Raw genomic sequence first — 72,089 nt, 5'->3', positions numbered from 1 at the left:
GTTGTGGGGGGTGACTCACGAGAGGTTTATAGACTGTTTTATTCTTTGTTCATGTTTGATTTTAAATAGTTCTAATTGTTCCTTTGTTAGGTTATTGTGGTGGTCTTTTTTGGGCCATTATGGCCCAAAGCGGGGGGGATCCTGTAGACACGGGGTGAGGATCAATACAGAGGAGTATGTCTCTGTGCAGGAGTGTGTTCTTGCTGTGGGGAAGGTAGTTGGGTGTAAGCATGTGTGGCACTATGTGTGCTGAACTTAATGAAAAACATTGCACCCCCATAGTACAGGCCTTTAAATTGGGATAATACAATAGACTGCGTTGTTATAGCTTCCGACCAGCAGGTGGCGAGCGTTATGTCTTCTTTCACTGAAATGCGTCAGTAACGCAATAGTAAACAAGTCCAAAGAAGACGCAAGATAGAACTGCAGTCTGAATAAGTAAAAGAATACCCTTTTTCTGTGTTTTACAGAAACAATAAATGTGTTGCACCGGGATGGACTCCGTTCTCTTAATTCTATAAATGCAACATAATATGGAGAGCCAGCCAGGAGAAGTAAATTAGAAGAAAGACTACTTCTCACTCAGAGACGATAACACCACGAGGAAGGGGACCTGCTTCTATATAATAGATTTAAAAAAAAATCCCACTAGAAGAAACAAAAATAATAATAACAACCAAAAAAAAAAAAAAAATGGAGCATTTGCAAGATGAAGTGAGTGAAATTCTACTACAGCTGGAGAAAACTAATCTTATTGAAATTTGTCGATACCTAAAGTGCCCAGAAAAAAGTGATGCAGTTTTCTTCACTAAAACCAGACGAGCTCTTATTAGGATGGCAGAGAAAGTTTTGGAGGAGATTGAGGACAAGCAGGAGGAGGAAGAGGTCTGCCAGTTTCTGAAACACCTCCTGGCATTCATCAAGGGGAGGAAGCAGGGTGTCATGGATGTAGGACCACCACCAGAATAACTCACCCAGATGAAAGATTTACAGGACAAATACCTCCAATTACAGCAATCTTAAGAACAGGCTCACAAGACTTTAGCAGAAGAGATCAAAGCACTAGGAGATAAAATGAGAGCAAACGGCAACAGGGTGATGAAAGTGGAGGAAATATCAATGCCACTACCAGCCGCTGTGCCAGAAGTGACTCTTCGGAGGGAGTTCAGAATCTGTGGACAGATTGGAGCAGGAGGGCAGAAGGACAAGCTGTCCTATGCAAGCCTGGTCCACCAGATTGAAGCAGGACTCCGAAAGGGACATTCAGAAGTCGAGATCATTGAGGCAGTTATTCGTGCAGTCAGCCCTGGACTTCATCTCAGAGATATGTTGGAGATCAAGAGTGGACTTACTCTCTTGCACATTGAAAACCATACTCAAAGGACACTACAAGGAAGACAGCTCATCTGATTTATTCCACAAGCTGATGAATATATCCCAGGAGCCCAGAGAGTCAGCTCAGAACTTTATATTCAGAGCAATTGAGTTAAAAGAGAAGTTGCGGTGGAAGTCAACCGACAAAGAGACTGAAGATCAGTCTAACCAAACAGAGATACCTTTCATTGGCTGGATTGAGGTGAGATTTCAGTTGGACTGTGATCTAACTGTGACAGAGACACGTACAGTTCCAATTTTAGTATCAAGTGACTCAAATGTGGCTGAAGATCCAATTATTGGTTTCAATGTAATTGAAGAGATAGTAAACCGAGGGAAGGGGGCAACAAAAACAACAACTGATGTTATCCAGATGATGAGTGCAGCGTTTTCTGTACCAGTGAAGACCGCTGAATCCATGTTGAGGCTCATGCAGACCCAAGATGTAAGACATGATGCAGGCATTGCGAGAACAGGACGCAAGAGAGTAGTTCTGCCAGCAGACCAGATTACCCCTGTCCATGCCCGTGCACATGTAGGAGCGCTGTATAAAGACCAAGAGATGCTCTTTGTCCCATCTGAGCTGTGTCCACTTCCAGAAGGCCTCCTCATCAGTGAAGCATTGGTGGCTGTTCGGGAGGTGAGTCCTATCTATGTGCCTGTCCCCATTGCAAATACCACAAAGCATGACATCATACTAGACCAGCACATTATCCTGGGCCACCTACAAACAGTGAAAGCAGTGTATCCAGCAGCAGTGGTACCAGCAAATGATCAGGAACAACAGCAAGAACAAACATGCAACCACTCTGACAATTTGTTTAAGCCTGAAGAAGCAAAATTGAAGGAGCAGGCTGATGTCAGTAGCGGAAGCACTCAGAAGTGGGACCCTCCTGTGAATTTGGACCACTTAAGTGAGGCTCAACAACAAGCGGTTAGACAGATGTTGAGAGATGAGTGTAATGCTTTTGCCTTTGATGACAACAATATTGGTTGCATTCCATCCCTTAACATTCATATTACACTTAAGGACACCATACCTGTTCAGAAAACCTACATGTCAATTCCAAAGTCTCTCCACCAAGAAGTAAAAGAGTATATACAGGATCTGCTCAACCGGGGGTGATTGCCTGTTAAAGCCACCTGTCCTGGGATACCCGGACTTCACACAGCCATTTGTGTTACACTGTGATGCATCACAGGAAGGACTTGGAGCGGTGTTATAACAAAGGCAGTGAGGTAAGATGGTAGTAATTGCATGTGGCTCAAGAACACTAACACTGCCAGAGAAAAACTACCATATGCACTCAGGAAAATTATAATTTGTAGCCTTAAAATGGTCTGTTTGTGAGCGATTTAGGGATTATCTGTACCATGCACCATCATTTGTGTTATACACAGACAATAACCCTCTCACCTATGTCCTCACAACAGCCAAATTAAATGCAACAGGCCACCGGTGGGTAGCACAGCTTGCGGATTTCAACTTTACCATCAAATACCGCCCTGGCAAGTCTAATGCTGATGCAGATGGCCTGTCCCGGATGCCATTGGACATAGACAGTTACATGAACCAGTGCACTGAGGAAATACAACAGGATATAATCAGCTCTTCAATGCTTGGAGTATTGGTAGAGCTGTAAAAACCATCGCAGGGGATAGGGACAGTCTTTATGAATGTGTTGGAACTGGTACAAGACACACATTCCAGTACAATTGCTGGTCCTCTAACAACTGGACAGATCAGAAAGGCACAAGAGAGTGACCCCATCATTGGGAGAGTCTTGAAATACAAATCAAGGAGCCAGCATCCACCCATAGACAGGCAGAAAACTGAACATCCTGATGTCAATGTATTACTGAGACAGTGGACTAAGCTGTATGTGGACAAAGATGGAGTGTTATTCAGGAAAACATCTGGATGGGACCAACTAATCTTGCCCAAAGGATAGCACCCACTTGTGTTTGAGGAGTTACACCAGAAGATGGGACACCTTGGTTGCGAAAGAACACCAACTTTGATCAGGGACAGATTCTATTGGCCACGGATGCAAAATGATGTTGAACATTTTGTGACCAAAGTTTGCGAGTGCCTGAAAAAGAAAAAACCTAACAAGCCCACAAGAGCCCCATTATATACCATCACCACAACCTATCCATTTGAAATGGTGTCCATTGATTTCCTACATTTGGAGCCATGTAAACAGGGGTATGAATACATCCTGGTGGTTATGGACCATTATACGCAGTTCGCACAAGCGTATGCCACCAAAAACAAAGCTGCCAAGACTGTAGCAGAAAAGATTTTCAATGACTTTGCACTCAAATTTGGTTTTCCAAGTAAGATCCACCACGACATGTGGAAGGAATTTGAAAATCAAATGTTTGCAAGATTGCAAGAGGTCTCTGGGGTGCATAACTCTCACACAACACCATACCATCCCCAGGGAAACCCCAGGTTGAGAGATCCAACAGGACGCTATTAGCCATGTTGAGGACTAACAGAAAAGGAGAAGGCAGACTGGAAAAGTTCCTTGGGTAAGGTCATTCATGCCTACAATTGTACATGCAGTGAGGCTACCGGATACTCACCATCCCCAAGACTCCCAATTGACCTCCTTTTCAATCTCAATGCTGATGGAAAACAGAAAACCTATGAAGACTATGTTACAGACTCGCAAAAGAGAATGAAGGAAGCATACCACATTGCATCCAGAGCAGCCAACAGAGAAGCAGCCAGGGGAAAAGTATACTATGATAGAAGAGTCCATGGCAATGACTTACAGGCTGGTGGCCGAGTGCTCATCCGCAACCTGACTGAAAGAGGGAGACCGGGGAAGATCCAGTCATACTGGGAAGATAAGGTTCACATAGTGGTACAGAGGAAATGCAAGGAAAGTCCTGTCTATGAGGTAAGACCAGAGAGTGGTGAAGGTAGAAGTCGTGTGATTCACAGGAATCTGTTGCTGCCATGTGATCACTTACCACTGGAAAAACCTGAAAAGACTTCATGCCAGATTAAAACAAAGAGAAATGGTTCTTTGCAAAACAACAAGAACAAAAAGAAAGTTATGAGAGAACCAGAGCCTCAATTGGACTCCGAGAGTGACTCAGGGGAAGACTATCAACTGACATACAGGTTGAGGCTACACAGAGACAGGAACCTCAAGACTGGGAACTCAGTCCTAAACCCTCAGACTCGAGCCTTCCAACCCCAAGCCACACAGCAGTCCCGTGAACACTTGCCGTCAGCTGATGAACATGGAAGTATGCTGCTTCATGAGGATCTGCAGTTGAACAGTTACAGTGAGTGTGAGGATCAGGTTCACCATGTAAGTTCCGAAGCAGAACATTCATCTGCTGAAGAGAGCCAAAACTCAGCACAGCCACTCAGACTGTATCCACAGAGAGAGAGACGCCAACCAAGAATGTTGACTTATGGAACCTTAGGACAACCTTCTATTGTACAGAGAGACTTGACAGTGAAGGGCATGCAAACAACACATTTGTCTGGTGGTTACGGCTTTTGGAGGCCATGGAACACAATGGACATACAGCCTGTTTATTAGTGCGTTACATTGAATATTGTACATTGTTACTATGGACATTAGAATGTGTTTACCTGTAAATTATGGTAAATATGTGTTTATATTTCTTGATTAATACATGAGGACAGTATATCAATGTCTGCTGAAAGGGAAAAAGTATTATCAGACTAAGGTAAACTATGCCGTAAGATTGAGTGTGGTTACAGAAAAGAGTAATGGTAATAAGGGAAGAGAAAAAAACTGGTTAGAGTGAACAATTGTTCTAAAACCCTCAGGTGAAAAGTGACAATTACAGTAGCAAAATAAATATGGTTTAAGCTTAGAGTGCACAATGAGCTTTTCCATAGCCCTTGGTAGACCGTAAGGAGTGTCACTACCAAGCTAATGTCATAGTCCTGTGAATATATAGATTTCGTTTTTTTTAAGAAAACCTACTTCTAACTAGCCAGTTATAAAAAAAAAAAACGAGCAGACAAAATGTGTTAGCCTTCTGGAAGGGTAAATGTCAGGTGACATTAAAAAGTTTGAGGGGGAGAGTGTGGCACTATGTGTGCCTTAACTTAACTTAACGAAAAACATTGCACCCATAGTACAGGCCTTTAAATTGGGATAATACAATACACTGCGTTGTTATAGCTTCCGACCAGCAGGTGGCGAGCATTATGTCTTCTTTCACTGAAATGCGTCAATAACGCAATAGTAAACAAGTCCAAAGAAGACGCAAGATAGAACTGCAGTCTGAATAAGTAAAATAATACCCTTTTTCTGTGTTTTACAGAGACAATAAATGTGTTGCACTGGGATGGACTCCGTTCTCTTCATTCTATAAATGCAACACATGTCAAGTCCGCGTCCCGTATGAATCGGCCAGTGGTTATATTTTTAGGTAGCGAAATGCTGGTGAATAGACTGGTGGAAGAAGGCGTTATTATGTGTGACATTTTTTTTCCCCGTTTTGCCACTTGCTTCACCTGTAAGTAGGATCACCATTTCTAACGTCCCTCCTTTTATGAGGAATGTGGTTCTGGAGCAGGAGTTGCTTCGATATGGTAAATTAATGTCCCCGATCAAGCGCCAAAACTTTTCGGAGGCAAGTATCATTGATATGCATGACCCGAACATGGTGATAAACACTGTGATGAAATGTAGTGTGGATGGCAGTGTTTATAATGTGTTTGTAACCTCTGAGAAATGTTTTGTTTGTGGTAAAGTGCGGCACATGAAGAGGATGTGTCCTGACAGGAATCATGAGGGCTTGGCAAGGGAGAATGTTGCTGCCATGGACGGCGGGGTTGAGGAGACTGAGCCCCAGGAACGGCAGGAGGGGGGCGGCCGCTCAGTTGAGTTTTTGTAAACCAGCCCTGTTCTGAGGGCAGCGCTGCCCCAGGGGCAGAACAGGATGACGCGCCTGATTGGTTACTATGCCTTTAGAAGGCGGGTCGTAGATCACGCGTTTGATTGGGTTGTTTAATTGTTCTTGGATGCGGGACTTGGCTCTGAGGTGGATTTATTTTGAAGTAAAAAAACGCGAACAGATTAGTGGAATTAGCAAATGTTACCCTACCAGGCTGTAATCTTAATCATGAAATGTAAGTACAATATATACCGTTTTATATATTTACATTTTGCATAGCATTACTGAGATTAACAAGAATAATTAATATGTATATGTATTGTATATACCCACTGGCACAGGCATGGCTGGAGTCCCATATGTTGCTCAGGCAGCATAAAAAGCAATCCAAAAAAACAAACCCATACTGCAAAAGGCAATCCAAATCCACAGAAATGCAGTACAAAAGCAGTTAAAGAACCCAAACAAAACTTGGGTAAAAAAGAACCCCAATTTGGAAGTGTTTTCCACAAAGAGAGCAGTGTGCTGAAACACACTGCCTCCTCTCACAAACTCGCCAAACCGGTATGGTCACTCCCGCAATCAAGCACAAGGTGCGTTCAGGACAGTGTGGCCACAAGCCGAGAGGCCTGGCTGCATGATGTCTCTTAAAGGCAGGCGGGTATTGATGCAACTTCCAGCAAAAAAAAAATAATAAAAAAATGGAGGGAGAAATTTCAGTACAGGAAAGGGTGTTGAAAGTAGCCGGGTAGGTGTAGAACACTTCATTTATATCTCCTCCAGACAGAAAGAGTAATAAGAGCTATGATGAAGTTACCCAGGAGACATAAAAATCTTGCAGCACCTGGTATTTCAAGGAGGTCTCCCATCCAAGTACTGACCAGGTCCTGCCCTGTTGAGCTTCCGAGATCGGACGAGATCGGGCATGTTTTTTTTTTTTTTTTTTTTCTTTGTTTTTTTTTTTCTTTTTTTTTTTGATCTCAGATTGTGCTGAACAACGGATCATTTTGTCGTTCACGTGCATAAAACAGCAAATTGTCATCATCGATCACAGGTAAATGTAAATCAAAAGCAATACTTAGAAAGTATAGAACAGACAGGAGTATCAAGAAAATCATACAGAAAGAATCATATCATCACCCATCAGTTTTACGATTACATTATTATATAAAAATATCTCTTTGAAACGAGTCATGGCCCTCTCATCCCTCTTACAAAACAAATACACTGAATAGATATCCCGTTTCAGACTCAGTGTGAATAGGTGAACTACATCCAGTGTTTCACCACTAAACAGAGATCGATTTCGCCTCTTGTAAACTGCATGTCGAGCATGACTAAGAAGAAAGTTAATGAATTCCACATTGACTTTGGGGAATACCCCGTGTAACCCAAATAAGAAAAGAGAATCCCAGGACACCGAGTGAAGGTCTTGTTGAATCTCCACATCAGCAAACCCATAGAACCCCTCTAACAACTGGTGTAGATAAATCCCCAACCCCTTCAACTCTGCACACTGTACAAAAAAGTGCATAATGCCTTCCACCCGCTGCTGACACACTGAGCACAAACTAGTGTCTGCAAGATGCAACTTATGGAGAAGCCACTGTGAAAATATGCAGTTGTGCCGCAACCTAAAGTTGAGATCCTCACAGTCAGGGGAATTAAAAGCAATACGTAAGTTCCTCCATAAGTAGGAAACAGACATGGTCGGGCACCTCCTCTGCCAAAGCAATTCAGACTCTGGCCGGACAAAAACGGCACGCAAGAGGGACAGATAAAACAACTGTGTCACACAATCAAGAAAGGGGACAGGAAACTCCCTCCCCTGCAAAATAAATTGCGGGACAGACCTTGTGGGACAAAGGATAGTGTTACACCCCTCATTAATTACTCTTATCCAACTCTCAGGAAGAGCACGCTTAATGGTATCATACTCCACAGCCACGATTCTAAAAGGCACATCCTCATTCTTCTCCCAAACTGAGTCTGCAATGGCCTGAGTGGGCAAAAACCCCTCCCAAACCACATACATGATATCCTGCACCCGAAGCACCCCCGCCTCCACAAAACACTGCACATAAAGGGACTTGCCACCTGATTGAAGCAAAGGGTTAAGAAAGAGTGGCTGATTAAGAATCTGCTCCCTACTATCAGGACTAAAAGACAGAGATGGCAAGAATTCGGCCCATGATAGCAACACTTCCTGATAAAACTGGGGAATACCCCGCAGCATAGAAGGTCGAAGACACATACACAAAATACTCTCACCCATCCCCAACCCCCCCCATTTATTAAAATAGTGCAGCAGAAACCCTTTCCACACACTACAATTCCCCCGGTCTAAAAAACGCTTCAGTACTACAATGCAAAAGCTCTTCTTCTTTAATGGCAGGTCTGCAAGCATCAACCCCCCCCTACGAACTTCCCCAATCATGGTGTTATAGCCAATTTTCGCCGGCTTACCCTCCCACAAAAACCTGCCCACTAAGCTTTTCACCTGCATCTCAACCCACTGAGGAAGCTCCATCACATTCAGCAAAAACCAGAGCCGGGAGAGCAACAGGCTATTAATAACCAGAACTCGACCTTTTAAAGTTAAAACTCTGCAAGACCAGAGATTTAAAATCGCCACTAATTTCTGGATCCTGCCCCGCCAGTTCAACTCCACAACCACCTCCTCCTCCAACCCAATGTACACTCCCAAAATCTGTAGCGCATCCCCCACCACCTTAAAAGGAATAGAAAGAGTAGACATTGCAACACTCGGATGAATGGCCAAAATTTCTGATTTGCCTACATTCACCTTTGCCCCTGAAGCTGAGCAGTACATATCAAACACTGCCATCACTGTGGGAACACAAGTCAAACTAGAGAGCGTGAGAGTTGTATCGTCTGCATGTTGATAAAGAAGAGACTGAGTTACGCAATCAGGGATAGCAATACCCACAATCTCCCTATTCTGCTGTAAGGCCAAACTCAAAGGCTCCACCACCAGAGAATAAAGCAAAGCAGATAAAGGGCAACCCTGTCTTACCGACCTCTCCACTGGAAAAAAGTCTGTCAGGTACCCGTTGCATTTAACCCGGCTATAAATACCTGTGTAAAAAATCCCAACCCAAGAAATAAAATGCTTACCAAACCCGAACCGCTGAAGCACCTCAAGAAGATAATCATGCTCTACCCTATCAAAAGCCTTCTCTTGATCGATCTTCAAGATATAGCCCTCCTGCTGCTCCTCCTTCAAATAAGGGACAGGACAGGCTGCTCTCCACGAGTCTCTCAATCCCCTCATTAAAATCCACCTCTTTCAAAAGTTGATTATTAAAACACCAAAGCCCAGGCCCCTTCTGCAATTTACAAAAATTAAGCTCAAAGGAAAAGAAAGCATGGTCACTGAAAGAAGTGTACCCATAAGAGACTTTCCCTATATTGCTCAAAAAAGAGCCATGACAGAGTCCAAAATCAATACGACTCTGCTTTAAAACATTTTGAACGATCTGTCTCCGAGAGAACTCTCTCTTGAATACATTCCTGCTACGCCAGAAATCAATGAACCCACTTTCCAAAAGCAACTGGCCCAACCGATCCCTGGAACAATCCAATCTACTCATAGATACATTAAAATCCCACACCACCAGTACATTATCTCTTAACAAATGTTTCCCCAACCCCTCAAAAAAGGCAAAACGATCTCTCTGCTCATTAGGACAATAAACAGTCAACAACTCAAAACTAAATCCTTGAGTAGAAACAAGCAACTTCAAAAACCTCCCTTCTGAATCGCCTTCAACCCTTGAAACTGTCCCTGGAAAGCAAGATCTCACTAATACTGCCACCTCCCTCCTATGGTTAATGAAATTACTAAAAAATATCTGCCCATCCCACAAATGCTGAAAGCTCCGAACCAAATCATCGTCCCAAAAGGTTTCCTGCAAACAAACCATATCCGTTTTACGGACAGTAGAAAACAGCTTCTGTAACTTGCCCAAGTCACGCAACCCATTAATGTTGAGTGAAAGACAAGAAACCATAATGAAAACAAAAAAACAAAGTCCACAATTCAAACCCATCATCAAGGTTCCTCTTCTTGCAAAACCTCAAATCCACCCCTTTCAACTTTACTTGCCTGCAAAAGCTTGACCTGCTTGGTCCTGTGCTTAACCCTGGAAGTAATATTTTTCAGACAGGGCTTGACCACGACCCTCTTCCTTTTCGGCAACAATTGCAAGCATGTTCCTGACTGACCCCCTTGATGTACCACACCACTCTCAGCCGCCATCCATAGATTCACAGTGGCAGTACATGGGCTTTTTGCGACACCCCAAACATGATGGGGCAGTGCAGCGTCGAACAGAATGGCCCTGTACCCCACAGTCAAAGCAAATAAAGGAAGGGCAATTCTTCATCAAGTGGTCAGGGGACAAACAGAGGGAGCAAATTTTATGCTGGTTATTATGCAGAACCCGGAAGTGTCTAAGTCCCTCAGCAGTCATGAACTTGGCACTATAGGGAAGGGATGAAACATATAAAACAAATACAAAATAAATAAAACTACAATTTCGAAGTGTTTTCCACAAAGAGAGCAGTGTGCCGAAACACACTGCCTCCTCTCACAAACTCGCCAAACCGGTCCGGTCACTCCCACAATCAAGGCGCATTCAGGACGGTGTGGCCGCAAGCCAAGAGGCCTGGCTGCATGATGTCTCTTAAAGGCAGGCGGGTATTGACGCAACCTGCAGCAAAAAAAAAAAAAATGGACGGAACAATGTCAGTACAGGAAAGGGTGTTGAAAGTAGCCGGGTAGGTGTAGAACACTTCATTTATATCTCCTCCAGACAGAAAGAGTAATAAGAGCTATGATGAAGTTACCCAGGAGACATAAAAAGCTTGCAGCACCTGGTATTTCAAGGAGGTCTCCCATCCAAGTACCGACCAGGCGCTGCCCTGTTGAGCTTCCGAGATCGGACGAGATCGGGCGCGTTCAGGACGGTGTGGCCGTAAGCCGAGAGCCCTGGCTGCATGATGTCTCTTAAAGGCAGACTAGGTTTTGGCTTGTGCGGGGCGCGATATAAGGCCGCTATACAAGTGATAGCTCATAGAGGATCTTTCATTATGGGTCATGAAGGTGGAAGAGGGAGGATTCTATGTAACGCTGCCTAGTAACGCGTCCCTCGACATTTATCCTAACAACACCATTTCTAGTTTTACGGTCAAATTTGTAAAACCTATAGAACTACAGGGTACCTGGGAGGTGGGGTTGTCAGAATACAGTATCCCCACACTTGGGCTGTAGTACGTGATGGAGACTCTGTCTTTTCAATTTTGGACATCGGAATTAACAAATAGTGGACTTTCGTATTAAAAACGGCTATTATGAAAATATTGAAAAATTATTAGAAGAGATGAACAAACAGATCTCTGTAGGGAAACAACCTGTCAGATTACATTACAGTTCGATTAAAAATAAAGTTTACATGGAGGCCGCGCCTACGATAAGATTTAAAACCAGCGGTAACCTAGGCCGGATTTTAGGGTTTTACGCCAACAATGAGGATGAATTTAAGGATATAATAGCTCCATACCCCGCGGATATCCGCGCAGGATTTTACACCCTTTATGTCTACACGGACATCATTTCACACCATTAGGGCCTGGAGGTAATAAAACCCTTTGAAGCGGGTGAGAGCCGAAATCCCGAAATAGAGCTATGAACCCAGGCCAACCGGCGATTCCAAAAGATGGCATGGATTGACATCAGGCATAAATCGAGCCTCCTCCAATAGGAGACTGGGGGCTGAAACTGAAATCCAATCTCACAAACTCAAGAACCAATCACCTATGATCTATCAGGCATAAAAAGTAAAGCACAGCACTTCTTCTCTCTCTCTCTCTCTCTCACCTGAACCGGTAACTCGCTGCCTCAACTCAACTCTTTTGCCAGAACCGGAACCCGAAACCAACCAAGTCTTTGCTGGCAACAGAAGAGTTTAACTGGGAGAAGGAGATTGAGCTGTATGAAGAATTCTTTTAAAGGACTTTATTTAGTAAAGTACTTTAGAAACTGCGCATGCCCGCCTATACCCATCTGATCAGTGGAGTTTTACAGCTGGACAATCGACTGCAATACGAAAGTGTTCAGTCATTTAAATAGCTATTGAGTCTTAAGAAACTTGACCCTTGGAAACGAACAGGGCCCTGCTTTCCTCAAAGATTTTGTCTTCAAGTAACTACGGTGGAAAATCCTGCTTACAAAGAAGACATCCTGTGCACAAACTTGGAGCCTTCAAACCAGTGGAAAATCTGTTTGGAAAAGACTCTACTTTCGCGAAACCCCAACTTCCAGGTGGATCAACTGAGTGGAAGTTATTGGACAAAGCCGAACCAGACTGCCTTCCAGTTTTGAGTCCAGAGCCCTAACCACTACTCCATCTACATACATTACCCTGAATGCCTACAGCTTCCAATTTGAGGATCAGTCTTTGGTGTGGAACCTTATCAAAAGCTTTTTTGAAATCTAAATATATCATATCATATGCTTTCACCTGATCTACAGCTGCAACTGCATTTTCAAAAAATTCTAATAAATTAGTAAGTCATGATCTGCCTCATCTAAACCCATGTCGACTATCTCCAAGAATATGGTTTTCATTAAGATGCTCCTCTATTTTCTGTCTAATCATTTTTTCCAACATTTGCAGTGGTGCAGTGGATTGGTATGAAATTTGCTGTCTTCCAGTCAGTTGGCACATCCCCTGTTCTAAGTGTCATTTGGAATATTTGAGTTAGCGGCCTATAAATAATTTCCCTAATTTCTTTAAGTACCATTGGAAATATCCCATCTGGCCCAGGTGATTTGTTTGTTTTTAATTCTGCTAGTCCCTTTAGTACCTCCTCCTCATTTATCCTGATCTCTTGTTCAAAAGTTTCACCCACAAAGATTCTGTTCCGTTACTGGGATGTAATTTGAGTTCTTCTGCCTCAATGTCATTTTTCACGTATACAGTGAGGGAAAAAAGTATTTGATCCCCTGCTGATTTTGTACGTTTGCTCACTGTTATGACCCCAAGTGGCTGATGTAAGGGGATAAGAGGAACATAACATAAAACACACAAATGCAGTAGTGGGAGAGTGAAGGGAGTGCAAAAACCAACACAATATCAATAAGATATATATATATATATATAAGAAGGGTTTATTTACAATGGGGAGGGGAGTATGTACAAGTATGTACAGTATACAAAAACACGTGATGATAATGGTACAAATAATGAACAAATATACAGAGGAAAACACCCTGGGCGGTGTCGGCTAACACTGAAACAAAACAAAACCTATCTAAGCTAGTCTAAAAGAGTAAACCACTACCTGACTTGTAGGATGACCCTAACTAGCTACACTAACTAAACTATCTAAACCTAACAACTAGTACAGAGGGGTGATCACCGCCCCTACCTAAATACCTAATGTGCTAGACAACATACATCCCTACGTGTAACCGTGTAAACCCATGGGTATCTCACCTATCTACCCGTTCTCCCCTGAACAGAGCACAATACAGAATAAAATGTAAACGGAAACAAAACAGAGAAGAAACAGTGGATATTTACACAAGGAAAAACAATCAATCACAAAGGTATTTTAAACAAACAGACAGGGTAGCAACACGAAATGGCATTGCAATCGGTAGTCTCTCGTAATGGAGGAATGACGGGGTATTTAAGCAGTAGTTGGAGACATCTGATTGGACAGGAACAGCACGGAACAGCGGAGTTGAGTGACGGGGACGAGAGCCAATCACAGCGGGACACCTGCGTACAATAGGGATAGGAGGAGAACAGACACAGAGCACACGCACGTAACGATCAGTGTATACAACAATCGGCAGAGCACTGGAACCAATATAAACTTCAAATAACTGCAATGCTAATAATAATGCTAATTCTTCCTGCTTGATTGTGGAGTAATTGACTTTGCACTTATTGAATTTCTGTGAGAAATAACACACAGGGTGATCAACACCATCACCACCCCCCTGTAACAGGACAGCAGCCGCACCTCGAGCACTCGCATCCACCTCCAACTTGAAAGGACGTCCAAAGTCAGGGGCAGCGAGAACAGGAGTACTGCACAGGAGTGCTTTAGCCTGCTCAAAAACATCCTGGCATTCATCGGACCAAACAAATGCAGACGAGGGACTAAGGAGACTGGTGAGTGGAGCGACTACCGCAGAAAAGTTTCTACAAAAACTACGATAGTAGCCCGCCATGCCTAGAAAACGCTGCAACTCGCACCGGGTCGTGGGCATGGGGAAGGAGACAATAGCAGATACCTTGGCGTCCAGTGGACGCACCTGACCGTGGCCAACCTGTTTGCCAAGGTAGGAAACCGTAGCTTTTCCAAATTCACATTTAGCCAGGTTGAGTGTTAATGACGCCTGTGCGAAACGCTCAAATACAGCTCGTAACGTCATGATATGAGACGACCAGTCGGATGAATAAACAACTAAGTCATCCAGATATGCATCACAGTGTGGAACGTCAGACAAGATTAAATTCACCAAATGCTGAAAAGTGGCAGGAGCGTTGCGCATGCCGAAGGGCATGACAGAGTACTGCAGAAAGTTATCTGGGGTCACGAGGGGTTAATGGTACTTGCCAGTAACCTTTCAGGAGATCCAGCTTACTGACAAAGATGGCGGAGCCAACCTTATCTATGCAATCATCTAATCTTGGTAACGGGAATGAATCTGGGACAGTCACAGCATTCACCTTCCGGTAATCCGTACAAAATTGGTAGGTACCGTTGGGTTTAGGGACCAAAATACAAGGGGAACTCCAGGGACTAGAACTCGGCGTAGCAAGGCCATTTTCTAGCAGATATGCTACCTCCTGTTTCATGATGTCCCTTTTGGTAGAATTAATGTGATAGGCATGTTGTTTAATAGGAGCAGCATTTCCCACGTTTAAATTGTGTTCCAAAACTGTAGTGCGAGTGGGGACATCACCGAAAAGACAGGGGAAATCCTGGATTAATTCCATAATGTCCTCTCTTTGTTCACTAGGTAGATGGGCTAATTGGGAAGGGAAAACCAGCAACATTTCAGAATTAAGCAACCGAGCTCACTGCTGAGGAGTGTTTCGCAATACCAAGCCATCCTCATCACCAAAACTAACCTCCATAGTGTCAACCACAGAGGCTGGGACAGCAGAGCAGACATCGGGCTCTGCAATCTTCTCTGACGACTTTACTGGAGGGGTCAGTCTCGAGTGATATAACTTTAACATGTTAATGTGGCACACTCGAGACTGGCGTCTGCGGTCGGGAGTTCGAATCACATAATCAGTGTCACTTAACTTTTTATCAACCAGGTATGGACCTGAAAACCGGGCAGAGAGGGAGGACCCTGGAATATGCAACAAAACCAGAACCTGGTCACCTGGCTGTAGAGAACGTGTGACCAGGTTCTGGTTTTGTTGCCTCCGCATCCGCACCCGTATTGGCGGCCTCCGCGCTGCCCACACTCTCCTTCAGACCGGGCACGGGCCGCACTGCCGGGGCCGCCGTGCGCATCACCGGGGTGACTGGGGCAGGGGCAGGATCAGGGACACGGGCAGGATCAGGCAACACCGGAGGCACAACGAGCACTTGTCCTTCCACCAACTTATCCATGACGATCTGTCTAAGCTGAGCTTTAACAATGTTCCTCGAAACTGTGAAACAGAAGTGATCCGCTAAAGCATATAAATCAGCCTTGCGACACACATCAAGCTGATCCAGAGACGGGACACTCAGAAAAGTACTTAAATCAAAACTGGCCATAATTGTGACAAAATACACCACAAAAACCAATACCAATAATATAAACACACCACCTGCACAGCACAACACCCACACAAACACTACCACTATTTGCATGCAACTACGGGAAAGAATATAACTCCCGGACGAGCCCCCAATTATGTTACGACCCCAAGTGGCTGATGTAAGGGGATAAGAGGAACTCACCTGCACACAACAAAGAAAAAAGAAATGACAAAGAAATGATAAGTCTATAATTTTAATGGTAGGTGTATTTTAACAGTGAGAGACAGAATAACAACAAAAAAATCCAGAAAAACGCATTTCAAAAAAGTTATACATTGATTTGCATGTTAATGAGGGAAATAAGTATTTGACCCCTTCGACTTAGTACGTGGTTGCAAAACCCTTGTTGGCAATCACAGAGGTCAGACGTTTCTTGTAGTTGGCCATCAGGTTTGCACACATCTCAGGAGGGATTTTGTCCCAATCCTCTTTGCAGATCCTCTCCAAGTCATTAAGGTTTCGAGGCTGACGTTTGGCAACTCGAACCTTCAGCTCCCTCCACAGATTGTCTATGGGATTAAGGTCTGGAGACTGGCTAGGCCACGCCAGGACCTTAATGTGCTTCTTCTTGAACCACTCCTTTGTTGCCTTGGCTGTGTGTTTTGGGTCAATGTCATGCTGGAATACCCATCCATGACCCATTTCCAATGCCCTGGCTGAGGGAAGGAGGTTCTCACCCAAGATTTGACGTTACATGGCCCCGTCCATCGTCCCTTTGATGCGGTGCAGTTGTCCTGTCCCCTTATCAGAAAAACACCCCCAAAGCATAATGTTTCCACCTCCATGTTTGACGGTGGGGGATGGTTTTCTTGGGGTCATTCCTCCTCCTCCAAACACGGCGAGTTGAGTTGATGCCAAAGCGCTCGATTTTGGTCTCATCTGACCACAACACTTTCACCCAGTTCTCTTCTGAATCATTCAGATGTTCATTGGGAAACTTCAGACGGGCCTGTACATGTGCTTTCTTGAGCAGGGGGACCTTGCAGGTGCTGCAGGATTTCAGTCCTTCACGGTATAGTGTGTTACCAATTGTTTTCTAGGTGACTATGGTTATTCCTCACCGTTCTCATGATCATTGAAACTCCACGAGGTGAGATCTTGCATGGAGCCCCAGACCGAGGGACACTGACAGTTATTTTGTGTTTCTTCCATTTGCGAATAATTGCACCAACCGTTGTCACCTTCTCACCAAGCTGCTTGGCGATGGTCTTTTAGCCCATTCCAGCCTTGTGTAGGTCTACAATCTTGTCCCTGACATCCTTGGACAGCTCTTTGGTCTTGGCCATGGTGGAGAGTTTGGAATCTGATTAATTGATTGCTTGGTTTCAACCCCGTAATAACTGGGTGCTGGGTAGGGTCCTCTATAATTCTGTGTTTCGACCATGTTAAAAAAGTGGCCGCTCAATTTCATGGGTAGGAAGTTGAACGAGTCTATGTACCAAAACTTAGCAAATTGAGGACCAAAAAACATTGGTCAAAATGGTTTAATAGAGGTATGCAAAAAAATATCAAGAGAAAAACAATGTTGTATAGCACATACAAAAGGGACGGAGATTAAACAAAATACATAGAATATGTTGAGCTGCAAGGAGACCTTAAGAAAGGGGTCAGGAAAGCAAATAGGGAAATAGAAGGAAACATAGCTCTTGGAACTAAAACTAATGCAAAGAGCTTTTCAATACTGCCACAGCAAGAGGTCAATAAAGTAGGAAGTGAAACAGATAAAGGGCAAAAATTGAAGTATCTTGGAAAATGAACAAGATGTGGCAAATGTTCTAAATGAGTTTTTCACAGAGATTTTTACAAAGGAAAAAAACAGATAACATGCCACAGGTTAACAACCAGTCCAGTCAAATCCTAAGAGAGATTAGGGTAAAGGATGAGGAGGTACTAAAGGGACTAGCAGAATTAAAAACAAACAAATCACCTGGGCCAGATGGTATATTTCCAACAGTACTTAAAGAAATTAGGGAAATTATTTATAGGCCTCTAACTCAAATATTCCAAATGACACTTCAAACAGGGGATGTGCCAACTGACTGGAAGACAGCAAACGTCATACCAATCCACAAGAAAGGGGACAAAACTGAGCCAGGAAATTACAGACCAATCAGTCTCACCTGCATCACCTGTAAAATATTGGAAAAAATGATTACACAGAAAATAGAGGAGCATCTTAATGAAAACCATATTCTTGGAGATAGTCAACATGGGTTTAGACGAGGCAGATCATGTTATACTAATTTATTAGAATTTTTTGAACATGCAACTGCAGCTGTGGATCATGTGAAAGCATATGATATGATATACTTAGATTTTCAAAAAGCATTTGATAAGGTTCCATACCAAAGACTGAGCCTCAAATTGGAAGCTGTAGGCATTCAGGGTAATGTAAGTAGATGGATTATGAACTGGTTGATGTATAGGAAGCAGAGGGTGTCGATTAGAGGAGTTGCTTCTAACTGGAGTGAGGTTGTTAGTGGAGTTCCACGGTGATCAGTACTAGGGCCTGTGCTTTTTCTAATCTATATTAATGATCTGGACTCTGGGATAGTTAGCAAACTTGTCAAATTTGCAGATGATACTAAAATAGGTGGCTCAGCAGATACAATCTCGGCAGCACAGGCTATTCAAAGGGACTTAGATAATATTCAGTTGTGGGCCGACACCTGGCAAATGAAATTCAATGTGGACAAGTGCAAGGTAATACATACAGGTAACAAAAATGTCCACTATAATTACTCTATGGGAGGAATAGAAGTAATGCATGAGAAAGACCTAGGAGTCTATGTGGACTCCTCACTTTCTCCATCCAAGCAATCTGTGGAAGCAATAAAAAAGGCAAACAGAATGTTAGGGTATATTGTCAAAAGTGTAGAATTGAGAACAAGGGCAGTAATGTTGAGACTGTACAATGCACTAGTTAGAGCTCATCTGGAATACTGTGTACAGTTCTGGGCTCCACACTTCAAGAAAGATATCGCTGCTATAGAGGCAATTCAGAGGAAAGCAAGGAGGCCCCAAGGCATTCAAGACACTTCTTCACACAGAGAGGCGTCACAATCTGAACAAACTCCCCAGCAATGTGGTAGAAGATGAAAGTTTGGGAATATTCAAAAACAGACTGGATAGGATCCTTGGATCACTTAGTTATTAATGGACACCAAATGAGCATGATGGGTCGAATGGCCTCCTCTCGTTTGTAAACTTTCTTATGTTCTTATACATTGTAACGAGTTGAGGGGGCGGGTCTTCGATCACCGCTATGTGCCTGCCCTAATGCTCTCTTTTGCCATAGACAGGACCATGGACAGCAGAGCCAGACACTCCATGGATCAGGACCATGGACAGCCCAATGGAAAAACACTGGCGAGGCAGCAGAACAGCCGCACCTGCCTTTGATTACAAATCACCCAGACTGCAAGCAGGTGTGGCTGATCAGTACAGACTATTTAAACTCACACTGTGGTTTCTTCTTTGTCTTAGAAGTGGGGGGGGTGGACGGAAAGACAAGGAGGGTGAACAGAGGAGCAAAAGAAAGGACAAAGTAACTGGATTGGAAACTAGATGACAAGTTGGACTGGCTGAGGACCTTGAAAGGCGTTTGGATTGTTTTGGAAGACTACGACCCTGGTGAAGACCCCTGAAACCCTTTTTGACCACGAGACTACCTAACCCCTCAAGACTGTTTAGTTTGTCTGTCTTTGTTTTGTTAACCCTGGGAAACAGCTTAGCTTTCCAAGGCTAGTCAGGGATTTTGTTTTTGTGTAGCAGACCATTCCTGCTACAGAAAGTGCTCTGTACAAAGAGCTAGGTTTTTGTTTTCAAGTTTCAATATCCACGACAGAACTAAAATAAACCAACAGCGTGGGCTTTATTATCCTCTTCCTTGGTTTGTCTTGTGTTTTGACATTTATTCCCCGCCTAAAATCATTTGGCTGCAGTAACCCAACCCCGCACCTCGTTACAGTGGTGAAGAATGCAGACAGGTTCAGATTTCACAACATAGAACCAGAAAGGAGAACATGGACGATCTGCTGAAACAACTTGTTACTGCCAATCAGGCTCAACAGGAGACCAACCGCCTCCTGTTGGAAGAACAACAAAGATGTCAGCAGAAGATGGAGCTGGACATGCAGATGATGTCTGCTGAACTAGCTGTTGCCAAGGTCAACTTCCAAGCAGCCTCAGTCCCCATCGTTGCTACACGATCCCTCCAAAAAAATAACTCTGGCTGATGACGTGGAAGCCTTCCTGAAGACGTTCGAGCGGACGGCTGAGCGTGAAGGCTGGACGGAGGACAAGTGGGCTGGAATCCTTGCACCGTTCCTCTGTGGGGAAGCACAAAAAGCCTGCTCCGACTTGGAGGCTGCTGATGCCAATGACTATAAGAAATTAAAGAGAAATTCTTGCTCGGATAGGGGTCACCCCAGCGTTACGGGCTCAGCGGTTTCATGCTTGGACATTTCAAACTGAGCAAGCACCTCGATTGCAAATGTTTGACCACTTGGCCAAGAAATGGTTAGAACCGGCTAGCCTCAACCTGGGGGCTATGGTGGAACGAACCGTGGTGGACCGGTTCATTAGGGGACTGCCTTTTGAACTCAAAAAAATAATCCGCCAGTGCAGCCCTACCACAGCTGATACGGTTGTGGACTTGGTGGAGCGATGTCACACCTCAAACGAACTGTTGAAGCCAGAGGATTGAGAAACCTGGGGAGAAGAAGAACCCCAGCCCCCGCCCCTAAACTGGATGACCAGGAGCGATCACCAGCGCCAGGGAAGCAACACCCACCCAGAACCCCAGGGGACTAGTGGACAGAGATGGACGGGAATGTTTCATCTGTGGGGACAAAGGACATGTATCATGGAACTGCCCCAAGAGAGAGGAACCCATGCAGGTGGGCATGGCCTCCACCAAACCCGGTCATGTGAGATCCACCCATGGGAGTTCCAGTAATGAACCTCCCCGTCTCAGCCCGGTCAACATAGGGGGCCGCAGAGTTGATGCCCTGCTGGATTCAGGTAGCATGGTCACCTTGGTGATCCCTGACATCATGCCCAAAACCCAGAGGAAGCGGCTTGCTCCTATTTCAATCACCTGCATACATGGGGACATGAAAAGATACCCCTTTGCCCAAATGAGGATCTACACACCGAAAGGACTATGCGTGATTTCCACCAGATCTGACCCAGTACTGTGGGAGATTTGGGACTGCCCAGATGGAAGACCTTACCCTTCAAAACGCCCGGCGGAATGTGCAGGTAATAAATGGGACGGCTGTGGACCCCACCCGACCACTTTCATATCCTCATTTCGCCATGCGCCCTAACCTGTTGTATCAAATGACAAAGAAAAATAATGTTGTCTATGCACAGCTCCTTGTACCCACCCCTTTCAGGCACACTGTTCTGAATCTCTCCCATAGCCACCTGCTTGGGGGACACCTGGGAAGAGCGAAAACCCTGGAGAGGCTGCTGCAAAGATTCTTTTGGCCAGAGGTATATGCTGAGGTTATACGTTACTGTCAAAGCTGTCCAGAATGCCAGCGTACGGCCCCCATGCCATCGTTCCGCAACCCTCTCATACCAATTCCGGTAATAGGCATGCCTTTTGAGAGAATAGGCATGGATTTAATTGGACCTTTACCCAAGTCGGCCAAAGGTTTCCAGCACATCCTGGTGGTAGTGGACTATGCCAAAAGGTACTCTGAGGCCATGCCTTTGCGTATGCCACCACAAAAAATATAGCCCAAGAGCTAATCCAAATGGTTTCCAGAGTCGGGCTGCCCAAAGAAATTTTGGTACACCGTTCATGTCCAAGGTAATGAAAGATGTGTGCCATCTTCTCCGAATTAAGTCTTCACACTTCTGTTTACCATCAACAGACGGACGGGCTAGTGGAGCGGTTTAACAAAACGTTAAAAAGCATGCTGAGGAGGACGATGGAAAGGGATGGGCGTAACTGGGATCAACTGCTCCCTTTTCTCATATTCACCATCTGGGAAGTACCCCAATCTTCCACAGGTTTTTCACCTTTTGAGCTTTTTTTTTCCCACAGATCGCGAGGCCTCCTCAACATCACAAAAGAAAACTGGGAACAGCAACCCTGCCCAGGGAAGGTCGCTATCACAGAGGAGGTAAGGAAAATGCTTGAGCTTGGTGTCAGATGGCCTCTACCAAGCGGCTCGTGTCCGGCCACTGGGCTGGCCCGGTGTTCTCGCCCACCATGCACCTGCAACCAGGTAAGAGATCTGTGTTAGGAAGCATCCTTCACACCTCATAGTCACTACTTACAGGCACATACTCGTATTCATCTGCTTCTCAGCAGTGATTTAAAATGTGTCTTTATATCACACCTCTTCAAGCTGTCCACTCCCGGAGCGACTGAAGACCTCCTCCCAGCTTTGAAGCGCCCCTGAGTCAGCCTGTCCTTGTGACGGGACGGGTACAAGAGGCGCTGCTTGTCTCCCTCGGGGAGCTGCTGCCACAGGTGTACCAGCTCCGCCACCTGGCGATTGGTCAGGAATGCCTGGGCTCTCGGGTCCACCAGACAGCTGGCCAACTGCTGGACGTGCTGGAGCCCAGGAACGCCATCAGGGCCGCACGATTCCTGAAACAACAGGATACAGACGACAGTCAGTTACAGGACCATGTTCTGGCAATAGCTATCATTCCAGGGTTTTGTGCACTACAATGTAAGAGACGAGCTGAGCGCCATCACTGCCTCCTCACCTCGGGATTAGCAACGGGGGGGCGTCTCCTGCAGCGCAGGGGGGCTCCATCTCGGGAGACGGGGGCAGTCGGGCCATTGACCGCGCAGGAGACGGGGGCAGTCGGGCCGTTGACCGCACAGGAGACGGGGGCAGTCGGGCAGGAGACGGGGCGAAGGGGTTGGAGATGGTGGGGTCATCGTCTTCCTCAAAGCCCTCGTCGTCACTCTCCTTCCTGTCTGAGTCTTGGCCAGCTGCCTCGTCCGGGACGTTGGGGTCGCTGTGCACACGTTGGAGCTCTTTCCCTGTCTGTGAGTACAGGTACTTGATCCCAATGAGCTCCCCTTCAACACAATCATAACAGAAGCATGGGTTCACCGCTTTTATTATTTTCATAACACTGCTAAAGAGCACCTTACAAATCAACCCCCCACACTGACACGCTCACTGACGCGTGTACACGCCTGACTTCACGAACCCCTCCGACAGGTCCCTGGCCAGCACCTTCTGGCTCAGGGTGCCCAGGGCGTTCTGTACTGCACTGTAGGAGCACAGAAGCTTGCCAGCATCCTCCATGGCCGCCACTGCACGGTCCGCGTTCCACCTCACCAGGCCCTCCAGCAGAAATGCCAGGAAGTGCACATCGCTGGCACTGGTGCCTGAGCAGAGCAGGAGGAAACAGAAACACACACTTCAATACAGTTCAAAATATACTCTTCACAAAGCCATAGTATATAAATATACACGTACTGTAACAATTACAGAAAAAAAAAACTAGTCTACTGATCCACTGGGTTCAAAAAGCATAATAGAATCTGGCGTCTTTATTTGCGGTGCAGCTGGCACTAACCTGGGATGAAAAGGTCCAGGTGGAGGTGGAAAGACTCCAAGGAGATCGATCCACGGGCGCAGCGGTATACTGGCAGCAGCACACCCCCCTTCCGCAGCTGCCCTGTCTGGGTATACAGCTGCACCCCCTCGGGGTCCTGAATGCAGGCGAGGTGGGTGTCCAGCCCCCTCCTGCTGTCAAAAATGTCCAGCAGCTCCTGGATGAGCCGCTCCGTATCCTGTGCCCCCCGGCCACCTTCGACCGTCCAGCCACAGAGCAGCAGTCCCAGTCCACATACAGGATCTGAGGGGGAGCCTCTCCGGCCAAGCGGTACCACTCCACCAGCCCAGCAGCCATGGGCTGCAGCCCCTCACCCTCTCCGCATGTTAGCACCGAGTTCAGGACCTGCCCAAACTCATTGCCGACGTTGGTGGCCCACGCTGCCGTGCCAGTGGCTGCTCCTGCGAGCTTCCTGGTCAACTGAAAAATGTATGAGACACATTAAGTTATTAGGTCTTTAATTGTAATGCGTTCAGCTGAGCGGCACCACGATGCACCAAGTGGCCGCTGAGACAGCAGCACAAAAAATCTGACTGACGATACTCACCTTCTTTGTCGAGTCCAGTTTTAAAATGGACCCGAACACAGACGTGACCTGGGCCTTTACCTCGGCCAGCTGCTCCAGCACGTCGAGGTCATACACTGCCAGCAGCCACTTGGGTCCAGGCACCGGTGGCATGGGTGGCGGTGGCCGGAAGCTCGGGACTACAGGTGCAGAGGTCACAAAGGGCTCGCAGTCTGCGAGGTACCGCAGGGTTTTTACGCTGCCACGCCTCGCTGTGCTGCTCCTGCAGCTGTTTGCACAGCCGGGTGGCGCTGTTCCCCAGGGTGTGCTCCCTCATGAGACTCAGCACCGTGTAGTCGCAGGACAGCCTGCCCAAGACACAGCAGTACAGCAGTTAGAGTTCAGGAAACATTTCAGCAGAGAGGGAGGGGGGGAGGGAAAGCACAGATGCTGTGTGGTGAATTGTCTCCATACGGGTAGGTGAGGATGGCCGGGAACTGGCTCCGATGAGCCACATCCAGCTGCTGCAGCACATCTCCGGACCAGCCTGCATACTTCTTTGAGCCTGTGTCCCTCACACTGGGGCTGGATGCAGGTGAGCTTCACAGCCCAAATGCGGTAGGGCATCCACAGGAACAGCGGCCGAGCGAAGTGCAGGCTGGGAGAGGCCGGGGGCTGCCGATACACCGGGCAGGGCTAGGGAGGGAACAACCACAGACGCAGGTCCGAGGTCAGCTCCAGCTTCCCAAACCTGCTCCTAGTGAACAGGGCCTTGGAGACCCACTGCAGCTGCTCAGCGGGCAGCGTCTGCTTCCAGCCCTCAGGAAGCAGGACCTGCAGAAACACAGGGACAGACAGACAGACAGACAGACAGACAGTGACAGGAGTTGCCAGGACACTACGGATACTGCACCCAGATTTAACAAACACACAAAGACACACTCACACACACACACACACACACACACCACTCTTACCCCCACCAGGCTGCTCCGCTGAACCGAGCGGTGTCGGCTGCTGAGCTGAGCTAGCCATGGCCGCTGCCCCCGGCTCCTGCACTGAAGACACTAGAGATAAAACGGGAGATTCAAAATCTCGCAACAACAGAGATGTAACTAATGGTGAAATTATCCAAATCTATGTTAATTCCAAGGTGACTAGGTCTATGAAGCCTTATCATTCAATCAACCATGTTACTGTGCCATTACATCATATCACACCATGCCACTACATCACGCCATGCCACTACACTATATCACAGCGTGCCACTCCACATGCACAGCACACACGGTGAGGATGCAACGCATAGCAAACATGCAGCTCAGCGCATAAAGCCAGGGGTCACAGATACTTGGGGGTGTCGAGGCAGGGCAGACGAGGTGACTGTAAAGCGATATGTAGCCAAAGCACCGTGTGGACCCCGGGTCCATCTCACTTACCTTACACTGGGAGATCCATCCATCTTAAGCTAACAAAATACAACAATACAAGTTAGTTTGTGCCAAATGGCAAGAACTCCATCTTGAACCTGAAATGAATGACATTTAGACATGTATTGAAATAGGCTGATATTTGTAACAGCTGCGTGAAGACTTACGCGGGGGGGCCATGTCCTCCACAGCTGCCAGCAGCTCAGCGTCAGTGAGTGCATCGTTGCTGAAGGCCAGTGACGGGCGCTCCTTCCTGGACACCGTTGGAAGGAGGAGTAAACGTGCGCTGTAACGGTGGGCATTTGGTACAGGGGTCATGGTAACTGGTGTATTTTGTTTTTGAAATCACAAAATGTGTGCGATTATCGTGTGTTTGCCGTCGGTCTGTTTTAAGTGTGAACTTTAAATTGTGTGATAGCCCTGGTATAACTGTTTACCTAATTGCTGCCTTAATAAACTACATTTAATTCTAATTGCTCAAATCACACACTTCCACAAAATGAACCTTTTGCCACTGGAGCTCTGGACTTGGTGGCAGACGAGGAGAAGGTGGGAGTCGACTGCGAGGCACTCGTCCTGGGAGGCTGGCAGGGTGCAGGCACCGAGGGTGTGGGTTGGGAGGAGGCAGGCTGTGCTGCTGGCTTCTGGGCCTGTGACTCCCTGTCCCGCCGCAGGATGTATGCCAGGAATTTGGCCATCTGCGTTCCGGGCTGGGGAGTCTGCCTCCTTATCCATCTCACATACCTGTAATAAACCCAGGTTCTCTGTCTAACTACAACTACACTGACTATACAACTGCAGGCCAGGGTGCTCTTAATTCCCTGAAACATACATAAACTAGAGTAGGCAATAGTTATTAGAATAGATTAATACACACCCTCTCCTCTCCTTGTCTGTGGCCTCGTAGAGCTCCTGCCAGGTCTGGCCCTTGTGGGCCCCGAAGCCCACCACCTGCTGGTCCTCCCGGCCACTCTGGGACGCCATGGCGCGGGTGGCATTCCTGGCCCTCCGGTCACCCACAGCGATGGTGACTTTTGGGAAGCCACAGGCGTAGCTGGCCAGCGCGTCCTTGTTGGCCATGTACACCGTGTCAGACATGTCCATCTCCCGCTCCTTCTGATGAGCGGCCACGAGAGACACGGCGTACCCACCGTCGTTCTCCAGGATCCACTTGAATGTCTGACCCCGGTACCTGCCAAACTGCAGGGTACTCTGGCTGAGTACCAGTTTGGCATTCCCGGGGTCACCCCCCTGAGACAGGATGCGGGCCACAGCATCCTTCCGGACCTCACGAGGTGTGAGGGGGACAAATGGATCGCTGGAGGACTTGGTGGCAGACGCGACGCTTTTAGCTTCAGTTGTGGCTTGCAGGACCAGCAGGGAGCTGAACTGTGGGGTGGCCTTCATGTTCCTGTACAGCAGGTACAAATAGTCAGGAAGTCACTGACAAACAATATTGAATAAGGAGATCATTACAATTAGTATGTTTTATTATTATTATGAATAGTAATAATAATAGTAATAATAATAATAATAATAATAATAATAATAATAATATTAAAAAATAACAATACTTTCAATTAAATGACAACAAATAATACAAGATATGTTATAATTCATCATATACCTTGTATCACTGCTACAATTATTCGTATTATGATTCGTACTAGTACTATTATCATCATCCTCATTATTATTTCTATTATTATGATGATGATGATGTGACGCAGTGAAACGCTACACGATTTTTTCTGTTTTATGTTTCAATGCAGCACATACTACTACTACTACTACTACTACTAAATAGTATTTTAATACCATTATTAATACTATTATGATGATGATGTGACACAATGACTAATAATAATAATAATAATAATAATATCGTCTCCGGCTTCCCCACGACCCTCACCAGGATAAGCAGTTTCGAAAATGAATGGATGGATGGATGGATGGATGGATGGAATAATAATAATAATAATAATAATAATAATAATAATAATAATAATAATAATAATCATCATTATTATTAATACTATTCTTATTCTTATCATTATGTGACGCAGTGAAACACTATACGTTTCTTTGACTTTTTTACGGTTCAAAACACTTCTCTCTCAACAGTATAGAAGACACATACCTTACACAAAACACCAGGGTTATTATCAAATGTATAAAAAGCATGAAATAACACCGCAAACACAGCAGGTCATATAAACAGATCGTATTAACACATTAATCGACAGACCAATTGATCAATTAAGAAAATGCTTACTTACGTGGATCGATAGCAAAAAAAAAAAATAATAGGAAGGAAGGAAGGAAGGAAGGAAAGAAGGAGGGAGGGAGGGAGGGATGGAGGGAGGCATAGATAGAGTCCACCCGCAAAGCCCGCCTCTCCGGGTCATGTAGCCAACCAGCTGAAAGAAAACACATTGAGTGGCGTGGGAAATCGGGGGTTGTTCCAGCGGCAATTGTAAGCAATCCATGCAGGCTGAGGCTGCCAATTCAGTGGAATTTTAGAAAAAGCAGTCGTTCCCATTGGTTACATTTTAGTATGTCGATACAGAGCACATTCAGCCTATCTGGGCGCAAGGATGACACGCAAATTCTTGAAGCGTTCCATATTTTGGTCAGGTTCTCCGCAGCGCGCCGGTTCCCCTTGGCATCGCGGACATCTGGTGCTTGCGTCGCGGGCGGTTTGTCGCACTGCGGCAGCTCTCCCTCTCGCGCCCGTGCTCGGTGGCGTTGAGTCCTCTCGCACTCCTGCGTCGCAGCGGATCTATCGACCCCTTTCGATGCGGGCGAATTTTCCCGCCGTTTTTTCCTTTTTTTTTTTTTTTTGGGGGGGGAGGCGTGCAGACGACCGATTGTCATTTCTCACTACTTCTTTCTTAGCAGACACCCTGGGCTCAGGGTGAAAAGGGTCACATGCATATGAGATGTTTGGGCAATGCGAGTTCTCGACTACAAATCCGAATTTTCGGGGTTTTCTCCTTGTCCTCATGCAATTCCAACGGCTTGACATTTGGGAGCTCGTCCAAAACCGACGTCAAACCATAAGCACGGCTTCCTTCGAGCCGGAATTGAACCAGCGACCTAAGGATGCCCGCTGCCTGAAACCTACAGTCCTCCGCTCTACCAACTGAGCTATCGAAGGAAAGCCTCTCACCACCTTCCCCTGGCAGTCTCAGTGGCCGTGCAAAGCCAAGAAGCACCGTGGCTTGGCTCAGTGGTTTTCAACCCGTGTGCCTTGAGGACTACCCAATTGTGTCTTGAGATTTTTATCCCCTCAAAAATATTATGTCATTTCGTTAGGTCAACTTCATGAATCTTGTATCAAATCAAACTTATTCAAATTTGTGAAAATGTTACATTTATACATCACCTGTAGAAAGCGTTTCATAACTGAAATGTTGTGTTTGCCGGACTGAACGCACACCTACACTGAGTTGCAGTGCTATCAGTGGTACTGAAAGGCAATTGATGAAAGGGACAGATGGTGAATTCCTTTATATCTTGCACTCTGCTTGTCCTTTTTCTAAGTTGGACTGGTGAACGAAATCTATTTTATCAATATTATTCAATGTGTTTGTTCTTGCCCTTTTGGTAGGCTTATTTTTTTGATACTGTAACGGAGATGGAGAAGCAGCACCGCCCCTCTCGATTAATATGCGGCCATCTCCGTAGGGGCTGCTGGGAGATAAGAGAAAGGACTGTAAAGAGTGAATTAAGGGCCTGTTCATTGTTATGTATTGATTGTGTACTGTACCGTTGTGTACTGTTGTTGGATGTCTCCTGTTCCTCTAAGTCTCATTTGGCTTTGGTTTCCCCCCTCTTTGATGAATAATCGGGCTCTAAATAGCCCCGGCATTTCTCCTGCAGTTCTTCGTTCTTTCCACTGCTAGCGCTGCCATTGTGAAGGCGGATGGTGCTTGTGAGAAGTCAACAGCGTGTCCACCGAAAAGGGTGTCTGACTCCTGGTTTTGGATCCGGAAGGGTTGATAACAAACCGAAACGATTACAATATGATACCGCCTAGATTAACTGTGGATATGTATTGTGATCGAGCTCGGCTCAGGTGTGCGTTCAGTCCGAACACAAAACATTTCGGTCGCGAAACGTCTAATCAAATCGAATAAAACGGCGGGAATAGCATGTTTGATCCGTGTGCTATTGTTTTTCAACAATTGTAATGCCCTTTGTAACGTTTAACCACTTTGTTGAATAGAGCTTGTTATAGGATATTGTGAACTCATGTTTGATCCGTGTGCTATTTTTTTTCAACATTTGTAATGCCCTTTGTAACGTTTAACCACTTTGTTGAATAGAGCTTGTTATAGGATATTGTGAACTGAACCTATTTCGCTGTGAATTTATATTTACTGCGAATAGTTTATTGTGTCTGGTCTTGGTCTGTCTGCACTAAATAAATGATTTGTATCAAGTAATTATTTAGTTTGTCTGTCTACTTTTTTACCTAACCACTAAAGGTCACTCCTTGCACTTTACACATTTGCCCTTTTAATTACTCCCTTACTGACATACTTTAACATGCAATGTGCAATGTGCGATAATAGTTTTAGCACCCTGTTGCCATTCAGGTGAGACAATACCTAGTAAATCCTTATTTTTTTTCATGTTGGTGCGCCATGAAGGTTTTTGGTCTCAGCAAAGTGTGCGGTGGCATTACAACGCTTGGGAACCACTGGCTTGGCTTGTTGGGCATCCAGGTATGCAATGAGATTACGATCGGCACGATGACTGTCGTTCTCAGGAGAATTGTGTTTCTTTGCTGATCACGTTCTCTGTCGCTTTTTACACAGTTCTTACAAGTGGCACATTGGGGATGAGGAGCAGGGCATGCTGACACGCATAGCTGTGGACTTCTGCATGGCATGGGGCCACAGGTCATTAGGGTTAGGGTTAGGGTTAGGGTTAGGTTTAAAAAAATAGGTTATTGAGGTTGTCAGGTGAATCAAACCTTTGGTTCCTCTGACATCCTCAAGTGCACTGGCACTGACAGGTGTTGAGGCTATTGTTGTGTCCTTAAAAGATGCATCCGAAAGTATTCGTTCTATAGTCTGTTTTGTTAAGGTAATTCAGTGGGATGAGATGTGGTGTAATTGAATGATGTGAAGTTTGTATGTACAAGAATACGTCTTAAAAGTAAGGGGAATGTATGGAATTGGGATTAAAATTTAATTATAGAGTCTGGAAGTCTATTACCTAGGTTTTTAAGGGAGTCTGGGTTTTGTTTTGGGGGGGAAATAAGTTATGGGGAATAAATTTAAGGATAAGTTGTGAAATTGATTATTGGGGATAGGATTGAGGGATACATTTGAATAATGGTTAGGTTTAGGGATTGGGTTTAGAGGTTGGTTTGAGTGCCTAGTTAAATTATGGGCTAATTATATTTTAGGGTTAGGGTTAGGGGTTAGGGGTTAGGGTTAGGGTTAGGATCACGGACCACTGTCAATCAGGTGCTTGCCTTGCCGTCCATCCATCCATCCATCTATCTATCTATCTATCTATGACTCTCGATATCTAACTCTCTTGCTTGCTATCGCTCCCCCAATGGTCAGTAGCATAGTAGCATAACAGCAGATCACGGACCACTGTCAATCAGATGCTTGCCTTGCCGTCCATCCATCTATCTATCTATCTATCTATGACTCTCGATATCTAACTCTCTTGCTTGCTATCGCTCCCCCAATGGTCAGTAGCATAGTAGCATAACAGCAGATCACGGACCACTGTCAATCAGATGCTTGCCTTGCCATCCATCCATCCATCCATCTATCTATGACTCTCGATATCTAACTCTCTTGCTTGCTATCGCTCCCCCAATGGTCAGTAGCATTGTAGCATAACAGCTGATCACGGACCACTGTCAATCAGATGCTTGCCTTGCCGTCCATCCATCCATCCATCTATCTATGACTCTCGATATCTAACTCTCTTGCTTGCTATCGCTCCCCCAATGGTCAGTAGCATAGTAGCATAACAAAAGATCACGGACCACTGTCAATCAGATGCTTGCCTTGCCGTCCATCCATCCATCTATCTATCTATCTATCTATGACTCTTGATATCTAACTCTCTTGCTTGCTATCGCTCCCCCAATGGTCAGTAGCATTGTAGCATAACAGCAGATCACGGACCACTGTCAATCAGATGCTTGCCTTGCCGTCCATCCATCCATCCATCCATCTATCTATCTATGACTCTTGATATCTAACTCTCTTGCTTGCTATCGCTCCCCCAATGGTCAGTAGCATAGTATCATAACAGCAGATCACGGACCACTGTCAATCAGATGCTTGCCTTGCCGTCCATCCATCCATCTATCTATCTATCTATCTATGACTCTTGATATCTAACTCTCTTGCTTGCTATCGCTCCCCCAATGGTCAGTAGCATTGTAGCATAACAGCAGATCACGGACCACTGTCAATCAGATGCTTGCCTTGCCGTCCATCCATCCATCTATCTATCTATCTATCTATGACTCTTGATATCTAACTCTCTTGCTTGCTATCGCTCCCCCAATGGTCAGTAGCATTGTAGCATAACAGCAGATCACGGACCACTGTCAATCAGATGCTTGCCTTGCCGTCCAACCATCCATCTATCTATCTATCTATCAATGACTCTCGATATCTAACTCTCTTACTTGCTATCGCTCCCCCAATGGTCAGTAGCATAGTAGCATAACAGCAGATCACGGACCACTGTCAATCAGATGCTTGCCTTGCCGTCCATCCATCCATCCATCTATCTATCTATGACTCTTGACATCTAACTCTCTTGCTTGCTATCGCTCCCCCAATGGTCAGAAGCAAAGTAGCATAACAGCAGATCACGGACCACTGTCAATCAGATGCTTGCCTTGCCGTCCATCCATCCATCCATCCATCTATCTATCTATGACTCTTGATATCTAACTCTCTTGCTTGCTATCGCTCCCCCAATGGTCAGTAGCATAGTATCATAACAGCAGATCACGGACCACTGTCAATCAGATGCTTGCCTTGCCGTCCATCCATCCATCTATCTATCTATCTATCTATGACTCTTGATATCTAACTCTCTTGCTTGCTATCGCTCCCCCAATGGTCAGTAGCATTGTAGCATAACAGCAGATCACGGACCACTGTCAATCAGATGCTTGCCTTGCCGTCCATCCATCCATCTATCTATCTATCTATCTATCAATGACTCTCGATATCTAACTCTCTTACTTGCTATCGCTCCCCCAATGGTCAGTAGCATAGTAGCATAACAGCAGATCACGGACCACTGTCAATCAGATGCTTGCCTTGCCGTCCATCCATCCATCTATCTATCTATCTATCAATGACTCTCGATATCTAACTCTCTTACTTGCTATCGCTCCCCCAATGGTCAGTAGCATAGTAGCATAACAGCAGATCACGGACCACTGTCAATCAGATGCTTGCCTTGCCGTCCATCCATCCATCCATCTATCTATCTATGACTCTTGTTATCTAACTCTCTTGCTTGCTATCGCTCCCCCAATGGTCAGTAGCATAGTAGCATAACAGCAGATCACGGAACACTGTCAATCAGATGCTTGCCTTGCCGTCCATCCATCCATCCATCCATCCATCTATCTATCTATCTATCTATCTATCTATCTATCTATGACTCTCGATATCTAACTCTCTTGCTTGCTATCGCTCCCCCAATGGTCACGTATGTTGAATTCAACGACAAAGAAAATCGTGTGCTGGAAATGATTTTTGGCAACTGTCAAGGAACTGCACGACTGCAGCAACCACAACACCTCTGTCTGTCTCTGTGGCGCAATCGGTCAGCGCGTTTGGCTGTTAACCAAAAGGATGGTGGTTCGAATCCACCCAGGGACGGCCCACTTTTCCCCCCGCCCCTTGTTATTGTTTCTACTTCTGGCGGACAGCTTGCCAGACTGTGGCTACAGTAACCTTAAGCTGCTTGCTGTGGACGGCCATCTTGCAAAAATGTATTGAGCGTTTAGAAACTTCCTTTCCATTGCCTAGGCCAACATAAACCAAGGCACTGCTGGGAGTCGAACCCAGGGTTTCCTGTTTACAAGACAGGCGCTTTGACCAACTAAGCCACGGTGCCAGGACTCTCCCATTCCCCAGTGCCTACACTCAGGCGTAAGGCAAAAAACAAAACAAAACAAAACAAAACAAAACAAAACAAAACAAAACAAAACAAAACAAAACAAAACAAAACAAAACAAAACAAAACAAAACAAAACAAAACAAAACAAAACAAAACAAAACAAAACAAAACAAAACAAAACAAAACAAAATCTGGATGCAGGCTGCAACAAAGGAAGCACACAGAGGTGAAAACGTAAGGTTGACGGGAGCAACAAGCTCCCTGTTGCGACTGTCCAGGGGCGGCAATGGGAATTGGACGTTGGCCGTAGCGCTTGTCCTTTGGGTTCTGGTTCTTCTTTACAAACCGGCGTCTGTCCAGTTGGCTTTCCGGTTCATTACGTCCTCTGATGGCTTTACGATAAGCCTATCTAGCAAAAACTGATGGTCGACAAAGCGGAAGCACAAGCTTCGCAAGGAGCACAGTAAGCCCGCCTAAGGCACCGCTGGGATTTGAACCCAGGACCTCCTGTTTACTAGACAGGTGCTTTAACCAACTAAGCCACGGCGCCAAATCTGCCGCTGCTGCTGCTGATAGTAGAATAACAGCAGATCACGGACCGCTGTCAATCAGGTTCTTGCCTTGCCGTCCATCCATCCATCCATCTATCTATGACTCTCAATATCTAATTCTCTTGCTTGCTATCGCTCCCCCAATGGTCAGAAGCAAAGTAGCATAACAGCAGATCACGGACCACTGTCAATCAGATGCTTGCCTTGCCGTCCATCCATCCATCCATCCATCCATCTATCTATCTATGACTCTTGATATCTAACTCTCTTGCTTGCTATCGCTCCCCCAATGGTCAGTAGCATAGTATCATAACAGCAGATCACGGACCACTGTCAATCAGATGCTTGCCTTGCCGTCCATCCATCCATCTATCTATCTATCTATCTATGACTCTTGATATCTAACTCTCTTGCTTGCTATCGCTCCCCCAATGGTCAGTAGCATTGTAGCATAACAGCAGATCACGGACCACTGTCAATCAGATGCTTGCCTTGCCGTCCATCCATCCATCTATCTATCTATCTATCAATGACTCTCGATATCTAACTCTCTTACTTGCTATCGCTCCCCCAATGGTCAGTAGCATAGTAGCATAACAGCAGATCACGGACCACTGTCAATCAGATGCTTGCCTTGCCGTCCATCCATCCATCCATCTATCTATGACTCTCAATATCTAACTCTCTTGCTTGCTATCGCTCCCCCAATGGTCAGAAGCAAAGTAGCATAACAGCAGATCACGGACCACTGTCAATCAGATGCTTGCCTTGCCGTCCATCCATCCATCCATCCATCCATCTATCTATCTATGACTCTTGATATCTAACTCTCTTGCTTGCTATCGCTCCCCCAATGGTCAGTAGCATAGTATCATAACAGCAGATCACGGACCACTGTCAATCAGATGCTTGCCTTGCCGTCCATCCATCCATCTATCTATCTATCTATCTATGACTCTTGATATCTAACTCTCTTGCTTGCTATCGCTCCCCCAATGGTCAGTAGCATTGTAGCATAACAGCAGATCACGGACCACTGTCAATCAGATGCTTGCCTTGCCGTCCATCCATCCATCTATCTATCTATCTATCAATGACTCTCGATATCTAACTCTCTTACTTGCTATCGCTCCCCCAATGGTCAGTAGCATAGTAGCATAACAGCAGATCACGGACCACTGTCAATCAGATGCTTGCCTTGCCGTCCATCCATCCATCCATCTATCTATCTATGACTCTTGACATCTAACTCTCTTGCTTGCTATCGCTCCCCCAATGGTCAGAAGCAAAGTAGCATAACAGGAGATCACGGACCACTGTCAATCAGATGCTTGCCTTGCCGTCCATCCATCCATCCATCCATCTATCTATCTATGACTCTTGACATCTAACTCTCTTGCTTGCTATCGCTCCCCCAATGGTCAGAAGCAAAGTAGCATAACAGCAGATCACGGACCACTGTCAATCAGATGCTTGCCTTGCCGTCCATCCATCCATCCATCCATCTATCTATCTATGACTCTTGATATCTAACTCTCTTGCTTGCTATCGCTCCCCCAATGGTCAGTAGCATTGTAGCATAACAGCAGATCACGGACCACTGTCAATCAGATGCTTGCCTTGCCGTCCATCCATCCATCTATCTATCTATCTATCAATGACTCTCGATATCTAACTCTCTTACTTGCTATCGCTCCCCCAATGGTCAGTAGCATAGTAGCATAACAGCAGATCACGGACCACTGTCAATCAGATGCTTGCCTTGCCGTCCATCCATCTATCTATCTATCTATCTATCTATCTATCTATCTATCTATGACTCTCGATATCTAACTCTCTTGCTTGCTATCGCTCCCCCAATGGTCACGTATGTTGCATTCAACAACAAAGAAAATCGTGTGCTGGAAATGATTTTTGGCAACTGTCAAGGAACTGCACGACTGCAGCAACCTCAACACCTCTGTCTCTGTGGTGCAATCGGTCAGCGTGTTTGGCTGTTAACCAAAAGGATGGTGGTTCGGATCCACCCAGGGATGGCCCACTTTTCCCCCCGCCCCTTGTTATTGTTTCTACTTCTGGCGGACAGCTTGCCAGACTGTGGCTACAGTAACCTTAAGCTGCTTGCTGTGGACGGCCATCTTGCAAAAATGTATTGAGCGTTTAGAAACTTCCTTTCCATTGCCTAGGCCAACATAAACCAAGGCACTGCTGGGAGTCGAACCCAGGGTTTCCTGTTTACAAGACAGGCGCTTTGACCAACTAAGCCACGGTGCCAGGACTCTCCCATTCCCCAGTGCCTACACTCAGGTGTAAGGCAAAAAACAAAACAAAACAAAACAAAACAAAACAAAACAAAACAAAACAAAACAAAACAAAACAAAACAAAACAAAACAAAACAAAACAAAACAAAACAAAACAAAACAAAACAAAACAAAATCTGGATGCAGGCTGCAACAAAGGAAGCACACAGAGGTGAAAACGTAAGGTTGACGGGAGCAACAAGCTCCCTGTTGCGACTGTCCAGGGGCGGCAATGGGAATTGGACGTTGGCCGTAGCGCTTGTCCTTTGGGTTCTGGTTCTTCTTTACAAACCGGCGTCTGTCCAGTTGGCTTTCCGGTTCATTACGTCCTCTGATGGCTTTACGATAAGCCTATCTTGCTAAAACTGATGGTCGACAAAGCGGAAGCACAAGCTTCGCAAGGAGCACAGTAAGCCCGCCTAAGGCACCGCTGGGATTTGAACCCAGGACCTCCTGTTTACTAGACAGGTGCTTTAACCAACTAAGCCACGGCGCCAAATCTGCCGCTGCTGCTGCTGATAGTAGAATAACAGCAGATCACGGACCGCTGTCAATCAGATGCTTGCCTTGCCGTCCATCCATCCATCTATCTATCTATCTATCTATGACTCTTGATATCTAACTCTCTTGCTTGCTATCGCTCCCCCAATGGTCAGTAGCATAGTAGCATAACAGCAGATCACGGACCACTGTCAATCAGATGCTTGCCTTGCCGTCCATCCATCCATCCATCTATCTATCTATGACTCTTGACATCTAACTCTCTTGCTTGCTATCGCTCCCCCAATGGTCAGAAGCAAAGTAGCATAACAGCAGATCACGGACCACTGTCAATCAGATGCTTGCCTTGCCGTACATCCATCCATCCATCCATCTATCTATCTATGACTCTTGATATCTAACTCTCTTGCTTGCTATCGCTCCCCCAATGGTCAGTAGCATAGTATCATAACAGCAGATCACGGACCACTGTCAATCAGATGCTTGCCTTGCCGTCCATCCATCCATCTATCTATCTATCTATCTATGACTCTTGATATCTAACTCTCTTGCTTGCTATCGCTCCCCCAATGGTCAGTAGCATTGTAGCATAACAGCAGATCACGGACCACTGTCAATCAGATGCTTGCCTTGCCGTCCATCCATCTATCTATCTATCTATCTATGACTCTTGATATCTAACTCTCTTGCTTGCTATCGCTCCCCCAATGGTCAGAAGCAAAGTAGCATAACAGCAGATCACGGACCACTGCCAATCAGATGCTTGCCTTGCCGTACATCCATCCATCCATCCATCTATCTATCTATGACTCTTGATATCTAACTCTCTTGCTTGCTATCGCTCCCCCAATGGTCAGTAGCATAGTATCATAACAGCAGATCACGGACCACTGTCAATCAGATGCTTGCCTTGCCGTCCATCCATCCATCTATCTATCTATCTATCTATGACTCTTGATATCTAACTCTCTTGCTTGCTATCGCTCCCCCAATGGTCAGTAGCATTGTAGCATAACAGCAGATCACGGACCACTGTCAATCAGATGCTTGCCTTGCCGTCCATCCATCTATCTATCTATCTATCTATGACTCTTGATATCTAACTCTCTTGCTTGCTATCGCTCCCCCAATGGTCAGTAGCATTGTAGCATAACAGCAGATCACGGACCACTGTCAATCAGATGCTTGCCTTGCCGTCCATCCATCCATCTATCTATCTATCTATCTATGACTCTTGATATCTAACTCTCTTGCTTGCTATCGCTCCCCCAATGGTCAGTAGCATTGTAGCATAACAGCAGATCACGGACCACTGTCAATCAGATGCTTGCCTTGCCGTCCATCCATCCATCTATCTATCTATCTATCAATGACTCTCGATATCTAACTCTCTTACTTGCTATCGCTCCCCCAATGGTCAGTAGCATAGTAGCATAACAGCAGATCACGGACCACTGTCAATCAGATGCTTGCCTTTCCGTCCATCCATCCATCCATCTATCTATCTATGACTCTTGTTATCTAACTCTCTTGCTTGCTATCGCTCCCCCAATGGTCAGTAGCATAGTAGCATAACAGCAGATCACGGACCACTGTCAATCAGATGCTTGCCTTGCCGTCCATCCATCTATCTATCTATCTATCTATCTATCTATCTATCTATCTATCTATCTATCTATGACTCTCGATATCTAACTCTCTTGCTTGCTATCGCTCCCCCAATGGTCACGTATGTTGCATTCAACGACAAAGAAAATCGTGTGCTGGAAATGATTTTTGGCAACTGTCAAGGAACTGCACGACTGCAGCAACCACAACACCTCTGTCTGTCTCTGTGGCGCAATCGGTCAGCGCGTTTGGCTGTTAACCAAAAGGATGGTGGTTCGAATCCACCCAGGGACGGCCCACTTTTCCCCCCGCCCCTTGTTATTGTTTCTACTTCTGGCGGACAGCTTGCCAGACTGTGGCTACAGTAACCTTAAGCTGCTTGCTGTGGACGGCCATCTTGCAAAAATGTATTGAGCGTTTAGAAACTTCCTTTCCATTGCCTAGGCCAACATAAACCAAGGCACTGCTGGGAGTCGAACCCAGGGTTTCCTGTTTACAAGACAGGCGCTTTGACCAACTAAGCCACGGTGCCAGGACTCTCCCATTCCCCAGTGCCTACACTCAGGCGTAAGGCAAAAAACAAAACAAAACAAAACAAAACAAAACAAAACAAAACAAAACAAAACAAAACAAAACAAAACAAAACAAAACAAAACAAAACAAAACAAAACAAAACAAAACAAAACAAAATCTGGATGCAGGCTGCAACAAAGGAAGCACACAGAGGTGAAAACGTAAGGTTGACGGGAGCAACAAGCTCCCTGTTGCGACTGTCCAGGGGCGGCAATGGGAATTGGACGTTGGCCGTAGCGCTTGTCCTTTGGGTTCTGGTTCTTCTTTACAAACCGGCGTCTGTCCAGTTGGCTTTCCGGTTCATTACGTCCTCTGATGGCTTTACGATAAGCCTATCTTGCTAAAACTGATGGTCGACAAAGCGGAAGCACAAGCTTCGCAAGGAGCACAGTAAGCCCGCCTAAGGCACCGCTGGGATTTGAACCCAGGACCTCCTGTTTACTAGACAGGTGCTTTAACCAACTAAGCCACGGCGCCAAATCTGCCGCTGCTGCTGCTGATAGTAGAATAACAGCAGATCACGGACCGCTGTCAATCAGGTTCTTGCCTTGCCGTCCATCCATCCATCCATCTATCTATGACTCTCAATATCTAACTCTCTTGCTTGCTATCGCTCCCCCAATGGTCAGAAGCAAAGTAGCATAACAGCAGATCACGGACCACTGTCAATCAGATGCTTGCCTTGCCGTCCATCCATCCATCCATCCATCTATCTATCTATGACTCTTGATATCTAACTCTCTTGCTTGCTATCGCTCCCCCAATGGTCAGTAGCATAGTATCATAACAGCAGATCACGGACCACTGTCAATCAGATGCTTGCCTTGCCGTCCATCCATCCATCTATCTATCTATCTATCTATGACTCTTGATATCTAACTCTCTTGCTTGCTATCGCTCCCCCAATGGTCAGTAGCATTGTAGCATAACAGCAGATCACGGACCACTGTCAATCAGATGCTTGCCTTGCCGTCCATCCATCCATCTATCTATCTATCTATCTATGACTCTTGATATCTAACTCTCTTGCTTGCTATCGCTCCCCCAATGGTCAGTAGCATTGTAGCATAACAGCAGATCACGGACCACTGTCAATCAGATGCTTGCCTTGCCGTCCATCCATCCATCTATCTATCTATCTATCTATGACTCTTGATATCTAACTCTCTTGCTTGCTATCGCTCCCCCAATGGTCAGTAGCATTGTAGCATAACAGCAGATCACGGACCACTGTCAATCAGATGCTTGCCTTGCCGTCCATCCATCCATCTATCTATCTATCTATCTATGACTCTTGATATCTAACTCTCTTGCTTGCTATCGCTCCCCCAATGGTCAGTAGCATTGTAGCATAACAGCAGATCACGGACCACTGTCAATCAGATGCTTGCCTTGCCGTCCATCCATCCATCCATCCATCTATCTATCTATGACTCTTGATATCTAACTCTCTTGCTTGCTATCGCTCCCCCAATGGTCAGTAGCATAGTATCATAACAGCAGATCACGGACCACTGTCAATCAGATGCTTGCCTTGCCGTCCATCCATCCATCTATCTATCTATCTATCTATGACTCTTGATATCTAACTCTCTTGCTTGCTATCGCTCCCCCAATGGTCAGTAGCATTGTAGCATAACAGCAGATCACGGACCACTGTCAATCAGATGCTTGCCTTGCCGTCCATCCATCCATCTATCTATCTATCTATCTATGACTCTTGATATCTAACTCTCTTGCTTGCTATCGCTCCCCCAATGGTCAGTAGCATTGTAGCATAACAGCAGATCACGGACCACTGTCAATCAGATGCTTGCCTTGCCGTCCATCCATCCATCTATCTATCTATCTATCTATGACTCTTGATATCTAACTCTCTTGCTTGCTATCGCTCCCCCAATGGTCAGTAGCATTGTAGCATAACAGCAGATCACGGACCACTGTCAATCAGATGCTTGCCTTGCCGTCCATCCATCCATCTATCTATCTATCTATCTATGACTCTTGATATCTAACTCTCTTGCTTGATATCGCTCCCCCAATGGTCAGTAGCATTGTAGCATAACAGCAGATCACGGACCACTGTCAATCAGATGCTTGCCTTGCCGTCCATCCATCCATCTATCTATCTATCTATCAATGACTCTCGATATCTAACTCTCTTACTTGCTATCGCTCCCCCAATGGTCAGTAGCATAGTAGCATAACAGCAGATCACGGACCACTGTCAATCAGATGCTTGCCTTGCCGTCCATCCATCCATCCATCTATCTATCTATGACTCTTGTTATCTAACTCTCTTGCTTGCTATCGCTCCCCCAATGGTCAGTAGCATAGTAGCATAACAGCAGATCACGGACCACTGTCAATCAGATGCTTGCCTTGCCGTCCATCCATCCATCCATCTATCTATCTATGACTCTTGACATCTAACTCTCTTGCTTGCTATCGCTCCCCCAATGGTCAGAAGCAAAGTAGCATAACAGCAGATCACGGACCACTGTCAATCAGATGCTTGCCTTGCCGTACATCCATCCATCCATCCATCTATCTATCTATGACTCTTGATATCTAACTCTCTTGCTTGCTATCGCTCCCCCAATGGTCAGTAGCATAGTATCATAACAGCAGATCACGGACCACTGTCAATCAGATGCTTGCCTTGCCGTCCATCCATCCATCTATCTATCTATCTATCTATGACTCTTGATATCTAACTCTCTTGCTTGCTATCGCTCCCCCAATGGTCAGTAGCATTGTAGCATAACAGCAGATCACGGACCACTGTCAATCAGATGCTTGCCTTGCCGTCCATCCATCTATCTATCTATCTATCTATGACTCTTGATATCTAACTCTCTTGCTTGCTATCGCTCCCCCAATGGTCAGAAGCAAAGTAGCATAACAGCAGATCACGGACCACTGTCAATCAGATGCTTGCCTTGCCGTACATCCATCCATCCATCCATCTATCTATCTATGACTCTTGATATCTAACTCTCTTGCTTGCTATCGCTCCCCCAATGGTCAGTAGCATAGTATCATAACAGCAGATCACGGACCACTGTCAATCAGATGCTTGCCTTGCCGTCCATCCATCCATCTATCTATCTATCTATCTATGACTCTTGATATCTAACTCTCTTGCTTGCTATCGCTCCCCCAATGGTCAGTAGCATTGTAGCATAACAGCAGATCACGGACCACTGTCAATCAGATGCTTGCCTTGCCGTCCATCCATCTATCTATCTATCTATCTATGACTCTTGATATCTAACTCTCTTGCTTGCTATCGCTCCCCCAATGGTCAGTAGCATTGTAGCATAACAGCAGATCACGGACCACTGTCAATCAGATGCTTGCCTTGCCGTCCATCCATCCATCTATCTATCTATCTATCTATGACTCTTGATATCTAACTCTCTTGCTTGCTATCGCTCCCCCAATGGTCAGTAGCATTGTAGCATAACAGCAGATCACGGACCACTGTCAATCAGATGCTTGCCTTGCCGTCCATCCATCCATCTATCTATCTATCTATCAATGACTCTCGATATCTAACTCTCTTACTTGCTATCGCTCCCCCAATGGTCAGTAGCATAGTAGCATAACAGCAGATCACGGACCACTGTCAATCAGATGCTTGCCTTGCCGTCCATCCATCCATCCATCTATCTATCTATGACTCTTGTTATCTAACTCTCTTGCTTGCTATCGCTCCCCCAATGGTCAGTAGCATAGTAGCATAACAGCAGATCACGGAACACTGTCAATCAGATGCTTGCCTTGCCGTCCATCCATCTATCTATCTATCTATCTATCTATCTATCTATCTATCTATCTATGACTCTCGATATCTAACTCTCTTGCTTGCTATCGCTCCCCCAATGGTCACGTATGTTGCATTCAACGACAAAGAAAATCGTGTGCTGGAAATGATTTTTGGCAACTGTCAAGGAACTGCACGACTGCAGCAACCACAACACCTCTGTCTGTCTCTGTGGCGCAATCGGTCAGCGCGTTTGGCTGTTAACCAAAAGGATGGTGGTTCGAATCCACCCAGGGACGGCCCACTTTTCCCCCCGCCCCTTGTTATTGTTTCTACTTCTGGCGGACAGCTTGCCAGACTGTGGCTACAGTAACCTTAAGCTGCTTGCTGTGGACGGCCATCTTGCAAAAATGTATTGAGCGTTTAGAAACTTCCTTTCCATTGCCTAGGCCAACATAAACCAAGGCACTGCTGGGAGTCGAACCCAGGGTTTCCTGTTTACAAGACAGGCGCTTTGACCAACTAAGCCACGGTGCCAGGACTCTCCCATTCCCCAGTGCCTACACTCAGGCGTAAGGCAAAAAACAAAACAAAACAAAACAAAACAAAACAAAACAAAACAAAACAAAACAAAACAAAACAAAACAAAACAAAACAAAACAAAACAAAACAAAACAAAACAAAACAAAACAAAACAAAATCTGGATGCAGACTGCAACAAAGGAAGCACACAGAGGTGAAAACGTAAGGTTGACGGGAGCAACAAGCTCCCTGTTGCAACTGTCCAGGGGCGGCAATGGGAATTGGACGTTGGCCGTAGCGCGTGTCCTTTGGGTTCTGGTTCTTCTTTACAAACCGGCGTCTGTCCAGTTGGCTTTCCGGTTCATTACGTCCTCTGATGGCTTTACGATAAGCCTATCTTGCTAAAACTGATGGTCGACAAAGCGGAAGCACAAGCTTCGCAAGGAGCACAGAAAGCCCGCCTAAGGCACCGCTGGGATTTGAACCCAGGACCTCCAGTTTACTAGACAGGTGCTTTAACCAACTAAGCCACGGCGCCAAATCTGCCGCTGCTGCTGCTGATAGTAGAATAACAGCAGATCACGGACCGCTGTCAATCAGGTTCTTGCCTTGCCGTCCATCCATCCATCCATCCATCTATCTATGACTCTCAATATCTAACTCTCTTGCTTGCTATCGCTCCCCCAATGGTCAGAAGCAAAGTAGCATAACAGCAGATCACGGACCACTGTCAATCAGATGCTTGCCTTGCCGTCCATCCATCCATCCATCCATCTATCTATCTATGACTCTTGATATCTAACTCTCTTGCTTGCTATCGCTCCCCCAATGGTCAGTAGCATAACAGCAGATCACGGACCACTGTCAATCAGATGCTTGCCTTGCCGTCCATCCATCCATCTATCTATCTATCTATCTATGACTCTTGATATCTAACTCTCTTGCTTGCTATCGCTCCCCCAATGGTCAGTAGCATTGTAGCATAACAGCAGATCACGGACCACTGTCAATCAGATGCTTGCCTTGCCGTCCATCCATCCATCTATCTATCTATCTATCAATGACTCTCGATATCTAACTCTCTTACTTGCTATCGCTCCCCCAATGGTCAGTAGCATAGTAGCATAACAGCAGATCACGGACCACTGTCAATCAGATGCTTGCCTTGCCGTCCATCCATCCATCCATCTATCAATCTATGACTCTTGTTATCTAACTCTCTTGCTTGCTATCGCTCCCCCAATGGTCAGTAGCATAGTAGCATAACAGCAGATCACGGACCACTGTCAATCAGATGCTTGCCTTGCCGTCCATCCATCCATCTATCTATCTATCTATCTATGACTCTTGATATCTAACTCTCTTGCTTGCTATCGCTCCCCCAATGGTCAGTAGCATTGTAGCATAACAGCAGATCACGGACCACTGTCAATCAGATGCTTGCCTTGCCGTCCATCCAAACATCTATCTATCTATCTATCTATGACTCTTGTTATCTAACTCTCTTGCTTGCTATCGCTCCCCCAATGGTCAGTAGCATAGTAGCATAACAGCAGATCACGGACCACTGTCAATCAGATGCTTGCCTTGCCGTCCATCCATCCATCCATCTATCTATCTATCTATGACTCTTGATATCTAACTCTCTTGCTTGATATCGCTCCCCCAATGGTCAGTAGCATAGTAGCATAACAGCAGATCACGGACCACTGTCAATCAGATGCTTGCCTTGCCGTCCATCCATCCATCTATCTATCTATCTATCTATGACTCTTGATATCTAACTCTCTTGCTTGCTATCGCTCCCCCAATGGTCAGTAGCATTGTAGCATAACAGCAGATCACGGACCAATGTCAATCAGATGCTTGCCTTGCCGTCCATCCATCCATCTATCTATCTATCTATCTATGACTCTCGATATCTAACTCTCTTGCTTGCTATCGCTCCCCCAATGGTCAGTAGCATAGTAGCATAACAGCAGATCACGGACCACTGTCAATCAGATGCTTGCCTTGCCGTCCATCCATCCATCCATCTATCTATCTATCTATCAATGACTCTCGATATCTAACTCTCTTACTTGCTATCGCTCCCCCAATGGTCAGTAGCATAGTAGCATAACAGCAGATCACGGACCACTGTCAATCAGATGCTTGCCTTGCCGTCCATCCATCCATCTATCTATCTATCTATCTATCTATCTATCTATCTATGACTCTCGATATCTAACTCTCTTGCTTGCTATCGCTCCCCCAATGGTCACGTATGTTGCATTCAACGACAAAGAAAATCGTGTGCTGGAAATGATTTTTGGCAACTGTCAAGGAACTGCACGACTGCAGCAACCACAACACCTCTGTCTGTCTCTGTGGCGCAATCGGTCAGCGCGTTTGGCTGTTAACCAAAAGGATGGTGGTTCGAATCCACCCAGGGATGGCCCACTTTTCCCCCCGCCCCTTGTTATTGTTTCTACTTCTGGCGGACAGCTTGCCAGACTGTGGCTACAGTAACCTTAAGCTGCTTGCTGTGGACGGCCATCTTGCAAAAATGTATTGAGCGTTTAGAAACTTCCTTTCCATTGCCTAGGCCAACATAAACCAAGGCACTGCTGGGAGTCAAACCCAGGGTTTCCTGTTTACAAGACAGGCGCTTTGACCAACTAAGCCACGGTGCCAGGACTCTCCCATTCCCCAGTGCCTACACTCAGGCGTAAGGCAAAAAACAAAACAAAACAAAACAAAACAAAACAAAACAAAACAAAACAAAACAAAACAAAACAAAACAAAACAAAACAAAACAAAACAAAACAAAACAAAATCTGGATGCAGGCTGCAACAAAGGAAGCACACAGAGGTGAAAACGTAAGGTTGACGGGAGCAACAAGCTCCCTGTTGCGACTGTCCAGGGGCGGCAATGGGAATTGGACGTTGGCCGTAGCGCTTGTCCTTTGGGTTCTGGTTCTTCTTTACAAACCGGCGTCTGTCCAGTTGGCTTTCCGGTTCATTACGTCCTCTGATGGCTTTACGATAAGCCTATCTTGCTAAAACTGATGGTCGACAAAGCGGAAGCACAAGCTTCGCAAGGAGCACAGTAAGCCCGCCTAAGGCACCGCTGGGATTTGAACCCAGGACCTCCTGTTTACTAGACAGGTGCTTTAACCAACTAAGCCACGGCGCCAAATCTGCCGCTGCTGCTGCTGATAGTAGAATAACAGCAGATCACGGACCGCTGTCAATCAGGTTCTTGCCTTGCCGTCCATCCATCCATCCATCTATCTATGACTCTCAATATCTAACTCTCTTGCTTGCTATCGCTCCCCCAATGGTCAGAAGCAAAGTAGCATAACAGCAGATCACGGACCACTGTCAATCAGATGCTTGCCTTGCCGTCCATCCATCCATCCATCCATCTATCTATCTATGACTCTTGATATCTAACTCTCTTGCTTGCTATCGCTCCCCCAATGGTCAGTAGCATAGTATCATAACAGCAGATCACGGACCACTGTCAATCAGATGCTTGCCTTGCCGTCCATCCATCCATCTATCTATCTATCTATCTATGACTCTTGATATCTAACTCTCTTGCTTGCTATCGCTCCCCCAATGGTCAGTAGCATTTTAGCATAACAGCAGATCACGGACCACTGTCAATCAGATGCTTGCCTTGCCGTCCATCCATCCATCTATCTATCTATCTATCTATGACTCTTGATATCTAACTCTCTTGCTTGCTATCGCTCCCCCAATGGTCAGTAGCATTGTAGCATAACAGCAGATCACGGACCACTGTCAATCAGATGCTTGCCTTGCCGTCCATCCATCCATCTATCTATCTATCTATCTATGACTCTTGATATCTAACTCTCTTGCTTGCTATCGCTCCCCCAATGGTCAGTAGCATTGTAGCATAACAGCAGATCACGGACCACTGTCAATCAGATGCTTGCCTTGCCGTCCATCCATCCATCTATCTATCTATCTATCTATGACTCTTGATATCTAACTCTCTTGCTTGCTATCGCTCCCCCAATGGTCAGTAGCATTGTAGCATAACAGCAGATCACGGACCACTGTCAATCAGATGCTTGCCTTGCCGTCCATCCATCCATCCATCCATCTATCTATCTATGACTCTTGATATCTAACTCTCTTGCTTGCTATCGCTCCCCCAATGGTCAGTAGCATAGTATCATAACAGCAGATCACGGACCACTGTCAATCAGATGCTTGCCTTGCCGTCCATCCATCCATCTATCTATCTATCTATCTATGACTCTTGATATCTAACTCTCTTGCTTGCTATCGCTCCCCCAATGGTCAGTAGCATTGTAGCATAACAGCAGATCACGGACCACTGTCAATCAGATGCTTGCCTTGCCGTCCATCCATCCATCTATCTATCTATCTATCTATGACTCTTGATATCTAACTCTCTTGCTTGCTATCGCTCCCCCAATGGTCAGTAGCATAGTAGCATAACAGCAGATCACGGACCACTGTCAATCAGATGCTTGCCTTGCCGTCCATCCATCCATCTATCTATCTATCTATCTATGACTCTTGATATCTAACTCTCTTGCTTGCTATCGCTCCCCCAATGGTCAGTAGCATTGTAGCATAACAGCAGATCACGGACCACTGTCAATCAGATGCTTGCCTTGCCGTCCATCCATCCATCTATCTATCTATCTATCTATGACTCTTGATATCTAACTCTCTTGCTTGCTATCGCTCCCCCAATGGTCAGTAGCATTGTAGCATAACAGCAGATCACGGACCACTGTCAATCAGATGCTTGCCTTGCCGTCCATCCATCCATCTATCTATCTATCTATCAATGACTCTCGATATCTAACTCTCTTACTTGCTATCGCTCCCCCAATGGTCAGTAGCATAGTAGCATAACAGCAGATCACGGACCACTGTCAATCAGATGCTTGCCTTGCCGTCCATCCATCCATCTATCTATCTATCTATCTATGACTCTTGATATCTAACTCTCTTGCTTGCTATCGCTCCCCCAATGGTCAGTAGCATTGTAGCATAACAGCAGATCACGGACCAATGTCAATCAGATGCTTGCCTTGCCGTCCATCCATCCATCTATCTATCTATCTATCTATGACTCTCGATATCTAACTCTCTTGCTTGCTATCGCTCCCCCAATGGTCAGTAGCATAGTAGCATAACAGCAGATCACGGACCACTGTCAATCAGATGCTTGCCTTGCCGTCCATCCATCCATCCATCTATCTATCTATCTATCAATGACTCTCGATATCTAACTCTCTTACTTGCTATCGCTCCCCCAATGGTCAGTAGCATAGTAGCATAACAGCAGATCACGGACCACTGTCAATCAGATGCTTGCCTTGCCGTCCATCCATCCATCTATCTATCTATCTATCTATCTATCTATCTATTTATCTATCTATCTATCTATGACTCTCGATATCTAACTCTCTTGCTTGCTATCGCTCCCCCAATGGTCACGTATGTTGCATTCAACGACAAAGAAAATCGTGTGCTGGAAATGATTTTTGGCAACTGTCAAGGAACTGCACGACTGCAGCAACCACAACACCTCTGTCTGTCTCTGTGGCGCAATCGGTCAGCGCGTTTGGCTGTTAACCAAAAGGATGGTTGTTCGAATCCACCCAGGGGTGGCCCACTTTTCCCCCCGCCCCTTGTTATTGTTTCTACTTCTGGCGGACAGCTTGCCAGACTGTGGCTACAGTAACCTTAAGCTGCTTGCTGTGGACGGCCATCTTGCAAAAATGTATTGAGCGTTTAGAAACTTCCTTTCCATTGCCTAGGCCAACATAAACCAAGGCACTGCTGGGAGTCGAACCCAGGGTTTCCTGTTTACAAGACAGGCGCTTTGACCAACTAAGCCACGGTGCCAGGACTCTCCCATTCCCCAGTGCCTACACTCAGGCGTAAGGCAAAAACAAAACAAAACAAAACAAAACAAAACAAAACAAAACAAAACAAAACAAAACAAAACAAAACAAAACAAAACAAAACAAAACAAAACAAAACAAAACAAAACAAAACAAAATCTGGATGCAGGCTGCAACAAAGGAAGCACACAGAGGTGAAAACGTAAGGTTGACGGGAGCAACAAGCTCCCTGTTGCGACTGTCCAGGGGCGGCAATGGGAATTGGACGTTGGCCGTAGCGCTTGTCCTTTGGGTTCTGGTTCTTCTTTACAAACCGGCGTCTGTCCAGTTGGCTTTCCGGTTCATTACGTCCTCTGATGGCTTTACGATAAGCCTATCTTGCTAAAACTGATGGTCGACAAAGCGGAAGCACAAGCTTCGCAAGGAGCACAGAAAGCCCGCCTAAGGCACCGCTGGGATTTGAACCCAGGACCTCCTGTTTACTAGACAGGTGCTTTAACCAACTAAGCCACAGCGCCAAATCTGCCGCTGCTGCTGCTGATAGTAGAATAACAGCAGATCACGGACCGCTGTCAATCAGGTTCTTGCCTTGCCGTCCATCCATCCATCCATCTATCTATGACTCTCAATATCTAACTCTCTTGCTTGCTATCGCTCCCCCAATGGTCAGAAGCAAAGTAGCATAACAGCAGATCACGGACCACTGTCAATCAGATGCTTGCCTTGCCGTCCATCCATCCATCCATCCATCTATCTATCTATGACTCTTGATATCTAACTCTCTTGCTTGCTATCGCTCCCCCAATGGTCAGTAGCATAGTATCATAACAGCAGATCACGGACCACTGTCAATCAGATGCTTGCCTTGCCGTCCATCCATCCATCTATCTATCTATCTATCTATGACTCTTGATATCTAACTCTCTTGCTTGCTATCGCTCCCCCAATGGTCAGTAGCATTTTAGCATAACAGCAGATCACGGACCACTGTCAATCAGATGCTTGCCTTGCCGTCCATCCATCCATCTATCTATCTATCTATCTATGACTCTTGATATCTAACTCTCTTGCTTGCTATCGCTCCCCCAATGGTCAGTAGCATTGTAGCATAACAGCAGATCACGGACCACTGTCAATCAGATGCTTGCCTTGCCGTCCATCCATCCATCTATCTATCTATCTATCTATGACTCTTGATATCTAACTCTCTTGCTTGCTATCGCTCCCCCAATGGTCAGTAGCATTGTAGCATAACAGCAGATCACGGACCACTGTCAATCAGATGCTTGCCTTGCCGTCCATCCATCCATCTATCTATCTATCTATCTATGACTCTTGATATCTAACTCTCTTGCTTGCTATCGCTCCCCCAATGGTCAGTAGCATTGTAGCATAACAGCAGATCACGGACCACTGTCAATCAGATGCTTGCCTTGCCGTCCATCCATCCATCCATCCATCTATCTATCTATGACTCTTGATATCTAACTCTCTTGCTTGCTATCGCTCCCCCAATGGTCAGTAGCATAGTATCATAACAGCAGATCACGGACCACTGTCAATCAGATGCTTGCCTTGCCGTCCATCCATCCATCTATCTATCTATCTATCTATGACTCTTGATATCTAACTCTCTTGCTTGCTATCGCTCCCCCAATGGTCAGTAGCATTGTAGCATAACAGCAGATCACGGACCACTGTCAATCAGATGCTTGCCTTGCCGTCCATCCATCCATCTATCTATCTATCTATCTATGACTCTTGATATCTAACTCTCTTGCTTGCTATCGCTCCCCCAATGGTCAGTAGCATTGTAGCATAACAGCAGATCACGGACCACTGTCAATCAGATGCTTGCCTTGCCGTCCATCCATCCATCTATCTATCTATCTATCAATGACTCTCGATATCTAACTCTCTTACTTGCTATCGCTCCCCCAATGGTCAGTAGCATAGTAGCATAACAGCAGATCACGGACCACTGTCAATCAGATGCTTGCCTTGCCGTCCATCCATCCATCCATCTATCTATCTATGACTCTTGTTATCTAACTCTCTTGCTTGCTATCGCTCCCCCAATGGTCAGTAGCATAGTAGCATAACAGCAGATCACGGAACACTGTCAATCAGATGCTTGCCTTGCCGTCCATCCATCCATCTATCTATCTATCTATCTATGACTCTTGATATCTAACTCTCTTGCTTGCTATCGCTCCCCCAATGGTCAGTAGCATTGTAGCATAACAGCAGATCACGGACCACTGTCAATCAGATGCTTGCCTTGCCGTCCATCCATCCATCTATCTATCTATCTATCTATGACTCTTGATATCTAACTCTCTTGCTTGCTATCGCTCCCCCAATGGTCAGTAGCATTGTAGCATAACAGCAGATCACGGACCACTGTCAATCAGATGCTTGCCTTGCCGTCCAACCATCCATCTATCTATCTATCTATCAATGACTCTCGATATCTAACTCTCTTACTTGCTATCGCTCCCCCAATGGTCAGTAGCATAGTAGCATAACAGCAGATCACGGACCACTGTCAATCAGATGCTTGCCTTGCCGTCCATCCATCCATCCATCTATCTATCTATGACTCTTGACATCTAACTCTCTTGCTTGCTATCGCTCCCCCAATGGTCAGAAGCAAAGTAGCATAACAGCAGATCACGGACCACTGTCAATCAGATGCTTGCCTTGCCGTCCATCCATCCATCCATCCATCTATCTATCTATGACTCTTGATATCTAACTCTCTTGCTTGCTATCGCTCCCCCAATGGTCAGTAGCATAGTATCATAACAGCAGATCACGGACCACTGTCAATCAGATGCTTGCCTTGCCGTCCATCCATCCATCTATCTATCTATCTATCTATGACTCTTGATATCTAACTCTCTTGCTTGCTATCGCTCCCCCAATGGTCAGTAGCATTGTAGCATAACAGCAGATCATGGACCACTGTCAATCAGATGCTTGCCTTGCCGTCCATCCATCCATCTATCTATCTATCTATCTATGACTCTTGATATCTAACTCTCTTGCTTGCTATCGCTCCCCCAATGGTCAGTAGCATAGTATCATAACAGCAGATCACGGACCACTGTCAATCAGATGCTTGCCTTGCCGTCCATCCATCCATCTATCTATCTATCTATCTATGACTCTTGATATCTAACTCTCTTGCTTGCTATCGCTCCCCCAATGGTCAGTAGCATTGTAGCATAACAGCAGATCACGGACCACTGTCAATCAGATGCTTGCCTTGCCGTCCATCCATCCATCTATCTATCTATCTATCTATGACTCTTGATATCTAACTCTCTTGCTTGCTATCGCTCCCCCAATGGTCAGTAGCATTGTAGCATAACAGCAGATCACGGACCACTGTCAATCAGATGCTTGCCTTGCCGTCCATCCATCCATCTATCTATCTATCTATCTATGACTCTTGATATCTAACTCTCTTGCTTGCTATCGCTCCCCCAATGGTCAGTAGCATTGTAGCATAACAGCAGATCACGGACCACTGTCAATCAGATGCTTGCCTTGCCGTCCATCCATCCATCTATCTATCTATCTATCAATGACTCTCGATATCTAACTCTCTTACTTGCTATCGCTCCCCCAATGGTCAGTAGCATAGTAGCATAACAGCAGATCACGGACCACTGTCAATCAGATGCTTGCCTTGCCGTCCATCCATCCATCCATCTATCTATCTATGACTCTTGTTATCTAACTCTCTTGCTTGCTATCGCTCCCCCAATGGTCAGTAGCATAGTAGCATAACAGCAGATCACGGAACACTGTCAATCAGATGCTTGCCTTGCCGTCCATCCATCCATCCATCCATCTATCTATCTATGACTCTTGATATCTAACTCTCTTGCTTGCTATCGCTCCCCCAATGGTCAGTAGCATAGTATCATAACAGCAGATCACGGACCACTGTCAATCAGATGCTTGCCTTGCCGTCCATCCATCCATCTATCTATCTATCTATCTATGACTCTTGATATCTAACTCTCTTGCTTGCTATCGCTCCCCCAATGGTCAGTAGCATAGTAGCATAACAGCAGATCACGGACCACTGTCAATCAGATGCTTGCCTTGCCGTCCATCCATCCATCTATCTATCTATCTATCTATGACTCTTGATATCTAACTCTCTTGCTTGCTATCGCTCCCCCAATGGTCAGTAGCATTGTAGCATAACAGCAGATCACGGACCACTGTCAATCAGATGCTTGCCTTGCCGTCCATCCATCCATCTATCTATCTATCTATCAATGACTCTCGATATCTAACTCTCTTACTTGCTATCGCTCCCCCAATGGTCAGTAGCATAGTAGCATGACAGCAGATCACGGACCACTGTCAATCAGATGCTTGCCTTGCCGTCCATCCATCCATCCATCTATCTATCTATGACTCTTGACATCTAACTCTCTTGCTTGCTATCGCTCCCCCAATGGTCAGAAGCAAAGTAGCATAACAGCAGATCACGGACCACTGTCAATCAGATGCTTGCCTTGCCGTCCATCCATCCATCCATCCATCTATCTATCTATGACTCTTGATATCTAACTCTCTTGCTTGCTATCGCTCCCCCAATGGTCAGTAGCATAGTATCATAACAGCAGATCACGGACCACTGTCAATCAGATGCTTGCCTTGCCGTCCATCCATCCATCTATCTATCTATCTATCTATGACTCTTGATATCTAACTCTCTTGCTTGCTATCGCTCCCCCAATGGTCAGTAGCATTGTAGCATAACAGCAGATCACGGACCACTGTCAATCAGATGCTTGCCTTGCCGTCCATCCATCCATCTATCTATCTATCTATCTATGACTCTTGATATCTAACTCTCTTGCTTGCTATCGCTCCCCCAATGGTCAGTAGCATTGTAGCATAACAGCAGATCACGGACCACTGTCAATCAGATGCTTGCCTTGCCGTCCATCCATCCATCTATCTATCTATCTATCTATGACTCTTGATATCTAACTCTCTTGCTTGCTATCGCTCCCCCAATGGTCAGTAGCATTGTAGCATAACAGCAGATCACGGACCACTGTCAATCAGATGCTTGCCTTGCCGTCCATCCATCCATCTATCTATCTATCTATCTATCAATGACTCTCGATATCTAACTCTCTTACTTGCTATCGCTCCCCCAATGGTCAGTAGCATAGTAGCATAACAGCAGATCACGGACCACTGTCAATCAGATGCTTGCCTTGCCGTCCATCCATCCATCCATCTATCTATCTATGACTCTTGTTATCTAACTCTCTTGCTTGCTATCGCTCCCCCAATGGTCAGTAGCATAGTAGCATAACAGCAGATCACGGACCACTGTCAATCAGATGCTTGCCTTGCCGTCCATCCATCCATCTATCTATCTATCTATCTATGACTCTTGATATCTAACTCTCTTGCTTGCTATCGCTCCCCCAATGGTCAGTAGCATTGTAGCATAACAGCAGATCACGGACCACTGTCAATCAGATGCTTGCCTTGCCGTCCATCCATCCATCTATCTATCTATCTATCAATGACTCTCGATATCTAACTCTCTTACTTGCTATCGCTCCCCCAATGGTCAGTAGCATAGTAGCATAACAGCAGATCACGGACCACTGTCAATCAGATGCTTGCCTTGCCGTCCATCCATCCATCCATCTATCTATCTATGACTCTTGACATCTAACTCTCTTGCTTGCTATCGCTCCCCCAATGGTCAGAAGCAAAGTAGCATAACAGCAGATCACGGACCACTGTCAATCAGATGCTTGCCTTGCCGTCCATCCATCCATCCATCCATCTATCTATCTATGACTCTTGATATCTAACTCTCTTGCTTGCTATCGCTCCCCCAATGGTCAGTAGCATAGTATCATAACAGCAGATCACGGACCACTGTCAATCAGATGCTTGCCTTGCCGTCCATCCATCCATCTATCTATCTATCTATCTATGACTCTTGATATCTAACTCTCTTGCTTGCTATCGCTCCCCCAATGGTCAGTAGCATAGTAGCATAACAGCAGATCACGGACCACTGTCAATCAGATGCTTGCCTTGCCGTCCATCCATCCATCCATCTATCTATCTATGACTCTTGACATCTAACTCTCTTGCTTGCTATCGCTCCCCCAATGGTCAGAAGCAAAGTAGCATAACAGCAGATCACGGACCACTGTCAATCAGATGCTTGCCTTGCCGTCCATCCATCCATCCATCCATCTATCTATCTATGACTCTTGATATCTAACTCTCTTGCTTGCTATCGCTCCCCCAATGGTCAGTAGCATAGTATCATAACAGCAGATCACGGACCACTGTCAATCAGATGCTTGCCTTGCCGTCCATCCATCCATCTATCTATCTATGACTCTTGATATCTAACTCTCTTGCTTGCTATCGCTCCCCCAATGGTCAGTAGCATTGTAGCATAACAGCAGATCACGGACCACTGTCAATCAGATGCTTGCCTTGCCGTCCATCCATCCATCTATCTATCTATCTATCTATCTATGACTCTTGATATCTAACTCTCTTGCTTGCTATCGCTCCCCCAATGGTCAGTAGCATTGTAGCATAACAGCAGATCACGGACCACTGTCAATCAGATGCTTGCCTTGCCGTCCATCCATCCATCTATCTATCTATCTATCTATGACTCTAGATATCTAACTCTCTTGCTTGCTATCGCTCCCCCAATGGTCAGTAGCATTGTAGCATAACAGCAGATCACGGACCACTGTCAATCAGATGCTTGCCTTGCCGTCCATCCATCCATCTATCTATCTATCTATCAATGACTCTCGATATCTAACTCTCTTACTTGCTATCGCTCCCCCAATGGTCAGTAGCATAGTAGCATAACAGCAGATCACGGACCACTGTCAATCAGATGCTTGCCTTGCCGTCCATCCATCCATCCATCTATCTATCTATGACTCTTGTTATCTAACTCTCTTGCTTGCTATCGCTCCCCCAATGGTCAGTAGCATAGTAGCATAACAGCAGATCACGGACCACTGTCAATCAGATGCTTGCCTTGCCGTCCATCCATCCATCTATCTATCTATCTATCTATGACTCTTGATATCTAACTCTCTTGCTTGCTATCGCTCCCCCAATGGTCAGTAGCATTGTAGCATAACAGCAGATCACGGACCACTGTCAATCAGATGCTTGCCTTGCCGTCCATCCATCCATCTATCTATCTATCTATCAATGACTCTCGATATCTAACTCTCTTACTTGCTATCGCTCCCCCAATGGTCAGTAGCATAGTAGCATAACAGCAGATCACGGACCACTGTCAATCAGATGCTTGCCTTGCCGTCCATCCATCCATCCATCTATCTATCTATGACTCTTGACATCTAACTCTCTTGCTTGCTATCGCTCCCCCAATGGTCAGAAGCAAAGTAGCATAACAGCAGATCACGGACCACTGTCAATCAGATGCTTGCCTTGCCGTCCATCCATCCATCCATCCATCTATCTATCTATGACTCTTGATATCTAACTCTCTTGCTTGCTATCGCTCCCCCAATGGTCAGTAGCATAGTATCATAACAGCAGATCACGGACCACTGTCAATCAGATGCTTGCCTTGCCGTCCATCCATCCATCTATCTATCTATCTATCTATGACTCTTGATATCTAACTCTCTTGCTTGCTATCGCTCCCCCAATGGTCAGTAGCATAGTATCATAACAGCAGATCACGGACCACTGTCAATCAGATGCTTGCCTTGCCGTCCATCCATCCATCTATCTATCTATCTATCTATGACTCTTGATATCTAACTCTCTTGCTTGCTATCGCTCCCCCAATGGTCAGTAGCATTGTAGCATAACAGCAGATCACGGACCACTGTCAATCAGATGCTTGCCTTGCCGTCCATCCATCCATCCATCTATCTATCTATGACTCTTGTTATCTAACTCTCTTGCTTGCTATCGCTCCCCCAATGGTCAGTAGCATAGTAGCATAACAGCAGATCACGGACCACTGTCAATCAGATGCTTGCCTTGCCGTCCATCCATCCATCTATCTATCTATCTATCTATGACTCTCGATATCTAACTCTCTTGCTTGCTATCGCTCCCCCAATGGTCAGTAGCATTGTAGCATAACAGCAGATCACGGACCACTGTCAATCAGATGCTTGCCTTGCCGTCCATCCATCCATCTATCTATCTATCTATCAATGACTCTCGATATCTAACTCTCTTACTTGCTATCGCTCCCCCAATGGTCAGTAGCATAGTAGCATAACAGCAGATCACGGACCACTGTCAATCAGATGCTTGCCTTGCCGTCCATCCATCCATCCATCTATCTATCTATGACTCTTGACATCTAACTCTCTTGCTTGCTATCGCTCCCCCAATGGTCAGAAGCAAAGTAGCATAACAGCAGATCACGGACCACTGTCAATCAGATGCTTGCCTTGCCGTCCATCCATCCATCCATCCATCTATCTATCTATGACTCTTGATATCTAACTCTCTTGCTTGCTATCGCTCCCCCAATGGTCAGTAGCATAGTATCATAACAGCAGATCACGGACCACTGTCAATCAGATGCTTGCCTTGCCGTCCATCCATCCATCTATCTATCTATCTATCTATGACTCTTGATATCTAACTCTCTTGCTTGCTATCGCTCCCCCAATGGTCAGTAGCATTGTAGCATAACAGCAGATCACGGACCACTGTCAATCAGATGCTTGCCTTGCCGTCCATCCATCCATCTATCTATCTATCTATCAATGACTCTCGATATCTAACTCTCTTACTTGCTATCGCTCCCCCAATGGTCAGTAGCATAGTAGCATAACAGCAGATCACGGACCACTGTCAATCAGATGCTTGCCTTGCCGTCCATCCATCCATCAATCTATCTATCTATGACTCTTGTTATCTAACTCTCTTGCTTGCTATCGCTCCCCCAATGGTCAGTAGCATAGTAGCATAACAGCAGATCACGGACCACTGTCAATCAGATGCTTGCCTTGCCGTCCATCCATCCATCTATCTATCTATCTATCTATGACTCTTGATATCTAACTCTCTTGCTTGCTATCGCTCCCCCAATGGTCAGTAGCATTGTAGCATAACAGCAGATCACGGACCACTGTCAATCAGATGCTTGCCTTGCCGTCCATCCATCCATCTATCTATCTATCTATCAATGACTCTCGATATCTAACTCTCTTAGTTGCTATCGATCCCCCAATGGTCAGTAGCATAGTAGCATAACAGCAGATCACGGACCACTGTCAATCAGATGCTTGCCTTGCCGTCCATCCATCCATCCATCTATCTATCTATGACTCTTGACATCTAACTCTCTTGCTTGCTATCGCTCCCCCAATGGTCAGAAGCAAAGTAGCATAACAGCAGATCACGGACCACTGTCAATCAGATGCTTGCCTTGCCGTCCATCCATCCATCCATCCATCTATCTATCTATGACTCTTGATATCTAACTCTCTTGCTTGCTATCGCTCCCCCAATGGTCAGTAGCATAGTATCATAACAGCAGATCACGGACCACTGTCAATCAGATGCTTGCCTTGCCGTCCATCCATCCATCTATCTATCTATCTATCTATGACTCTTGATATCTAACTCTCTTGCTTGCTATCGCTCCCCCAATGGTCAGTAGCATAGTAGCATAACAGCAGATCACGGACCACTGTCAATCAGATGCTTGCCTTGCCGTCCATCCATCCATCCATCTATCTATCTATGACTCTTGACATCTAACTCTCTTGCTTGCTATCGCTCCCCCAATGGTCAGAAGCAAAGTAGCATAACAGCAGATCACGGACCACTGTCAATCAGATGCTTGCCTTGCCGTCCATCCATCCATCCATCCATCTATCTATCTATGACTCTTGATATCTAACTCTCTTGCTTGCTATCGCTCCCCCAATGGTCAGTAGCATAGTATCATAACAGCAGATCACGGACCACTGTCAATCAGATGCTTGCCTTGCCGTCCATCCATCCATCTATCTATCTATGACTCTTGATATCTAACTCTCTTGCTTGCTATCGCTCCCCCAATGGTCAGTAGCATTGTAGCATAACAGCAGATCACGGACCACAGTCAATCAGATGCTTGCCTTGCCGTCCATCCATCCATCTATCTATCTATCTATCTATGACTCTTGATATCTAACTCTCTTGCTTGCTATCGCTCCCCCAATGGTCAGTAGCATTGTAGCATAACAGCAGATCACGGACCACTGTCAATCAGATGCTTGCCTTGCCGTCCATCCATCCATCTATCTATCTATCTATCTATGACTCTTGATATCTAACTCTCTTGCTTGCTATCGCTCCCCCAATGGTCAGTAGCATTGTAGCATAACAGCAGATCACGGACCACTGTCAATCAGATGCTTGCCTTGCCGTCCATCCATCCATCTATCTATCTATCTATCAATGACTCTCGATATCTAACTCTCTTACTTGCTATCGCTCCCCCAATGGTCAGTAGCATAGTAGCATAACAGCAGATCACGGAACACTGTCAATCAGATGCTTGCCTTGCCGTCCATCCATCCATCCATCTATCTATCTATGACTCTTGTTATCTAACTCTCTTGCTTGCTATCGCTCCCCCAATGGTCAGTAGCATAGTAGCATAACAGCAGATCACGGACCACTGTCAATCAGATGCTTGCCTTGCCGTCCATCCATCCATCTATCTATCTATCTATCTATGACTCTTGATATCTAACTCTCTTGCTTGCTATCGCTCCCCCAATGGTCAGTAGCATTGTAGCATAACAGCAGATCACGGACCACTGTCAATCAGATGCTTGCCTTGCCGTCCATCCATCCATCTATCTATCTATCTATCTATGACTCTTGATATCTAACTCTCTTGCTTGCTATCGCTCCCCCAATGGTCAGTAGCATTGTAGCATAACAGCAGATCACGGACCACTGTCAATCAGATGCTTGCCTTGCCGTCCATCCATCCATCTATCTATCTATCTATCAATGACTCTCGATATCTAACTCTCTTACTTGCTATCGCTCCCCCAATGGTCAGTAGCATAGTAGCATAACAGCAGATCACGGACCACTGTCAATCAGATGCTTGCCTTGCCGTCCATCCATCCATCCATCTATCTATCTATGACTCTTGTTATCTAACTCTCTTGCTTGCTATCGCTCCCCCAATGGTCAGTAGCATAGTAGCATAACAGCAGATCACGGACCACTGTCAATCAGATGCTTGCCTTGCCGTCCAACCATCCATCTATCTATCTATCTATCAATGACTCTCGATATCTAACTCTCTTACTTGCTATCGCTCCCCCAATGGTCAGTAGCATAGTAGCATAACAGCAGATCACGGACCACTGTCAATCAGATGCTTGCCTTGCCGTCCATCCATCCATCCATCTATCTATCTATGACTCTTGACATCTAACTCTCTTGCTTGCTATCGCTCCCCCAATGGTCAGAAGCAAAGTAGCATAACAGCAGATCACGGACCACTGTCAATCAGATGCTTGCCTTGCCGTCCATCCATCCATCCATCCATCTATCTATCTATGACTCTTGATATCTAACTCTCTTGCTTGCTATCGCTCCCCCAATGGTCAGTAGCATAGTATCATAACAGCAGATCACGGACCACTGTCAATCAGATGCTTGCCTTGCCGTCCATCCATCCATCTATCTATCTATCTATCTATGACTCTTGATATCTAACTCTCTTGCTTGCTATCGCTCCCCCAATGGTCAGTAGCATTGTAGCATAACAGCAGATCACGGACCACTGTCAATCAGATGCTTGACTTGCCGTCCATCCATCCATCTATCTATCTATCTATCTATGACTCTTGATATCTAACTCTCTTGCTTGCTATCGCTCCCCCAATGGTCAGTAGCATTGTAGCATAACAGCAGATCACGGACCACTGTCAATCAGATGCTTGCCTTGCCGTCCATCCATCCATCTATCTATCTATCTATCTATGACTCTCGATATCTAACTCTCTTGCTTGCTATCGCTCCCCCAATGGTCAGTAGCATTGTAGCATAACAGCAGATCACGGACCACTGTCAATCAGATGCTTGCCTTGCCGTCCATCCATCCATCTATCTATCTATCTATCAATGACTCTCGATATCTAACTCTCTTGCTTGCTATCGCTCCCCCAATGGTCAGTATCATAGTAGCATAACAGCAGATCACGGACCACTGTCAATCAGATGCTTGCCTTGCCGTCCATCCATCCATCCATCTATCTATCTATGACTCTTGACATCTAACTCTCTTGCTTGCTATCGCTCCCCCAATGGTCAGAAGCAAAGTAGCATAACAGCAGATCACGGACCACTGTCAATCAGATGCTTGCCTTGCCGTCCATCCATCCATCCATCCATCTATCTATCTATGACTCTTGATATCTAACTCTCTTGCTTGCTATCGCTCCCCCAATGGTCAGTAGCATAGTATCATAACAGCAGATCACGGACCACTGTCAATCAGATGCTTGCCTTGCCGTCCATCCATCCATCTATCTATCTATCTATCTATGACTCTTGATATCTAACTCTCTTGCTTGCTATCGCTCCCCCAATGGTCAGTAGCATTGTAGCATAACAGCAGATCACGGACCACTGTCAATCAGATGCTTGCCTTGCCGTCCATCCATCCATCTATCTATCTATCTATCAATGACTCTCGATATCTAACTCTCTTACTTGCTATCGCTCCCCCAATGGTCAGTAGCATAGTAGCATAACAGCAGATCACGGACCACTGTCAATCAGATGCTTGCCTTGCCGTCCATCCATCCATCCATCTATCTATCTATGACTCTTGTTATCTAACTCTCTTGCTTGCTATCGCTCCCCCAATGGTCAGTAGCATAGTAGCATAACAGCAGATCACGGACCACTGTCAATCAGATGCTTGCCTTGCCGTCCATCCATCCATCTATCTATCTATCTATCTATGACTCTTGATATCTAACTCTCTTGCTTGCTATCGCTCCCCCAATGGTCAGTAGCATTGTAGCATAACAGCAGATCACGGACCACTGTCAATCAGATGCTTGCCTTGCCGTCCATCCATCCATCTATCTATCTATCTATCAATGACTCTCGATATCTAACTCTCTTACTTGCTATCGCTCCCCCAATGGTCAGTAGCATAGTAGCATAACAGCAGATCACGGACCACTGTCAATCAGATGCTTGCCTTGCCGTCCATCCATCCATCCATCTATCTATCTATGACTCTTGACATTTAACTCTCTTGCTTGCTATCGCTCCCCCAATGGTCAGAAGCAAAGTAGCATAACAGCAGATCACGGACCACTGTCAATCAGATGCTTGCCTTGCCGTCCATCCATCCATCCATCCATCTATCTATCTATGACTCTTGATATCTAACTCTCTTGCTTGCTATCGCTCCCCCAATGGTCAGTAGCATAGTATCATAACAGCAGATCACGGACCACTGTCAATCAGATGCTTGCCTTGCCGTCCATCCATCCATCTATCTATCTATCTATCTATGACTCTTGATATCTAACTCTCTTGCTTGCTATCGCTCCCCCAATGGTCAGTAGCATAGTAGCATAACAGCAGATCACGGACCACTGTCAATCAGATGCTTGCCTTGCCGTCCATCCATCCATCCATCTATCTATCTATGACTCTTGACATCTAACTCTCTTGCTTGCTATCGCTGCCCCAATGGTCAGAAGCAAAGTAGCATAACAGCAGATCACGGACCACTGTCAATCAGATGCTTGCCTTGCCGTCCATCCATCCATCCATCCATCTATCTATCTATGACTCTTGATATCTAACTCTCTTGCTTGCTATCGCTCCCCCAATGGTCAGAAGCAAAGTAGCATAACAGCAGATCACGGACCACTGTCAATCAGATGCTTGCCTTGCCGTCCATCCATCCATCCATCCATCTATCTATCTATGACTCTTGATATCTAACTCTCTTGCTTGCTATCGCTCCCCCAATGGTCAGTAGCATAGTATCATAACAGCAGATCACGGACCACTGTCAATCAGATGCTTGCCTTGCCGTCCATCCATCCATCTATCTATCTATCTATCTATGACTCTTGATATCTAACTCTCTTGCTTGCTATCGCTCCCCCAATGGTCAGTAGCATTGTAGCATAACAGCAGATCACGGACCACTGTCAATCAGATGCTTGACTTGCCGTCCATCCATCCATCTATCTATCTATCTATCTATGACTCTTGATATCTAACTCTCTTGCTTGCTATCGCTCCCCCAATGGTCAGTAGCATTGTAGCATAACAGCAGATCACGGACCACTGTCAATCAGATGCTTGCCTTGCCGTCCATCCATCCATCTATCTATCTATCTATCTATGACTCTCGATATCTAACTCTCTTGCTTGCTATCGCTCCCCCAATGGTCAGTAGCATTGTAGCATAACAGCAGATCACGGACCACTGTCAATCAGATGCTTGCCTTGCCGTCCATCCATCCATCTATCTATCTATCTATCAATGACTCTCGATATCTAACTCTCTTACTTGCTATCGCTCCCCCAATGGTCAGTATCATAGTAGCATAACAGCAGATCACGGACCACTGTCAATCAGATGCTTGCCTTGCCGTCCATCCATCCATCCATCTATCTATCTATGACTCTTGACATCTAACTCTCTTGCTTGCTATCGCTCCCCCAATGGTCAGAAGCAAAGTAGCATAACAGCAGATCACGGACCACTGTCAATCAGATGCTTGCCTTGCCGTCCATCCATCCATCCATCCATCTATCTATCTATGACTCTTGATATCTAACTCTCTTGCTTGCTATCGCTCCCCCAATGGTCAGTAGCATAGTATCATAACAGCAGATCACGGACCACTGTCAATCAGATGCTTGCCTTGCCGTCCATCCATCCATCTATCTATCTATCTATCTATGACTCTTGATATCTAACTCTCTTGCTTGCTATCGCTCCCCCAATGGTCAGTAGCATTGTAGCATAACAGCAGATCACGGACCACTGTCAATCAGATGCTTGCCTTGCCGTCCATCCATCCATCTATCTATCTATCTATCAATGACTCTCGATATCTAACTCTCTTACTTGCTATCGCTCCCCCAATGGTCAGTAGCATAGTAGCATAACAGCAGATCACGGACCACTGTCAATCAGATGCTTGCCTTGCCGTCCATCCATCCATCCATCTATCTATCTATGACTCTTGTTATCTAACTCTCTTGCTTGCTATCGCTCCCCCAATGGTCAGTAGCATAGTAGCATAACAGCAGATCACGGACCACTGTCAATCAGATGCTTGCCTTGCCGTCCATCCATCCATCTATCTATCTATCTATCTATGACTCTTGATATCTAACTCTCTTGCTTGCTATCGCTCCCCCAATGGTCAGTAGCATTGTAGCATAACAGCAGATCACGGACCACTGTCAATCAGATGCTTGCCTTGCCGTCCATCCATCCATCTATCTATCTATCTATCAATGACTCTCGATATCTAACTCTCTTACTTGCTATCGCTCCCCCAATGGTCAGTAGCATAGTAGCATAACAGCAGATCACGGACCACTGTCAATCAGATGCTTGCCTTGCCGTCCATCCATCCATCCATCTATCTATCTATGACTCTTGACATTTAACTCTCTTGCTTGCTATCGCTCCCCCAATGGTCAGAAGCAAAGTAGCATAACAGCAGATCACGGACCACTGTCAATCAGATGCTTGCCTTGCCGTCCATCCATCCATCCATCCATCTATCTATCTATGACTCTTGATATCTAACTCTCTTGCTTGCTATCGCTCCCCCAATGGTCAGTAGCATAGTATCATAACAGCAGATCACGGACCACTGTCAATCAGATGCTTGCCTTGCCGTCCATCCATCCATCTATCTATCTATCTATCTATGACTCTTGATATCTAACTCTCTTGCTTGCTATCGCTCCCCCAATGGTCAGTAGCATAGTAGCATAACAGCAGATCACGGACCACTGTCAATCAGATGCTTGCCTTGCCGTCCATCCATCCATCCATCTATCTATCTATGACTCTTGACATCTAACTCTCTTGCTTGCTATCGCTCCCCCAATGGTCAGAAGCAAAGTAGCATAACAGCAGATCACGGACCACTGTCAATCAGATGCTTGCCTTGCCGTCCATCCATCCATCCATCCATCTATCTATCTATGACTCTTGATATCTAACTCTCTTGCTTGCTATCGCTCCCCCAATGGTCAGTAGCATAGTATCATAACAGCAGATCACGGACCACTGTCAATCAGATGCTTGCCTTGCCGTCCATCCATCCATCCATCTATCTATCTATGACTCTTGACATCTAACTCTCTTGCTTGCTATCGCTCCCCCAATGGTCAGAAGCAAAGTAGCATAACAGCAGATCACGGACCACTGTCAATCAGATGCTTGCCTTGCCGTCCATCCATCCATCCATCCATCTATCTATCTATGACTCTTGATATCTAACTCTCTTGCTTGCTATCGCTCCCCCAATGGTCAGTAGCATAGTATCATAACAGCAGATCACGGACCACTGTCAATCAGATGCTTGCCTTGCCGTCCATCCATCCATCTATCTATCTATGACTCTTGATATCTAACTCTCTTGCTTGCTATCGCTCCCCCAATGGTCAGTAGCATTGTAGCATAACAGCAGATCACGGACCACAGTCAATCAGATGCTTGCCTTGCCGTCCATCCATCCATCTATCTATCTATCTATCTATGACTCTTGATATCTAACTCTCTTGCTTGCTATCGCTCCCCCAATGGTCAGTAGCATTGTAGCATAACAGCAGATCACGGACCACTGTCAATCAGATGCTTGCCTTGCCGTCCATCCATCCATCTATCTATCTATCTATCTATGACTCTTGATATCTAACTCTCTTGCTTGCTATCGCTCCCCCAATGGTCAGTAGCATTGTAGCATAACAGCAGATCACGGACCACTGTCAATCAGATGCTTGCCTTGCCGTCCATCCATCCATCTATCTATCTATCTATCAATGACTCTCGATATCTAACTCTCTTACTTGCTATCGCTCCCCCAATGGTCAGTAGCATAGTAGCATAACAGCAGATCACGGAACACTGTCAATCAGATGCTTGCCTTGCCGTCCATCCATCCATCCATCTATCTATCTATGACTCTTGTTATCTAACTCTCTTGCTTGCTATCGCTCCCCCAATGGTCAGTAGCATAGTAGCATAAAAGCAGATCACGGACCACTGTCAATCAGATGGTTGCCTTGCCGTCCATCCATCCATCTATCTATCTATCTATCTATGACTCTTGATATCTAACTCTCTTGCTTGCTATCGCTCCCCCAATGGTCAGTAGCATAGTATCATAACAGCAGATCACGGACCACTGTCAATCAGATGCTTGCCTTGCCGTCCATCCATCCATCTATCTATCTATCTATCTATGACTCTCGATATCTAACTCTCTTGCTTGCTATCGCTCCCCCAATGGTCAGTAGCATAGTAGCATAACAGCAGATCACGGACCACTGTCAATCAGATGCTTGCCTTGCCGTCCATCCATCCATCCATCTATCTATCTATGACTCTTGACATCTAACTCTCTTGCTTGCTATCGCTCCCCCAATGGTCAGAAGCAAAGTAGAATAACAGCAGATCACGGACCACTGTCAATCAGATGCTTGCCTTGCCGTCCATCCATCCATCCATCCATCTATCTATCTATGACTCTTGATATCTAACTCTCTTGCTTGCTATCGCTCCCCCAATGGTCAGTAGCATAGTATCATAACAGTAGATCACGGACCACTGTCAATCAGATGCTTGCCTTGCCGTCCATCCATCCATCTATCTATCTATGACTCTTGATATCTAACTCTCTTGCTTGCTATCGCTCCCCCAATGGTCAGTAGCATTGTAGCATAACAGCAGATCACGGACCACAGTCAATCAGATGCTTGCCTTGCCGTCCATCCATCCATCCATCTATCTATCTATGACTCTTGACATCTAACTCTCTTGCTTGCTATCGCTCCCCCAATGGTCAGAAGCAAAGTAGCATAACAGCAGATCACGGACCACTGTCAATCAGATGCTTGCCTTGCCGTCCATCCATCCATCCATCCATCTATCTATCTATGACTCTTGATATCTAACTCTCTTGCTTGCTATCGCTCCCCCAATGGTCAGTAGCATAGTATCATAACAGCAGATCACGGACCACTGTCAATCAGATGCTTGCCTTGCCGTCCATCCATCCATCTATCTATCTATGACTCTTGATATCTAACTCTCTTGCTTGCTATCGCTCCCCCAATGGTCAGTAGCATTGTAGCATAACAGCAGATCACGGACCACTGTCAATCAGATGCTTGCCTTGCCGTCCATCCATCCATCTATCTATCTATCTATCTATGACTCTTGATATCTAACTCTCTTGCTTGCTATCGCTCCCCCAATGGTCAGTAGCATTGTAGCATAACAGCAGATCACGGACCACTGTCAATCAGATGCTTGCCTTGCCGTCCATCCATCCATCTATCTATCTATCTATCTATGACTCTTGATATCTAACTCTCTTGCTTGCTATCGCTCCCCCAATGGTCAGTAGCATTGTAGCATAACAGCAGATCACGGACCACTGTCAATCAGATGCTTGCCTTGCCGTCCATCCATCCATCTATCTATCTATCTATCTATGACTCTTGATATCTAACTCTCTTGCTTGCTATCGCTCCCCCAATGGTCAGTAGCATTGTAGCATAACAGCAGATCACGGACCACTGTCAATCAGATGCTTGCCTTGCCGTCCATCCATCCATCTATCTATCTATCTATCAATGACTCTCGATATCTAACTCTCTTACTTGCTATCGCTCCCCCAATGGTCAGTAGCATAGTAGCATAACAGCAGATCACGGACCACTGTCAATCAGATGCTTGCCTTGCCGTCCATCCATCCATCCATCTATCTATCTATGACTCTTGTTATCTAACTCTCTTGCTTGCTATCGCTCCCCCAATGGTCAGTAGCATAGTAGCATAACAGCAGATCACGGACCACTGTCAATCAGATGCTTGCCTTGCCGTCCAACCATCCATCTATCTATCTATCTATCAATGACTCTCGATATCTAACTCTCTTACTTGCTATCGCTCCCCCAATGGTCAGTAGCATAGTAGCATAACAGCAGATCACGGACCACTGTCAATCAGATGCTTGCCTTGCCGTCCATCCATCCATCCATCTATCTATCTATGACTCTTGACATCTAACTCTCTTGCTTGCTATCGCTCCCCCAATGGTCAGAAGCAAAGTAGCATAACAGCAGATCACGGACCACTGTCAATCAGATGCTTGCCTTGCCGTCCATCCATCCATCCATCCATCTATCTATCTATGACTCTTGATATCTAACTCTCTTGCTTGCTATCGCTCCCCCAATGGTCAGTAGCATAGTATCATAACAGCAGATCACGGACCACTGTCAATCAGATGCTTGCCTTGCCGTCCATCCATCCATCTATCTATCTATCTATCTATGACTCTTGATATCTAACTCTCTTGCTTGCTATCGCTCCCCCAATGGTCAGTAGCATTGTAGCATAACAGCAGATCACGGACCACTGTCAATCAGATGCTTGCCTTGCCGTCCATCCATCCATCTATCTATCTATCTATCTATGACTCTTGATATCTAACTCTCTTGCTTGCTATCGCTCCCCCAATGGTCAGTAGCATTGTAGCATAACAGCAGATCACGGACCACTGTCAATCAGATGCTTGCCTTGCCGTCCATCCATCCATCTATCTATCTATCTATCTATGACTCTCGATATCTAACTCTCTTGCTTGCTATCGCTCCCCCAATGGTCAGTAGCATTGTAGCATAACAGCAGATCACGGACCACTGTCAATCAGATGCTTGCCTTGCCGTCCATCCATCCATCTATCTATCTATCTATCAATGACTCTCGATATCTAACTCTCTTACTTGCTATCGCTCCCCCAATGGTCAGTAGCATAGTAGCATAACAGCAGATCACGGACCACTGTCAATCAGATGCTTGCCTTGCCGTCCATCCATCCATCCATCTATCTATCTATGACTCTTGACATCTAACTCTCTTGCTTGCTATCGCTCCCCCAATGGTCAGAAGCAAAGTAGCATAACAGCAGATCACGGACCACTGTCAATCAGATGCTTGCCTTGCCGTCCATCCATCCATCCATCCATCTATCTATCTATGACTCTTGATATCTAACTCTCTTGCTTGCTATCGCTCCCCCAATGGTCAGTAGCATAGTATCATAACAGCAGATCACGGACCACTGTCAATCAGATGCTTGCCTTGCCGTCCATCCATCCATCTATCTATCTATCTATCTATGACTCTTGATATCTAACTCTCTTGCTTGCTATCGCTCCCCCAATGGTCAGTAGCATTGTAGCATAACAGCAGATCACGGACCACTGTCAATCAGATGCTTGCCTTGCCGTCCATCCATCCATCTATCTATCTATCTATCAATGACTCTCGATATCTAACTCTCTTACTTGCTATCGCTCCCCCAATGGTCAGTAGCATAGTAGCATAACAGCAGATCACGGACCACTGTCAATCAGATGCTTGCCTTGCCGTCCATCCATCCATCCATCTATCTATCTATGACTCTTGTTATCTAACTCTCTTGCTTGCTATCGCTCCCCCAATGGTCAGTAGCATAGTAGCATAACAGCAGATCACGGACCACTGTCAATCAGATGCTTGCCTTGCCGTCCATCCATCCATCTATCTATCTATCTATCTATGACTCTTGATATCTAACTCTCTTGCTTGCTATCGCTCCCCCAATGGTCAGTAGCATTGTAGCATAACAGCAGATCACGGACCACTGTCAATCAGATGCTTGCCTTGCCGTCCATCCATCCATCTATCTATCTATCTATCTATCAATGACTCTCGATATCTAACTCTCTTACTTGCTATCGCTCCCCCAATGGTCAGTAGCATAGTAGCATAACAGCAGATCACGGACCACTGTCAATCAGATGCTTGCCTTGCCGTCCATCCATCCATCCATCTATCTATCTATGACTCTTGACATCTAACTCTCTTGCTTGCTATCGCTCCCCCAATGGTCAGAAGCAAAGTAGCATAACAGCAGATCACGGACCACTGTCAATCAGATGCTTGCCTTGCCGTCCATCCATCCATCCATCCATCTATCTATCTATGACTCTTGATATCTAACTCTCTTGCTTGCTATCGCTCCCCCAATGGTCAGTAGCATAGTATCATAACAGCAGATCACGGACCACTGTCAATCAGATGCTTGCCTTGCCGTCCATCCATCCATCTATCTATCTATCTATCTATGACTCTTGATATCTAACTCTCTTGCTTGCTATCGCTCCCCCAATGGTCAGTAGCATAGTAGCATAACAGCAGATCACGGACCACTGTCAATCAGATGCTTGCCTTGCCGTCCATCCATCCATCCATCTATCTATCTATGACTCTTGATATCTAACTCTCTTGCTTGCTATCGCTCCCCCAATGGTCAGTAGCATAGTATCATAACAGCAGATCACGGACCACTGTCAATCAGATGCTTGCCTTGCCGTCCATCCATCCATCTATCTATCTATGACTCTTGATATCTAACTCTCTTGCTTGCTATCGCTCCCCCAATGGTCAGTAGCATTGTAGCATAACAGCAGATCACGGACCACAGTCAATCAGATGCTTGCCTTGCCGTCCATCCATCCATCTATCTATCTATCTATCTATGACTCTTGATATCTAACTCTCTTGCTTGCTATCGCTCCCCCAATGGTCAGTAGCATTGTAGCATAACAGCAGATCACGGACCACTGTCAATCAGATGCTTGCCTTGCCGTCCATCCATCCATCTATCTATCTATCTATCTATGACTCTTGATATCTAACTCTCTTGCTTGCTATCGCTCCCCCAATGGTCAGTAGCATTGTAGCATAACAGCAGAACACGGACCACTGTCAATCAGATGCTTGCCTTGCCGTCCATCCATCCATCTATCTATCTATCTATCAATGACTCTCGATATCTAACTCTCTTACTTGCTATCGCTCCCCCAATGGTCAGTAGCATAGTAGCATAACAGCAGATCACGGAACACTGTCAATCAGATGCTTGCCTTGCCGTCCATCCATCCATCCATCTATCTATCTATGACTCTTGTTATCTAACTCTCTTGCTTGCTATCGCTCCCCCAATGGTCAGTAGCATAGTAGCATAACAGCAGATCACGGACCACTGTCAATCAGATGCTTGCCTTGCCGTCCATCCATCCATCTATCTATCTATCTATCTATGACTCTTGATATCTAACTCTCTTGCTTGCTATCGCTCCCCCAATGGTCAGTAGCATAGTATCATAACAGCAGATCACGGACCACTGTCAATCAGA

The 72,089-nt window shown here is 45.7% G+C and overlaps 17 non-coding genes and 1 pseudogene across 17 annotated transcripts; 4 read left to right on the top strand and 14 right to left on the bottom strand.

The window, feature by feature from the left end:
* Positions 1 to 11,163: 11,163 nt before the first annotated feature.
* LOC136713383 (uncharacterized) lies at positions 11,164 to 11,282 on the bottom strand (annotated as a pseudogene).
* Positions 11,283 to 28,751: 17,469 nt separating this feature from the next.
* Positions 28,752 to 28,840, bottom strand: trnay-gua (transfer RNA tyrosine (anticodon GUA)). Its single transcript is given in 2 exon segments — positions 28,752 to 28,787; positions 28,804 to 28,840. It is a non-coding gene; the product is annotated as a tRNA-Tyr (tRNA).
* A 4,658-nt stretch (positions 28,841 to 33,498) lies between these two features.
* Positions 33,499 to 33,572, top strand: trnan-guu (transfer RNA asparagine (anticodon GUU)). Its single transcript has one exon. It is a non-coding gene; the product is annotated as a tRNA-Asn (tRNA).
* A 164-nt stretch (positions 33,573 to 33,736) lies between these two features.
* Positions 33,737 to 33,810, bottom strand: trnat-ugu (transfer RNA threonine (anticodon UGU)). Its single transcript has one exon. It is a non-coding gene; the product is annotated as a tRNA-Thr (tRNA).
* Positions 33,811 to 34,289: 479 nt separating this feature from the next.
* On the bottom strand, positions 34,290 to 34,363 carry trnat-agu (transfer RNA threonine (anticodon AGU)). Its single transcript has one exon. It is a non-coding gene; the product is annotated as a tRNA-Thr (tRNA).
* A 2,201-nt stretch (positions 34,364 to 36,564) lies between these two features.
* Positions 36,565 to 36,638, bottom strand: trnat-ugu (transfer RNA threonine (anticodon UGU)). The gene has a single exon. It is a non-coding gene; the product is annotated as a tRNA-Thr (tRNA).
* A 449-nt stretch (positions 36,639 to 37,087) lies between these two features.
* trnat-agu (transfer RNA threonine (anticodon AGU)) lies at positions 37,088 to 37,161 on the bottom strand. Its single transcript has one exon. It is a non-coding gene; the product is annotated as a tRNA-Thr (tRNA).
* Positions 37,162 to 38,994: 1,833 nt separating this feature from the next.
* On the top strand, positions 38,995 to 39,068 carry trnan-guu (transfer RNA asparagine (anticodon GUU)). The gene has a single exon. It is a non-coding gene; the product is annotated as a tRNA-Asn (tRNA).
* A 164-nt stretch (positions 39,069 to 39,232) lies between these two features.
* On the bottom strand, positions 39,233 to 39,306 carry trnat-ugu (transfer RNA threonine (anticodon UGU)). Its single transcript has one exon. It is a non-coding gene; the product is annotated as a tRNA-Thr (tRNA).
* A 444-nt stretch (positions 39,307 to 39,750) lies between these two features.
* Positions 39,751 to 39,824, bottom strand: trnat-agu (transfer RNA threonine (anticodon AGU)). The gene has a single exon. It is a non-coding gene; the product is annotated as a tRNA-Thr (tRNA).
* A 3,517-nt stretch (positions 39,825 to 43,341) lies between these two features.
* On the top strand, positions 43,342 to 43,415 carry trnan-guu (transfer RNA asparagine (anticodon GUU)). The gene has a single exon. It is a non-coding gene; the product is annotated as a tRNA-Asn (tRNA).
* A 164-nt stretch (positions 43,416 to 43,579) lies between these two features.
* Positions 43,580 to 43,653, bottom strand: trnat-ugu (transfer RNA threonine (anticodon UGU)). Its single transcript has one exon. It is a non-coding gene; the product is annotated as a tRNA-Thr (tRNA).
* A 449-nt stretch (positions 43,654 to 44,102) lies between these two features.
* Positions 44,103 to 44,176, bottom strand: trnat-agu (transfer RNA threonine (anticodon AGU)). The gene has a single exon. It is a non-coding gene; the product is annotated as a tRNA-Thr (tRNA).
* A 1,825-nt stretch (positions 44,177 to 46,001) lies between these two features.
* trnan-guu (transfer RNA asparagine (anticodon GUU)) lies at positions 46,002 to 46,075 on the top strand. The gene has a single exon. It is a non-coding gene; the product is annotated as a tRNA-Asn (tRNA).
* Positions 46,076 to 46,239: 164 nt separating this feature from the next.
* Positions 46,240 to 46,313, bottom strand: trnat-ugu (transfer RNA threonine (anticodon UGU)). Its single transcript has one exon. It is a non-coding gene; the product is annotated as a tRNA-Thr (tRNA).
* Positions 46,314 to 46,742: 429 nt separating this feature from the next.
* trnat-agu (transfer RNA threonine (anticodon AGU)) lies at positions 46,743 to 46,816 on the bottom strand. The gene has a single exon. It is a non-coding gene; the product is annotated as a tRNA-Thr (tRNA).
* Positions 46,817 to 49,471: 2,655 nt separating this feature from the next.
* On the bottom strand, positions 49,472 to 49,545 carry trnat-ugu (transfer RNA threonine (anticodon UGU)). Its single transcript has one exon. It is a non-coding gene; the product is annotated as a tRNA-Thr (tRNA).
* A 443-nt stretch (positions 49,546 to 49,988) lies between these two features.
* On the bottom strand, positions 49,989 to 50,062 carry trnat-agu (transfer RNA threonine (anticodon AGU)). The gene has a single exon. It is a non-coding gene; the product is annotated as a tRNA-Thr (tRNA).
* Between the last annotated feature and the right edge of the window lie 22,027 nt (positions 50,063 to 72,089).

Source organism: Amia ocellicauda, chromosome 2 (genome assembly GCF_036373705.1).
Source record: "Amia ocellicauda isolate fAmiCal2 chromosome 2, fAmiCal2.hap1, whole genome shotgun sequence".
Taxonomy (NCBI): domain Eukaryota; kingdom Metazoa; phylum Chordata; class Actinopteri; order Amiiformes; family Amiidae; genus Amia; species Amia ocellicauda.
Note: the sequence above shows the minus strand (reverse complement) of the source record. Positions and strands in the feature narration are given on the sequence as shown.